General features: G+C 36.1%; 1 protein-coding gene and 1 long non-coding RNA gene across 2 annotated transcripts; both read right to left on the bottom strand.

Annotated features, from left to right (window-relative positions):
* Window positions 1–23,376: 23,376 nt before the first annotated feature.
* Window positions 23,377–32,626, bottom strand: LOC137669541 (uncharacterized). The gene is made up of 3 exons (XR_011049112.1): window positions 32,538–32,626; window positions 23,540–23,591; window positions 23,377–23,440 (listed from the first exon to the last, which is right to left on the bottom strand). It is a non-coding gene; the product is annotated as an uncharacterized lncRNA (long non-coding RNA).
* A 3,341-nt stretch (window positions 32,627–35,967) lies between these two features.
* Window positions 35,968–53,598, bottom strand: LOC137669512 (serine/threonine-protein kinase ULK4-like). Its single transcript, XM_068411620.1, has 6 exons — window positions 53,533–53,598; window positions 51,759–51,941; window positions 45,862–45,989; window positions 40,619–40,752; window positions 36,373–36,494; window positions 35,968–36,042 (listed from the first exon to the last, which is right to left on the bottom strand). The coding sequence occupies exons 1-6, from the start codon at window positions 53,596–53,598 to the stop codon at window positions 35,968–35,970; spliced, it is 708 nt and encodes a 235-aa protein (XP_068267721.1).
* Window positions 53,599–55,761: the final 2,163 nt, after the last annotated feature.

The raw sequence follows: 55,761 nt of genomic DNA, 5'->3' as shown, positions 1-55,761 counted from the left end.
ACACTTACCTGATACAACTTCATGATCAAAATTATTGAAAAAATAAACGAGATTGTGGAATTTAGCCATGAGAAGGCTAGTGGATAGCACAGTACCCAGCTTCCAAACTGGCCTACAGATTTTTCTTCTTCATTAACGTATTTGTTTTGCAACACTCCAGAGACACAAAACCATCACCATTTTTTCATGGTCTTCATAAGTGGTAGATCTTACATAGGGATGGAAATTCAGCATGTGACTATCCAAAATCATATCCTTGATACTTTATATTGAAAGAAATTCTAGAAGCAAAGAGTGGGAATTGGCATTATCATAGTCAAACTCAGGTTTGATGCATATTTGGGTTAAAATGCAAGTTCCTCAGCATTTGTTGCTTGTGTTGGGCAAATATATAGGTCTAATTAAGGATCAAGCACATTAATTCTATTTTTCAGATTTTTGTTTGGTTCAAAAGAGAAAGAAGTATTTCTTTTATAAAAGAAAGGTTTTATACAGTAGATAGTTGGTGAGAACTGCAGACACATCTGCTTACACTGGATTCTTTTGTAGTGAAACACTGTTCAATTCAATTTTATCAACATCATATTATTTTATCAACATGCCTCATTAAACTTACTTACTAGTTTGACATGATTTACCAGATAAGATACCTATTATTTTTATATATATATATAAAATATTCTTACCAAGATGACTTGGAAAAGAACTGGAAAAAGATGGATTTCTTCCACAAGGCTGTAAAAACATATTTTAAGATTTATTTAAAAAGAGAGGAAGTGAATTCTTGTTTAACACACTAAACTCACAAAAGAAGCAGAGCAGTAGAATAGTTGTTGCCAAAATCCGTGACCCAGAACCTCAGCCTTTGCCTCGCTCTCAACAAAAATGAGCTCCACTGCAGCTATTAAATAGAAACAGCAATGTCATACTGCTTTGGAAAAGACTTCTAGATTTGCTTCACTGATGCGATTGAAGTGACTGGAACAGTAATTAAATTAATACTTTTAAATGGCAGAAGTTAATCAAAATTCAGAAATATACTACTACACATACTATGAAACAGTCATCATGCACCATTAAATAATTTGAATTAATAGACTTAACACACATCATGAAATTACAAATATGCTGTGTTTTTTAAAGCATCCTACATTAACTAACTTCTTGGCTTTACCATATTAATAGGATACATTTGTCAGCCACTTCTCTTGACAATACTAAGTAGTGGTTACCCAAAATAACTTAGATGTATTCTCCTGAATTTCAAAATCAGATATGAACCAGCATATATATATATTTTAAGAAGAATATTCTCAAAAACCAGTAATACATTAATGCAGCCTTTTCTATTCTTAGAACTCAAACCAGTTTTATTTATTAGTAAAGCCCGTGTTTCACTAACACTACGATGATATACAAATTACATTATTACATACTCTTTCCTGTATTATACTGTCTAAGTTGAAGAATGATTTTCCCTTTTCCTTACACACTGTACTAGATGCCTATTCACCAAACACCACCGAGAACATCAAATTGTGTCTTTCAAAGATTTTTCTCTTGTCTCTTTATAACATTACTGAAGTGCTTCACAAACATTGGGTAGGTTTTAGCCTTGTGATACAGCTATAAGACAAGATTGTATTATGAAGTCCACGTAACAAATGCGGAACTGGAGCACAGAGAGCACGTCTGAAAGTGTTGAGGATGTCCACTATGACTGTATGCTCAACATGAGGCAGATGCTTTTGCACACTTATTCAGGGAACTCAGCATAAAACATACTACAATATTGTCTTGGAAGTAGTATGTCTGTTAAAAACACAAAGTTATATTATATAGTTGTCTATGAATAAACAGGAATTATATTTGACTAAAATAAGCATCCAGTTTCACGTTTGAAGCTTTACTGTGTTGTCTTTGTTTAGCCCACACCCAGGGCTAAACAATAACCAGTTGTTCTATCACCCAAGACCCCTCCCCAGCTGAGAAAGGGAATGGAGAAAAGGAGGGAGACTCATGGGTTGAAATTTAAGCAGACTTAATAAAATAAGAAAACCAATATCAATGCTAATACAAAAGAGACAAAGTTATACTCAGCCCACAGAGTGGTGGTAAGTTCCTCCAGGGATCACAACCGTTGAGAGGAGAAGGAGAAACAGAAAGAAGAGGAGCAGAGCAAAGAGGGCCCCCCATCCCCATCCAGCTTTCCCATTTATAGTGACCCTGAGTTAATGTCACAGCACACACCTGTGGGCCAGCCTGGGGCAGCTGCCCTGGCTCTCACTGCTGATGGCCTTGATCACCACACCACAGCTGGCCACAGACTGAAACAAAATGGAACAGAAAAGTGATTCTATAAACTTTATCCCTGCAAAACCAGGACATGTGTAGTACCCTACACTGGCTCCTTGTACAACAATAATCAGATTAATTGTTTGGTAAGCTATTAGTTAAAAAGAACCCATATGTTCCTAAAATTACATGTTTCCATTTAAGAGGTTTTATTCATGTCCAGTAAGAAAGAGGAGAAGGTATTATTTTTATGGATTGTGTAAGCTAAAGCACTGACTGTGCACTGAAGCAACTAAAAGGAATTGCACATTCTCTTCTTTGAACTTAATGAGAAAATTGAAAGGGGGCTAGAACAAACATCCAAGGGTCATAAAATCATAAACCACTTCATTTAGATTAATGTCACCTATCAGAGCCCCGGTCCTCCATATTTGCTGAAATCATGTTATGCAAAGGAAAAATCGTATGGTGATGAGGAACGGAAGGCATGCTAATAGAACAACCATATTTATGAAGAACTAAGAATTACTTAGAAGTCATATATATGCATTAAGTATAAATGATGGTTTCCTATTTCACATTGTTTTCCTATTTCTCTGATCCTTCCATTTACCTGAATGTAGTAATGATGATCACATAGAATCTATATGAAGTCAGGGTGGGAGTGGGGGCTTAGCGTAAGAAGATTTATTACATTGTACAGCACTAGCATGCGGACCTAGAGACAAGTAAAATACATCCACTGAACTGGTCAAAGTGTAACAAAACAATATAATTGTATGGACCTATATGAACATGTTTAATGTAGCTAAGTAACAGCCTTGTTCAACCAAACACGTTCAATTTTTCCTGCGTACAGAAATGTGTGAAAGCACAAGTTACACCAACAGAAAGCGTAATACATTCTGAGGGAGAAAGAAGAGTTCATTTAAGGAAAGAAATTCATCATTTCTAAGTTCAGAAGCCTGAATTTAAGGACAATTTCTGTTCTTATTAAGTTGATGGAAAAAATATCCATATGCAAGGGAAATCTCAACAAGTTCCCTACATAGCTCAGAAGAACCTGAAGGCTATTCTCCCCTGTGCCATCTAACAACCCTTAAATAGACAGTTATGGCACCTCAGACACAGCCAGGTCGTAAGAGTCCCAGGACTGCAGATAGGAAGAGTTATTATATTTAAGGCTCATTTTTCAGGGCCAAATCTACTAGTTAAATTAAAAGCTTAGACCATGCCTGTAAAACAGAATTTTGCTGGTGTGGGTATAACAATCCTGGACACAAAAAAGGTCATTTAAACACCACAGACTCCCAAAAAGAGCAACTAATGCAATAGCAATCATATTGGCAAAACTAAGTTTTGCCAGCACAAACCTTCTTACTCTTAGGGCATATTGGAGTTACTTACCCTGGCAAAAGCTGCTTACTTTGCTACATAAGCAGCATTTAAACTGAGAGCACATTGGCAGTAAAATACAATCAAATACCAAGAACAGCTAAGCACTCCTAGTTTAGGCAAAACCTAGAGAAACTCTTTTGTGGTAAAGAGTAAATTATGAAACAACTGTTCTCAAAAGCCATAAGCAGTCCCAATTGTTACAGAGTTACAAAGTCAGCCATACTTTCTGCTGAGATAAGCTAAGACAACACTAAAGCCAATATGGCTGTTCTTAAAGGTCACCTGCAAACCGCTAGGATTCAAACAAGAAATAGCTGCAGCCTTTAAAGAAAATTGCACACATAACTTAGCTTAAGCATAAAGTCACATCAAGCAATGTATTAAGACAAAGCTGAAATCTGATATATCCCAACTTTGTGTATATGGGTGCAAGAGAGGGAGCAACATTATCACATTCCTCACTGCTATCTTGCAAAGTTTTACAAAGGAAAAGTCTTAAAGCAGGTGAAAGAGGAGTTTAGCTATGGAATTTGTTTCATAGAATGGCCATATTCTAAATCAAATGTAGTTTGGTTCTTTGTAGAATTAAAATTTATATTAAATCAGGTCCTATCCTATTTGGAAAACATACATAATCATACATATTAGCAAATTATAATTCTAAATATCAAGTACTCACATTTTCTTCTTGTGTAAATCTACACCCACATAAACAACACTGTCTCAAAGTAACTGGTCATCTGATTTTACAAGACTTGCCATCAGCGTACCCTGAATTTTTAATACTCTAATAATTTTCAGAGTAAGATTATGCCTCTGATTTTGCTTTCAAAAAATATGCAAGATCTGTTTTCTAGGACATCCTAAATTGCCTTCTTGCAAACTACAAACCTACTGCAAGACACCGAACACAGAACAAAGGGTTTTTCTTACAGGTATGATCCCTTAACAATCCCAGGCACCTACTTGTGAAGCAAGAGCCTTACAACAGGACTTCTGGTTTAGAGTTTAAGCTTTCTTGGTTTAGAGTTTAAGCTTTCTGTCCCAGCACTTGCATGCAAAAGGAAGTACCGCATGCCAGGATGTGAATTTATACTGCCTTGCATTCACTTCTCATGGGAATAATTGTGGTACACACTAATGAAGGCAGTCTTGAGGAGAGAGAATAAGACTAACTCCTTTCTTCTTGGGCATCAAGAATGTCTCTACTGGTTGCCTATACAGAATTCTTTGTCTGATGAAAGTGTGATGAGATATTTCAGTTGCATGTGTCCAAGCTGGGTATTATCCCAAGTCAGGGAAAAAAAAAAAATTAGAGTGAAATCAGTAAAACTTCTGATCTTGTGTCACTTGCAAAGCAATTTAATAATGTCACTATTTTATTCCTCTAATTAAAAGCCGAACAATTAAATATTCTTATTTAGCTTTTTTAACTAAGCTTTTTTAGTAAATTCTCTGCTGAAATACAAACCCGTAAATTCTATATGTTCAGATTGCTGTTTTCCTCCTTTATAGGCAGGATTTGCCTGTAGGTAGGCTGTATCTACAGTGGCAGCTGGTCCCTAAATAAAGGAAACAGGGCAAAATTCTTTTGGAAAATTCACTGCTCCGTATTTTTACGGAACACCAAGATGTGTGCTCTTCAGTCACTTCATTTTCAAAAATCAGTGTATTATAGTATTGTCATAAGTTTCTACAAAAAAAAAGTCACAGATTGCTCCACTTGGAGTGAACGCTATTAATTAGTCTTTCACTCATTATACAGAATAAATACCTTTTCTAGAAGGACAGCAATGCAACAAGTAACACACACCTCACAATAAAAACCAGGAGTTAATATACAAACAGAATTTGGCTTTGACCCCTGATAAACGACTTAAGAATCCATGCTCTTGACACCATGATGCATTGCAGTCTGCTGTTGTTCATGTTTGTATTTTTGGTTTGGATAGTTCACAAAAAAACCCAAACCCAAAAGTGTGCAAATGTTTGTATTATCAAACTGAAAAGCTGCAATAAAGGCTAGAGTATAAACACAAAATGTCCAACACACCCATGACCTCATGCCACTTTAGCAGCATAGAAAGATAGAATGTTGGTGGAGATGGTCAACTGGAAACTCCTCGATCTCACTCTCAAACAGCAAGTAAACTCAGGGATACGAGTTTCTAAGTTGGAATAGCCTCTCAGGGCCATTGGTACCTTGAATAAATTAGAGAAGAGTTCATATAAATCCCAAATAATAAAGACCACCACTGAACTGGAAAGTTTCAAAGTCATCTTTACTGCCACACTTTCATATCATGCCCTTCAGTAGCTGTTCAAAGGCAAAGACAATGATCTTACCATTGATTTTAAGAAATATACCAAGGCACAATTTACAATGGTATCTGCCATAAAATACACCAGTGAGATCTATCAACCTTATCTTTAGGGGTCCAATTATTTCAAAGTCAATTTTCTTGAGAAGAGTTGTTCTTCAGTTCCAGTTCCCAAGCCTTCTTAGCTACTGTAGTTTACATTTCAAATGACCCAGGGGGCAAGGAGGAAGAGAGGACTTTTGGCCTTTCTGCAGGCAGAAAATTATGTTGGATATAGAATAATTAGATTTTTTATTTAATGCTTTACTTTTTCTAGTAGACAGAAAAGGAAGATAAACACAACAATGAAGATCTGTATGTAAAAGAGATCTGAATCAGCATTATTTGATGATTATATTTTCAAGATCTTTCACAAGTGCGTAATTAATATTGAACATGGGGAACATAACAAGGAAAGGCTGACTGCTATTCATAAACACAAAGGAACAAGATTTGAGAATTAAAAGAAACATACAACTCCACTGTAAGAAAAATATCTGAAGTAGGATATTTCTTCTTCCAAATATCTTGAGTATTTTCTACAACTGTCAAAGTACGTAAAATTCAAGGAAAATATTTTTCAGTAAGTATAATATGAAGACTTGTATCAGATGTACTGATCCATAGCAGTTTTGTTTTTATCATGTATCAGCAGATGAATTGTTAATAACTTCCAGTAATTATGTGGTGAAATGAAAGGGGCTTACTTTCAGTCCCAGCATAAGCTCCAAAACTGCCTGTTGCACACAGTTGTTGGAAGAGTGTCAATGCAATCCCAGTCCTTTTGCCAGCAGTCTCAGCAAGCTTACTGAAGGAGAAGTTTGTATTTTCAACTCCTGTCCAGTTTCCAGCTTCAAAATTAATATTTTTATGGGAATATTTGTCTTTTGATGTCTAAACCACAACATATCACGTTTCACCAATTTCCCATTATTTCATACAATTTTACCCCTGCGTATTCACAAGTAGTATAGAACGCCTAACCAACAATCCTAAAATAAAATGTCCCCCTTTTTTAATATAAAATCATAATACAAAATGATTCCCAGTCAGTGAAGCAGAAACTGCAAGAGGACATGAAAATTACATTAAATTAAAAAAAAAAAATTTAGAAGCTAAATGTATGTGTTATCAGCCCCAAATATTACAGGCCTACAAGATGGTATAAAACAAGAAAACACGGTGACCAAAAGCTTGAGGGGCACTAAGGGTTATAGTCATAAATAAAAATGTTTGAAGCTTTCTGACAAAGTTTCAGCCTCTGCAACTGTGCTCTGCACATTCTGCTTCTGCTTTACTGGAATTATATTGATTTCCTGCTTTTTAGGGTGCATAATCTTTGTTTCACTTTTAAGAATAAATTACATGAAGTTTGGCTCCTTAAAAATATCTAATTTAAAAAATTGTATCTCTCTCCCTTGAGTACTGAGTCCCAAGGGATATTTTGCTTGAAAAAATTATATTAATATTTCCATTATGTATTATCTTCATGGTCTCTTGACATCTACGAGTTGATGCTTCCTCCTAGCTTTGAAAAAGAATTTATTTAGCCTAAAACATTAAAAAATACATATTCAAGCCCTTTTCAATAGTCTCCTATTTTCTTCCTTGCTGAGATTATAAGATATCTTCATTCACTCTGATATCAAGGATTTGAGATTCAAGCCTACACTGTTCCGATTCACATTGTTGATGACACTCCAGAAAGGACAAATCACTTCTCTGACTGGACTATCTGCAAAGTGCTAGGATCTCTAATGTAAAGTAACATGGCAGGCTATTCCTAGTTGACCAGTACCATCAGAATAAAAAAAAGCAACGGTCCTCCTGAGATTAGTTATTTACTTTTTCTTTTTTTATACAGAGTCTAGCTTCCATCTTTATTTTAGACAAAATAACATACCTCAATGAAATTTGGTTGAGAGTTCATGTTATCAGAAAGGATAGCAATGAGGACTTAACAGTGATATAATAATCAATAAGAGTTCTGTGGAGAAGAAATGCAAACCTTACTTTAAAAACCACATCTCACAATCAGGCTCTTGGGATGTCACCAAAAATAACCACATTTCTTCATAAATTTTCAATACCAGATGAATTAAAACACAATGAATTTCAAGTATGGTCAAGTGATCGTGATGATTTCTGGTAAACCTACTCATCTCCTGAAGTACCACAAACTATACAAATGAAAACCTTTTAATTACCATCACTATATCTTACTCTGAAAACTGATTTTAAGAGGTATTATGACTCAAGAAATTTTTCAGCTTAAGGATGAACTTCACTAATTGTCACAAATGGAACTGATGGAAGTCTGGTAAATCTTACTTCCTTTAAGGATCCTAAACCATTTTTTTTAGCAGAGCCTTTTTGATGTTGTTGCTGTTAAAGCTTGAAGACTAATATTTTCTGAAGTTTTTGCCAGGTTGTGATTGCATATTTTAGACTGTTATTGTACCCAACTGGAAAATAAGAAAAACAATTCCATTCTTCCTCGAGTTTTAGAGACTTGTTTGAAGGCAAGCCCTCTCTCCCATTCTGTTACTTTTAAACATTACGTTAAATAAAAGTCGCATTAAAGTTTATATAAGTTAATTTTCAGATTTTTATCTAACATAAAATACATCTTGACATTTCACGAAATTATAATATGGTCTAGAATAAATCAATAGCTGGGTAGAAAAGTTATTTCCATCATACCTCAGATACTTTTCCAAAGCCTTTTAAAAATTTTTTTAAGCATTTATGTATTTACAACTTTAAAGTCAAGCCTGACTGAGATTTCAGCCCGAAGTAGATACAATTCCTTAAATGCAAAATCATCGTTTGCTAAATAATTTTAACTGAATTGATATATGAAAAAGCTTCAGACGATTCTGAAAAAACATTTAGTCATATGCTCTCAGTCATATGATTGTTTCAGGTAGGCCTGCGAGGAGCAGGGAGTTGGACTTGATGATCCTTATGGGTCCCTTCCAATCTGAGATACTCTACGAGTGTATGATATGTAAAACGCAATAGTATGTCAAGCAATTTTTTCTTCCTTCTGGCCTTCTATAGCTAAGCTGTCTCATGCCTGAGAGCGTTCATGCAGAACTATTTGCACAAATAAGGACTGCAATTAGTCTTTTGCATTAACCAAGATCTTTGGTTATTATTCTTATCCCTAAAAAATTATAAACACAATCTGTTAAAAAAAAAAAAAGAATGAGGATGAGAAAGTACTTCATTCACAAACAAAATCAACACTCTACCAGTAATCTTGGAACATTTCCAAGACAGCGAAGGATTCACTTTACACCTCAGACTTCCAACACTTCCTTAGTCAGATAACGTTAATGAAAGCTTCTGAACCCATACAGTTTTTTGAAAGGTGATCTCTAAGGTGTAAACATAAACACACTCATCTGCTAAATTACTGACCTATGCTTTCCCTAAATAAGTAGGCCTTACACCTTCAAACTAACTCATTTGAGACTCCTCTCTTTTTACATTTCCAGCAGATCATGACACAGAAATAAGCAAGGAGACAGCATAAAGGACATTATGTGGGTTTGGGGCCTGTTCTAAAATACAGTCTACAGTGTTGTAAATCCTTCTACATATCCCCCCCCTCAAAAAAAAAAAAAATCTTACTGAATTTAAAATTAAAAAAAAACCCTTTGGATTAATAGAGAGATGGCTAACCAGGGACAAATGGAAGGGAGTGGGTGAGATAAAAGCAAAAGTCCCAGTTCACACACCAGAGATCGTTTCTTCAGGCAGTCAAATAACACTGATTTGAAGTGTTCTCAATTCCTATGAAACTTCATCCTACTACATGACAAAAGGGCTGTCACAATCTCTGCAGAATGACAGAAGTTTGAAAGAGAGATGCAACAGAAGACTGGCAAGCCTTCTGCAAAGCAAGACCATTTCTTCAGAAGCACTTGTAATCAAGCATCTCTTAGATATTTTAAAAATAATTAAGGAATATCTAAAGGAGAAAAGAGCCATTAAAGTGAATTTAAGCCATCCATTCGACAATGGAATTAAAATCTGAATTAAGATCAACTTTTCAGATTTCAATTTGTGTAGAGACTGCAGTTCTGGCATATGTGATTACCTCTAACTGTTCTTTCTAGGCACAGTCCCTAGGGACGAGAATGGGAAACATTTTGGAACTTGCTAAAAATCCAAACCTGTTTTCTGTTACTGAAAGAAAGAAGACACAACGGCAAATCCATCCTGAGCTGAAAAAAAAAATCTAGGTAAAAATGAAGCTTTTAAAAAATTATTTTTAATAAATATTAACTACACCGCTACAAAACAACCTTATCTATACTAATTTAATAAAATTGTAAGCATGTAGAACACTACTACTCAGTGTTACAATAACAAGGATACCTTTTAGTCCTCTGAATATTTCCTCCATTTAAAAAAAAACACAAAAAACTATCTAAACTAGACGATTTCTCTATTAAAAAAAGCATGAGCAAAAAACCGTTGAGAAAACATTTGGGAATAGTAGCATTTCTGAGTTGGATCTGCATGAGGATTTAGGTGTCCTCATGGTCCTAGAATTTCCAGTCATAAAAAGTAAAAGCATCTATCTTTATATATGTGGAGAATATGGGCCTAAAATCAAATTTGCAATATTCAGAACACTGAGCAGGGATTTGGCTGATCTAGCCAATATGAAGGCTGAAAATGCTCCTATCTTCCAGGTTCAGTAATCAATACCCATTTAGGATTCACAGTCTCTCATATTACTCACTTGTGTTCTTTTCTTTTTAAAAAGGGTAGTTTTGGGGTTTTGTTGTGTTTTGTTTTAATGGTTACTAAATGTCTTCCTCAGAAGTGTAAGAGAGACCCAGGTTCCAAATCTCTTCCTCAAACCCAGCCTTCTCTCTTCAGGGAAATCCAGCTAGTCGGTAGGCTATGTTCACTCTACAGAGGGTTACGCTCCAGCCTCTCTTTGTGAAGCTCTCCCACTGAAGAGAAAAAGAATTAGAGGTTTATTAGATCACAGAAGGAGAGAATGACTTTGCCACCTTTTTTTTAGTTCATCACCTGGCAAAGCGAGATCAAAGTGCGTACCTTGGTTAAGGTTTCATCTCTGCTTTCATAAGAGAGATTTAAAAGACAGAAAACGTGATGTTATCGGATACGAACTTTTGAGAAAAGTCAGAGGGGGGTGAAAATCTGGGTATTACAGACATTCTAAGCTGAACAAATTAGTAGGAGCTATTCTGAAGAACAGAACTGGTAGGCACGCACAGAGCAAGAACCAAGACGTTCATTTTAAAGCGATGAAATGTCAAATCCATGACAGATCTTTGTAGAAGTCAGTCAGCATATGGACAAAGGAAAGCTGGTCGACACAGTATTCGTGAGCTTTCAAAATGTATTTTATAAGGACGCTTACTAAAGGCTCTTAAAAAATAGGCAGGACTGTTCAGATTGCAAAAGGTACAGCTAAAGGAGACAAAATGCCAGAAATTTATGAAGTAGCATGTGCTGCTTTTTCACTGTAAGAACTTGATGGCATCACATTAAGTGGCAAGTGACACAGTAAACAAAGAAATCCAAAGAAAACCCCTAAAGATAATCAATCTTCATATGCAGGTGATGATGCTATGGAATAACTATAAATGTTGAAAGTTATTTGTCAAGTATCTTTTTGAACTCACGTAAATGAAGTGAAAATTACTCATCAATAGCTACTATCTACAGAACACCATGTCTTCTTATATGGCTTCTGAAAGAAAACTCACAGGGGGCTGAGAAAGCCTGCAGAAATTATTGCCACTCACTTGCCTTCTTCCTATAGTCTTCTCTGGGCACCTACAGTTGAACACAAGACAATGGATTGGGTCGTGGTTTAGATTTGCTTCATGCTGAACAGAGGATTTGTGGCAGAACTGAATTCCCTCGTCTGCAGCTCCAGCTGTAGCACCCTAACCAGCTGACCCTTTCTCATTACCTGCTTACTTTTTATTTGCTATTTATATTCACAATGGCAAAAACTCACTATTGAAAGTAAAAATAACCAAGAATGAATGGTATTTCCTCCTTCTGTTTAATGCTTTACATTAAAGGAGTAAATACGTGAACCTTACAAAATGACTTTTTTCAAGAATTGATTAACAGTAACATCAAATAGCCTCGCATTTTTAAAACCTACACCTTCAGCAATTGATCAGCAACACGAAAGAGGAAACAAAATTACAGGCATAAGGTTAATAGCTAATTTCTTTACTAAAGGGGAACTTTTATAAAATGGAACACTAAGGAGTTGTGTTTTACATTAAAAGTGGTGATTAGTATTACAGTCAGTACACAACTAGGCTGTGAGGACTCATTTGCAATAACGAACTCTGACTACTGCCTTTGATATGAATTACAATGTTGTGTAACTTGACAACAGTGCTATTAGCTGACACACAACATTTCAAGAGCCTGTTTCTGGGTAAGTTTTTCTGCCTGGTGTTATTCAGTAAAGCCGGATATATGCAACTATTATACCAAATAACAGGAATAACAAAGATCATATGAATTCTTTGCTGGTTTATATTAGCATTATTTCTCTAACAACAAAATGAGGGGTTTTACAACTCCATTTTCATAGACGTGAGGCTAGTGTAATCAGAATCAGGTTTAAAATCTACATAAATATTCCCCAAAGTTCTAATAAAACTGCATCATCCTCTGACAATCTCTCTCAATCCATCTGCATTGTGATTTTCTCCGTAATGTGCTACACCTCTAACATGCAGTTCTACTGTTCAGTTCAGCTGGACTAGGCCCTACAGGCTTACCTGTTACCAGAACTACTCCATATTATCTTATTTGTATTCATTACAGAGAACAAGAAAACACGTAAGAACGGGGAAGTAATTTAGAAGCAAATAGATCTACTTTTTAAAGGGAGCACTTCAACCTTAAACTAGAAAACTAAAACGACTAATGAGAAGAACAAAGTTTTTAAAGCCATTAATGTAAGCCCACATTAATCAATTCACCAGGAACTGGTGCTAGCCCTCTAGTATAATGGCAAAGAAACTACAGCAGGTTCGAAGATAATCTATGCACAATGCTAACAAGCGCTTGTGAACTGAATCACAGTTCTAGCAACACAAACCAATTAAAAGCACCACACTGAACTCCAGAGAGTTTGGGGGTATTTTTACTGTTTGTTTTTTTGAAATCAAGGGCAAGGATATTAGACCATTTCAGAATATACTGAAATGTAAACAAACGCTAATGTAGAACATCACGATGTATGATAAGAGGATCAATCCATTACTAACACGACTCTAAAATGCACCTTAATGGTCTTTAATAGATGATGTACCACTACGAACAGTAGCTCAAATGAAGTTTGAAAACTGGACCATTCTTGGATGATTCCAAAGACATTGTGATGAAGAGTTACTTCAATTAGTCAAGACAACCTGTTGCGGTGTACAAGGTCAATCCATCTATCTTCTTCACAGGTACTAGATCTGTGGCATTTAGAAGCAGATTTTCTGTTGCTCTTCTCTGCCACCTTTTCTCCTTTCCTACAGCAGTGCCTAATGTCTGTCTGGGAAATTTACAGTGAGGACAGGAGGTGGGGAAGATTCCTTAAGTTAGTCTCCTGTCCTTCAATCCACCATAAATTTAAGAAGGGTCACACCACTGGTTTTTAGATTATTTTTTCTCCCTCAGGAAATGACCTTAATAACAGAATACTGGAATGTGTCCCACTCTCATGATTATTATCTGATGCAATATCTGACACTCCCCTCACCTCCACTCTATCTCCTTTACTGTCTCACTTCCTTACAACCAAAGATGTCTATTTTAGCGACCCAGAAAAATCAGACTCCATAGTTTCGAGTGTTTAGCTTTCGGTTACATTGTCATCAAATGCTATAAGTTTCTGACTAAAAGTAAGTCAAGCAGCTGCATAAAAGAGCACATAGCAAAATATATAGCTACATTTCATAACCTTCTCTATAAGGCCAAGACCCAAGTTAAGAATCGTGATCCAGTATAAGTTCCCTGTAGCAGGCACAGTATAAAATACCTTACAATAGTCAAAACATTTAAGAAGGGCTAATCGACGTACCGTACTAACGAAACTAAGAAACTCACATCAACTCCTCATTGCTAGAAAAATCTAGCAATCTCATCATTACAGACCACAGCAAAACAGTGTACAAGACTGAAAGCAGGAACCAAAAAAACCCCAACCCTTAACAAATAGATTATGTCTGACTTTCTATCCGTCCATCTAACCTACGCATTAAGTTGATAAACACACAAATGACAAGGCATCTTATGGTACTGCTCTTGCTGACTTTGCACAGTTACATCAGAGCTCACCCTGCTGCAGACAGTTGCCCCCACTGTGAGAAGTTCAGTTCCTCCAACAACTCCTTACACAAGTACAATCCACCAAGAGTCATTAACAAAGGGAAAAAACCTCCTAATGCAAATTTCCAGTAGTCCAGAGATTAATCATGAACTGAAGCTACATGTTTCCTCAGGATCAGTGATTTCTTTTAAAAATCATCAGTCTCAAAATAGCTAAAGATGAACTCTGCTATTAATTCTCACACTGGTTTTAATGTCCACATAACGTCCACATAAAACATTAATAATTCTTGAAGAAAACAAGCCAATAGATATTTAGGAGAGCCACAACAGGATTCTATTAACACTCCTAAAGTCAGACTATTAGCTTTAAGCCAAGAATAAAATAGGCAACTGAGGGATAAATTCTGTTCAAAGCTCGTCCTTCCAATATCTGCTGTTTTCTTAGTAAACAAACTCTAAGTGAGGTTGTATCAGACAGCAATTGTTGCTTGATGTAAAAACAAGTATATAAGCGAAACACCTGACTCATTTATACTCTGACCTATTAAGGTAAAAACAAACAAGAAAACACTCATCCTTCTCTGAAACTGGATTTTCTTCCAGTGGATGCTCATATGATCAGACGTCCAAATACTTAATGTGCTCACAGAAACACATTGAAGTTTTTTTTACAGCCACCATCTTACACATGCTGGAATTCATGTTTGTGAGACATGTAATTCTGCAGCACATTAATGGGATATCATTAGAATTCTCCACTGCTAAACTGAAAAGCAATAGCGTGAAAGAGCTCCCATAATATAGAATGTTAAAAACAACCCCAACAGTGGAGCAATGCCAAAGATTACAAGGTATTTATTTTGTATTCTTACAAAATATCAGTTATTAAAGGCATTCAAAATATGTATCGTACATTAGCGGTATTTTATCGTAAGCTTATAAGACATTAAAAATATAATAATATTTGAATATCCGTGCCTCTGCCATATAGAACAAACTACCTGCAATAGAAAATAAGTGTAGAAAAAATGGTAAGAGGAAGATGGAATGTTTTTCCTCTGATATCACAATACATTAGCTGACTTACAGTATCAGCTATGAAAAAAACGAAACAAGAGACTGGAACGCATCTGTCTCCTTTCAAGCGCTAAAATAAGAACTGCTCAAATGCGGATGCCTCTGTCGGGAAGCACGCAGGAAAAGACTGAAGGGATGGAAAGAAGAGGAAAGATAAGTGTGAGAGACAAGAAAAATGGCAGGATTAAAGAAAAGGGAGCAAGAAAGAGAGAATGCATTAGGTGAACACGTCTGAGAACAAGCTCTCGTACGGAACAAACTAAAGAAAACACAGCAGCCGTCATCCTCCTCCCAGTTCACTCAGGTTAATAATAATAGTTATTATTTTTGAAAGATGTGGAAACAATAAGGTAAATACTAATTTAACATTTTGTCTTTCTACAATCTTTCTGCTACCACCACTTTTATTCATTTAAAGAAAGTCACAGCAGAAAGCATCCATCCTTGAAAGCCAGGCATTGGGGACGAAATGTAAGCTTGGAGAAGGCACAGAAACTCAATGAAAAGTGACTCGCATCACTGTCATCAGTACTAAAATACAGTAGAGTTTCTCCACAAAGAACAAATTTGATCCCAAAGGATTTGTGTCCAATGTTACTTATTTACTTCCCATCACAATAATCGCAGATACTTTCCAAGTGCCTAATGAAAGGGGCAAAAGAGAGTGTACGCCTTGAGTAATTCTGAGCTCTACGCATACTGATTAATTAGCCATTAAATCAAAACAGAATCAATTGTGATCTACTGTTCACTCTAGTACATACTTGGATCCCATTTTGTTCACTAGCAGTTTGTGCAAATATGAATACATTATTCACCTCTGTCACACTTTTGATGCATCGGCTACTTCCAGCTAAAGTTATTGGCAAGTCAAAGACTCAGGAAGAAGGCAGACCAAGAGAACTGCATAGACCCCACTCCTTCAGAAATCTAGCCAAAGAGATTATTTAGTGAAAGTAAAAGAGAGCCAGTAAGATATGTGAGAAACAGAACAATTACAGATGTGTTAGTATGTGGAATCTAGTAGTCCATCCTTAATTAACAGTACCAAATACACTGGTATTTAACATCGTTAATAATTCATTGGGTATCCACAGCTGCTCTTTCATAATATTAAGAAAAGGACTGTCTGCAGTAAGAAAACCATGAGAATGAGTGTGCATCCACAATCTACCTACATAGAGCATAAGGGCACATATACAGATTAGGCAGAGGAACAGATCTGCTGTAATCTCTAGTGTTCTAGTTACAGAAATATTTTGTATAACTCTTAAAGTATTAGAGTATCTGTAGTTAATTATAAAAACAGCAAGCTGTACTATTTGCTTGTATAATACATAAAATCCTGCAGTAGCATTGTCCTGGTTTCGTGGGGATAAAACTATAGAATCACTTTTCTGTTCCATTTTGTGGCCAGCTGTGGTGTGGTGATCAAGGCCATCAGCAGTGAGAGCCAGGGCAGCTGCCCCAGGCTGGCCCACAGGTGTGTGCTGTGACATTAACTCAGGGTCACTATAAATGGGAAAGCTGGATGGGGATGGGGGGGCTATTTGTGCTCTGCTCCCTTCTTCCCTTCCTCTTTCTCCTTCTCCTCTCTTCTCAACGGTTGTGATCCCTGGAGGGACTTGCCACCACTCTATGGGCTGAGTATAAATTTGTCTCTTTTGTATTAGCATCGATATAGGTTTTTATTTTATTAACTCTGTTTAAATTTCAACCCACGAGTCTCCCTCCTTTTCTCCATTCCCTTTCTCAGCTGGGGAGGGGTCTTGGGTGATAGAACAACTGGTTATTGTTTAGCCCTGGGTGCGGGCTAAATGGAGACAAGCATAAACTGCTTCTATACAATAAAAATACAATTAAGTACATTTAGTGTATTCAAACCATTTAAAAATCTCAAGCCACTCGATTTCCTAGTCCATTTTTATCTACTTAGTGTACTAAAGCACTGTTCACAGTAGCATCATAGAAGACTAAAAGAGGATGTTTTCATCTGTTGTAATAAAAACACTGGGAAAACAAATTCAATTTCCTTACTTATGGTTTGTTTTTTTTTTAATCTTGTGCTCATTTCAATCAGTCAAAGCAAGACAGTACGGTACACAGTGACTTCTTAGCCATAACACTGTCATACACCACGAACAGACAGTGGTGAGTGTAAGAGCAACTTGATTTTCTGGGCATATCTGGGAAGAGGAATAGCTGCCTGTGTGCACACATACGTGAGAGAGATGCTTCCTTGCCACTATCAACAAACGCAGTTTAAGTTCTATGCCACTTTTTTTTTTTGTCCATCACAAATTGGAGTTGCCTTCCAATTAACATCTTACCCTCATTACTACTTTCCTGTATAGATAATATCAGTTTGGGGAAGCAAAATAATCTCAGAATCAGAGGCAAACAGATTGCTGCCTTAATGAGAGCCTGTCTGCACATACAATTGGGAAGGAGAGAAATTCAGCTGTAACACAACAATTCATTAGCCCAGAGAAATTTACACTTCAAGCCAGATGTCCTCATTCATGCATTTACTGATATTTCACTAGAACAATTTCCTATCAGAAAATAGTAACTCTGGAAAAAATAAAACATTTCTGCATTTTATGTAAATTTTTGAAAGAAAGATCTCTAAAGTTTGATCTCAGTTTTTAGCCTTTCAGCTGTTTTGTTAACTTTAACTTCTATGTTAAAAATCAAAACTAAATGGAGTATTTAGCTTTGTGAAAGATTACATTTTCCACTTTGGCCCAGAATTTCCCACAAAGTGGCAGCTGCTGCTTTCAATGAGCTTTGCCCTTTGGAAGCTTCCATTTATTCCTAAACTTTGGAATAAGAAGAGACAGACATTAAGATACTTTTAAACATACTGAGTGTACCTGTACCAAACATGAAACTTTCTATTTAGGAACTTAAAGGGGTAGCTATATTTGCAGAAAAACTGAACAGTTTTAAAGTGAATTGACTGGTCTAAACCTTTTACAAACACATCACCTTTGTCCCAGTATAAATATGCTGAGCTGGGCAACAGTTTTGATAATGTTTTGGTATTATTGTTGTATGGTATTATTATTAATATAATTAATAATCAATACAAATAATAATTGCTTGGTATTATTAGTAACGTTTTTGGTATCAAAAGAAGCGTGACCAGCAGTTCGAGAAAGGTGATTCTCCCCCTCTACTCTGCTCTCATGAGACCCCACCTGGAGTACTGCGTCCAGCTCTGGGGCCCCCAACATCAGAAGGACACGGAGCTGTTGGAGCGAGTCCAGAGGAGGCCACGGAGATGATCAGAGGGCTGGAGCCCCTCTGCTCTGGAGACAGGCTGAGAGAGTTGGGGCTGTTCAGCCTGGAGAAGAGAAGGCTCCAGGGAGACCTTCTAGCACCTTCCAGTACCTGAAGGGGGCCTACAGGAAAGCTGGAGAGGGGCTTTTTACAAAGGTATGTAGTGATAGGACGAGGGGGAACGGTTTTAAACTGAAAGAGGGTGGAATTAGATATTAGGAAGGAATTATTTCCTGTGAGGGTGGTGAGACACTGGGACAGGCTGCCCAGAGAAGCTGTGGCTGCCCCCTCCCTGGCAGTGTTCAAGGCCAGGTTGGATGGGGCTTTGAGCAACCTGGTCTGGTGGAAGGTGTCCCTGCCTGTGGCAGGGGGGTTGGAACTAGAGGATCTTTAAGGTCCCTTCCAACCCAAACCGTTCTATGATTAATTTTTTTTAAGATTTTAATGACAATTTGAATGGTGAAATTCTTACAATTTTGTCCCTAGTGTTTCATTAGCTAAATCCGTATTAAAATAACCAGGATCATATAAAATTGGCACAAAGGACATAAGATTGTGTTCTATAACAAATACTCTCCAAAGATTGTTTTAAATCTCCTAAGCGCTAGTCAAAGCAGTGTGATAGTGAAACCTAAATTATTTTTAATTCCTAATGGAAAAAAAATTAATTTAAACAGAAATAACCCAGAACAACAGAGAATGTGTAGTTTTTTAGAAATACAGAATTATAAAATATGCAATAATATATATAAAACATATGCATTTTATAAATATAAATTATATTAAATATGTATTTAAAAATGCATTTTGTCTATATGCATATGACTTATTGATCTACATTACACATTTTCATATATTAAAAAAATCTAATCTTCAAGAGGCAAGTAGAAACCACGCCTCAAAATATTAGGCAGAAGATTTACTGGGTGCTCAGGAAGACCATCACACAACTTATATTTGATTATGCTCTATATTTTGTTTACATGGTGATTTTCTCAAAATATTTTACTTAGTTTTATTTCAAATTTCAAAAACCAGTGCTTTAACTACAGCATACTTCCATTCTACAAGCAATATGGAAGCAAACAACACAAAAATAGTTCAAAGCAATGTTTACTGAGAGCTACGGCAGCAAAGATAAAACTGTAAGAAAAACTTCTACGAAGCATTTCCAAATATCACCTAATGGAAAACTTGGTAAGGGAAAAAAGGTTGCTGAAAACCAAAACAGACCTTGCTGTTGCTGCTAACATTCCAGTAAAGTCCACCCAACAAACAGGGCTATTTTTATTTTCTTTAAATCAAATGTATCTGGAGGGCAATAGGATACAAGAGATGTAGGCGTAAAAAACCCCACAGACTCAGCCGTGTAAAACAGTGTCTTTGATTACAAATAGTGCTACTCTAAACACGTGGAAGTAATAGAATTGGAATCATAGATCTGTTCATTTGCAAAAGAAAAACCATGAAGAATTAATCAAGTACAAATGAAAGGATGATTTGTAGGAAAATGTGGTAGGTTATCACGTTTTGTGCAACAAAACACTTCCACTACATTTTTTTCTTTTTGGGTTCTGATGGCGGAAGGGGTGGAATCAAGCAAATTACAAAGAATTTTACTTCACATCTTGAGATCCTTAGTGCTGCCTAAACTGAGGCATCTGGATCACTTCCCACTACCTGGGTGTTGGCATTGTATTCGTTTTCTATAGCTGAAAGTTTCATTTTGCTTATGAAACGCTCAGGAAAATAACCTTTCATTGAACCGAAATTAAATGACACAATTGCATTCAATTCCATCACAATCCTGTGAGGAAGTTAACCTTCTGATCTACAGATGCGCAAATATTTAATGGAATTACTGTTTTATTGATGATGCAGAAGATGAGAACAAAGTGGCAACCACTGCATTCCTCCATTTATCTCAAAATGAAGACCATTTATCCTTCATGCATAGCAACCAAAATTCTATTTCCTGGGTCAGTTCTACATTTAAACAAATTAACTTGTAGAAGATATTTATAGGAATGAAATATGTACACAAATGAGTACCATTATAGCCTTCCTTAAAAAGAACATCCCATGTTAAACCCACATGTCCCTCTCTTCCATACTCACCAGCTTCTTCAAAAGCAGAATTAAAAGGGGTGGAAATACCTACTTCCCCAAACAGACTGCCCATGAACAAACAGCCATTGCATCCCTCCCCTCCTCTTTTGACTGTCTTCCAGCTAAGTCACACTCTGCCCTATCCTTTGTCCAGCAACAGAAAGACTGAACATCAGCAAACATCTCTTCAGCCTCTAAATACAGGCAAGTTGTCTTTTCGCTTTCTCTCGCAGAGTTTTCAAGTAACTCTTACTTCTTGGGATAGGGCTTTATGTTATCCTCACGAGTAGGTTACATCGAATCTTAGACCTCCCTTCTCTCTAGATTTAGGCCAGACCCCTTTGCATTCAGATAAAGCTTCTTTGGGGAACTGTACAGAGTGTATGAGGATTCATTCCGACCTCCCATCAATATTTTCCTATCCATACATAGAACACTGTTGAAAAAACCCCTTACCTTTCGTGTCTTTTCTAACATCCAAAGCAGACGCTTTAGTCTTTTCTTAGTTTCTTTTTGAATCTTCTCCAAACTGAGTTTTGAGGCTTTCAAGTCAAAATTGACTTTGAGTTTTCTTTCCTGCAGAAATTCCTCAAGCCCTCCTCTGCTTTTTGTTTCCCCCGTGCAGCCTTGCCTTGATTACCTGCTCCCCACAGGTGAACACATTTACTGGAGATTGGCTCAAATCACAGGTTCAAGCAATGCATTAAATATGCAGGCACCAGTTAACTCTTTCTGAATCACTGGAAGATTTACATACTGCTCTACTATGCTCCTAAGCTAGGATAAAATTTCTTTATACCAAGTCCCAATATATTCCAAATATCATAAACTTCAATAATTATTGTTTTCTTGAGATAATCTCAAAGTGCTTTTCAAATACAAGTATCATCATCTCTACGGGTGAGATAAAGGAATTGATTCAGGAAATACTTAAAGCCTGAACCAAGATTATGAGCCACTGCAAGACCCTTTTTTCATACATCTACAATGCAATGCACGCAAAGCTAGCACAACAGAAATCCTCAAAGTAAGATCATATTTGGTCTCAGACCAAAAAGCCCTGCCACTCAATTGAGCTAATTAGCTTAGAGACAGCAGTATACTGGCTGTTTTCCCTCTAGTTTGGAATTAGCATGACACTCCCCACCCCCTGCCCAGTTCAATGAAAAACATTTTGTAAGATGGGCATGTCTGCAAAGGGTAAGATTCAGAGCAAGGAGAGAACTTGGTCTCGCTTGACTCCAGGTGTCTTCCCTATCTGAAGAAAAGTATCTGACAGCTCTTAATAATGCCTGTACTCTATTTTTAGAATAACATTTTCAGTTTCCATTTTAATACATAATAAATTCTATATTTCCCAGTGAAAAAAAAACAGTGTGAAGAAAGGTGTGAAAATAAGCTTCTCTATAGAGCTCTAAGATTTCCTTTCCCATTCTCTCTCACAGAGAAAAGATTACATATCTTGCATGGACAGAAATTTAGTCCTCAAATTGTAAGAACATTGGTCAATTAGCAAGAGACAGTCTCATTTTTGGGGAAGGCACTGTGTTTCTGATCATAATCCAGCATCCATTCCTCCACCCTTCTGCCACTTAAGGTAGGGGTGGGGAACAATTTCCTCACTTAGGGCAGCCAAGTATTTACAATTATTAACTTTTGAGGACCACACATTAAAATACACTGTAACATTATTAGAATGATGTGAAAGATAAATGATGAGCCGTCTTTACTGTACTCATCCTGCGTTCATGCTTTCCTTCCCCTACTCACAGATGTTGTCAGCTCACAGTATGCATGTGCATAACACAGAGAGCTGTCTTTATGCTCACCTGCACGACAGGCCTCATTTGACCATAAACCAGATAAATGAAGTTCCAGGCCACATCTGGCCCACAGGCTGTAGTTTCATCTACTCTGCTGTAGGGTTTTTCTGCTGCTTGGGGCAGCAGGAAAGGACAGTAATTTAGAGGCAATAACCCCTGAGTGGATCATGGAGGACTAATCCATCCTGTACCATTCCTTTTTTAAAAGTTATATGCCATTCCATAGGATTTCAGAACATCTTACATGAGGGCACAATATCCAAAATAGACAAAAAGATGTTGCTGTTAGAATGTTCTGACTTTATTAGGGGAACAAAGAGGAGTATTTGAATCACAGCCCAAAAGCTAGGGGAAATTTGTTTCCCTCCAAGAGCAGCCAGAGGCACAGTATCACAAATGAGTGTCACACAGAAGTTGTGTTTGTGTTGTATATGACAAAGTACTAAATAAACCTACGAGAGAGGCGTTGGGCAGAGGTAATAGCTATTCCTCTTTTCGTTTTGCCACTTAAACATAAAAGGGGTAGTTAAAACAAATACGCTGTTGAAACGGATTGAGTATCAAATTATTCCCCACTACAGGAGCAATATTATACTTACTGAGGCAGCAGCGACTCTCTAACGAGAGACAGAAGCTTGCTGTTTGAGTCGAGGCTCTCCCCTTTCTCCTCAGCCATGACCTCGTGGCTTAAAAGCAGTGATGTGGTTTGTGAGAGCAACCGCAAGCTGAAGAGCCTCCATTCCACTTGAAAATAAAGGTGCCAAGAATGTGACCACACTGAAGTCTAATTAAAACAAAATGTGGAATTTGTGGAAACTGTAGTTGATGTGGCCATATACTTACCATTCTGACTGCGGACCAAAGAAACTAGTGGTGCGAGGATACAGTCTTCAGCCTAAAACAGAATTAGAAAGATCTGGCTTAGATTATTCACAGGGGAAAAAATAGAACAGAGATACACTATCATCTATGTTTATTCCACTGCTAGAGCCCTTAATCAAAGAGAAGAACAGTCATGGAAATTCATCCATAATCACACTTATAAAGCCATCAAGTTCACCTCTCTTTGGTAAACTGTCAGAGGTACGGACAGTTATGTACTTTTATATAGAAAACAAGAGTAACTTTGGTATCATTCATTGATAGTGAATTTTAATTTAAAATGCAGAATTCAGTGCAGATGTAAGAAACCAAGAAAAGAGAGTATTAGAATATCTATTAATCCTGATGCTTTAATCCATAAAGTAATCATCGAATAGAGTGCAGAAGAAACGTCCTTCTAAAACAAACCTGCACAGAACTAAAACACATCAGGACAGATGTACTACCTCTAATGAAATATCCTTAAGCTTAGTATAGAGTTTTGATAAAATTTTAACTCCTTCCATTCTGGTAACACAGAGTCTTCCATTAAAATTTAAATTTACAGACTTAAGATTTGAAATACGAAAGAAAATAATCCAGTCAACTCTTTATTGTCCATGAGTGTATTGTTACAGATTAATCATCTGTCACAGGACTAGTCAGCTTAGTTCCATCTGAAATCAACTCATGGCAAACTAGGCTATATCTCAGTTTTATATATCTAATAGTACAAAAACAGTGTATTATTAGTATTCTCTATAAGAGAATGAATCGCTAAGTCTTAAGTCATAATTTATTTAGACAGGACATGCTTTGCTTTTGGGGAGAGGATGGATGGACAGCCCTGCAATTTTTAAGTATGCATCATGGATACACAGCTTGTCCTTGGATTTATTTATACAAATAAAATTACTGTGTAGGTTCTTACTACACCATGGACAGGATTTGGTGTAACAAGACTGTGTTATAATCCCCCACGTGTTTTCTTTAATTGATTAATACCAGAAGATAGAATTTCTCTAGATTTATGCAGCTACTATTAAGAAACATCTATAGAAGCTGGAAGTATATATGAAAAGGGGTCACTAAATTAAGTTAGCTTCTAGTCAGCAATAACTACAATTAGCAACTATTTCACTGTTAGTTGGTGGTCTCTGTTAAATTAGTCTCTGACATTAAAAGATTCATTTAGTCTAGCTTCTTTTCACTTCTGAAAAAAATTCCAAAAGATGCCTTTGTTAGATACTTTCAATAAAAGAGGACTCTGCTTGAGGTATGGAAGTCAAACTACTCCTGCAAGGACAAACAGCCTTTACGGCTATATAGATAATGCTATATATCATAGATGTTGTGACTTTTGTAATATTTCATAATTTTGAAATATTTCGTGGTCTTTCCAGTTAATATGCAATAAGATAAATAATAAAACTACATTACACTCCAGCAACTCCATTAGTGCAGGTTTCTAAACTGTTCCACAAATGGTAATTTATCAGTTATAACATACCTGTGAAGTAGGATTAAAAAAATGTATGTACTTAAGGTCTTCCAGCCCAAAAAACCTGTTCAACCTACTGCAATGCTTTTCAAATGAAGAGGAAGTGGTAAATTTCAGGGGTGAGACAGAAAAGAGGAAAAATCAGCTCTCAGTTATCTGAAGCAATGTAGGGATTTAGAATATTATGAATCACTCAGCAGCAGCGGCATTGATTCAGACAGATACCAATTAAGATGGCAGTATACAACAGTGTGATGCACCTTCAATTTCTAAAACTTCAAATCTGTCATCTAGTATTAACAGTAGCCTTTCCACGTTAGTGAATGTCGTTAAGCCAGTCATAAGTCTTTTTCTAAGATAAACTCATTTTAAACTGTCATTGTAAAGAAGATTCTTTAGGTCTTAAATAATTGTAGTAACTTTTTCTGACCTTTTTCTAAGACGCACCTCAGTTTTGGCAAAGAAACTGTTTAGAATGAAATTCTCCATAGCAGGTGTTTGTCTTATGTCAGTTCGGTGTGGTGGGGAGATCAACTAAACGAAGCACCAATCCTATGGAAAATTATTTTGTGATGCAAGAGCGTATCAGAATGCACATGCTGAAGGGAGAAGCAAGTATTAAATTGTACATGGACCTTAATTCAGATGCTTCCTAACTCTGCAACCCTCATCTTCTCTCCATGCCATCTGGGTCACTGGTTTTTTACTAATGCGTACACAATTTTGTAAACAAGATATGAGCTAAACAAGTAATTATTGAGGTGAAATAAACTGAAGTGTAATAGTACATAAAATATTTTAATAAATTCACCAGTGAATTGGACAAGTTTCTGTAAGTTATGTATACAGAAGCACGGTATTAGTATTTTGGCATTTTCTAGAGGGATTGAAACAAATAGAAGAATACTCAAAAAAGGATTCACTTTTTTTTCTTTTAAATGACTGCTGACATCTACAGGGAATCAAATCTCCACAGATGCATGAAGGTAGTCAGATATTTTTCTTGTTTCAGTCTTTATCACCAAGATTCCTTACAAAAAATAAAGTGGGAAATACACTTCTTCAAGCCTAAACAGACGAGATAGTTCAAATCTGATCACAGCTATATCTGGGTTTCTACCATCTTCTAAATAGCCTGATATCCAGTTCATGATAAATCCCTAAAGCCACCATTGTATAATTCCGTAATGATGGCATTCAAAGGCTGTGCTGCACAACTGTGCTGGTATCAGTACCCAAAATAGCAATGAAATCTAGAAACTTCCATACACGCTACATGCACATCTCCCAGCTATAATACATATCTACAGGACCAAAAAAAAAAAGTAGCTCAAACCTGGTAATCCTGTTTCTGACAACTGGAAAGAAGTAGAAAAAAGAGTAGGAGAAACAGTCCAAGCATAAAGCACAACTCTAGTTTCTAGCAAAGTAACTCTTGAGTTAAGAAACTTCGTGAGCTGATGCTGTACCTGTATTTTTGTTTAATAATGCTTACTAGCTTTTTCTCCCAGATATTTGTCCAATCCTATCTTAAATGTATTTATACTTTTAGCATGTGCAATACCTACGGCACTGAATTCCACACTTTAATTATGCCTTATGAAAAGGCACTTCCTTGATTATTTTAAAGCAGCTAACTTGATATCCACTTATTTTATGAAAACCATGAATAATTATTTCCAATTCATCTTTCCCATGTCATTCATAATTTTACACTCTCAAGTATTTTGTTTCCAAGCTGAAGTTCTTATCTACTCAGCCCCTCCTCGCATCATCGAGCTGTACTTTTTCTTGTTAAGCTTCATTCCCTTTGAGAGTGAATGACCACAACTGCATCCAGTATTCAAGGCTTGAGGGCACCGCAGACTTACCACAGCATAGTGATGTTTTCTGCTTTTTTTTCCTGATCTTTTACCAGTCATTTCTAATAATCTAGTTGTCTTTCTGATTACTGTTGAGCATAAAGCTTTTTCATAGAAAAATGATGCTAAAAGATCTCCAGAACAGTTACAAGTAGTTTAGAGCCTGGCACTGCATGTGCATAGTTGGAGTGATTTTCCCCACGTGTGTCGCTTGACATTTATCAGTATTGAATTGCATGTCATTTTATTGTCCTTTCACTCAATATCTTGAAACCTTCTGCAACTCTTCTGTCAGTTTTAATTTTCACTACTGTGAATAATTTAGAGTCATCAGCCAGTTCTGTCACCTCCCTATTCATTCCCTTTTCTGGGTTAGTTATAAATAGCACACGTTGCCACACAGATCTTTGTCAGGCACCATTCTTAACACACCTAAATTTTTAAAAACTGATCTCTATTCTCTACTTAGTAAATTTTAACTAGTTAGAAGCTGATCTGTCAGAAGGTAACAGAGAACGGCCACTGATGGATTTGAAGAGTCTGAGCATGCTCCTCAGTGTTTTACTACGGCCAGTAATCTCTCAGAATGTAACAGAAAAAATAACCTAATGCATTGTCAAAAACATTTTGGAAATCCAAGTATACTATCCAAACCCAGAACATCTGTCTCCATAGCGTTCACCGATTTCTACCAGTGAGGTATGAGCACCTAGCAAAAGCTGCACTCACTTTCCTACAGTATTTTATTACTTACAAAAATCAGATCTTTTGAAAACAAGGCACAGTTTTAATAGAAATTTTTCTGTGAAGTCTGTATGTTACTTTAACCCTCAAAAAAGAAAGAGAGACAAGCCACAGTTTCGGAGTAGTTAAGTATTCACCCCCTTCACAAGGAGGGGCTTGAAAGAGAAGACTGTAATTTCAGTCCTCCTCTGCTTGTCTCCACTGTTCAGGAGATGTCAGACCCAAGGCCTGCACCCTAAATATATGTGCCTGCTTTGTCAGAAACAAGCACACTCTGCCTCAGCTTTACTTAACCTCACCAGCAAAGTCCAGGCTCCACAAGTACCCACTAAGAAGCACTTACAACCCTGTAAGGGCTCACAGTGGAAGGATCCAATACACTAAACCCCTGTTTAGCGGAAGATACCCCTAAGAATGATGACAGAGAACTAAACTTCCATTCACTTGTGCTAGTCAGCAAAGACGAATTCAACATATACATGCAACCATCTTATATTAATGAACTAGCATACAACCAAACTTACCAGTTATCCCCTACAGCTTAGGCTGTGTTTATATGGCTTAACCCTCTTCTCAAGGCCACAGAACTTACCTTAATATGGTTAACATTGCCGACCTAAAAAATCTCTCCCTTGATTAAAAATGAGCTTCAGAGCTCTTCAAATCAGCGCTTAAGGCCAAAGTCTTGACATTTGGTGTCACACAGGGTGGACAGAAAAAGTAAGCAAGGCTTAAAGCCCGGTCCAGTAGCATTCGTGAACCATCTAATAATCTAATGCATGTTAGAATGAATTGGGGAGAAGAATGACATTTCTGTAATTTTTTTGGAAAAGTCTTCAGAACTTCAGAATCTTCATTGAGGGTTTTTTCCTTACTTCTCGGAAGAGACAGCACTGACTGACCGACTCAATATGGCAATTAGTACAGAACTGGTTTCACAAAAAGTCTCATGTCATGTGGATTAGCTTAACGGACAGAAAGCCACATGGGGTGTAGAATTTTAATCTACTTGAAAAGGGGAAGTGATTGAAGAAATGCTGTATAATATGTTAATATAGTCATATTCTACACTGACAAAATTAAGGTGTCAGTGGTTAGATCAGAACAGGCTGTGGATGAAGAACACCACTGATGCTGAATCAAGGAAAGACTAAGACGAGCAGAAAAAAGCACTTGCAGAAGTTGCTAACCCTTGTGTTGTCATCTTTGGTGAAAATAACAACTCATATATTGTCAACCAGTAGATTTCCATGTCATACTGCTTCTCCCTTGACTTCCCATCAAGCAACTCATCATGTTCAGGGTGCTTTTATTTTAGCCTGATTTTTAAAAATAAGTTTTAAAACCTTGAGGAGGAGAAACAGTGCTGACAACTTTTGCCTCAAACAGAGAACTTCCGTGTTTTGGGTAAAAGATCATCTGTGCAGAATACAGATCTTTTTTGTGAGCTAGTTAGAATACAGAAAGGAACAGGAACTGCCTGCCATTATGAACCTCATCACTGCTCTCAATTAGCATATGTCCTTTTTTCAGGCAAATAAATATACTTAACAGAGAAAAGAAAAATGCAAATGATACAGTCAGAACAGAATTTTTCCAGTTAATTATATCTAAACCTGAACCAAAATTCGAAAATAAATATTGTTGTAACACTTATTATCTGAATTTAATAAATATTTTTCCATTTTAGGTACGTGGAGGAAACAGGCAGTTGGACTTCTGTCAGTTTAAGAAACCAGGGTTTATATTCCACTCCAGTCTATAGAGACTTTTCTCGACGGCCTTCATCATCACATTTGCATACCTGGAAATCCACAGTTTTGTCAAAACTTGCTGAGTCACACTTACTGTTAGTCTTTATATCTTGTAAAGATGCACACAACTGCATGCAAAATGAAATTACTGCTCACTACTGGCTTTCATTTCAGCACTTTCAATTAACTGCCCTTGACTTTATCACACTGAGCAATATATAATATAGTCAGTCCCCACAGAAATGAGTCTTCTCAACAACTGACTTCAGGTTGATGGTAATCAGAAATTTGATCACAAAAAATCAATTTATTCAATTTTCTTTGTTCAAGGTACAAATGCAAAGGCAAATCAAACATGAACTACAACCCAGAACAAGCAGTTCTTTTCTTCTCAGATTGGAAAAGAACCTGAAATGTTGCTCTAAAATTCCTATTAACTTACACAATTTCCATTGTAGCTAAACTAAAACCAGACCTGAACTGAAAAACTTACTGGTTCTGCTTGCTTAATATAACCTCACTTTCTATTAAATTCATTAAACTTGATTAGAAATGCATTTAGCTTCTGATTAGAAACTTTAAAGCAACATCACAGTTGTAGTGGAAAAAATGCAACCCCTCAAGAAGGTTTTGGGCTCCCCCCCACCCCCTCCATAAAGTGCTGCTTGTAACAGATTTTGTCTCAATGAGCCACCCAGGCTTCAGAGATCAGCCTAGGGTACACAGTGCTCTCCAGTAAGAGAGTTCCCTATTAACCACTGTTACACTTAAATATTGATCTGGAAGCTCAAACATGTCTTGCTTCAACTTCTTAAAAAAGCACCAAGTTCCGCTGGGTGCTGGCGTTTATATTCATAGATTCTAGTCATGCTCAGCGAGCAGCAATTAGAAGATACCCCTTGAGTAACAGCAATTCTAAAAATATTCTGTATGCACCATAGGAGATGAAGTACCACTCTCCGCCAAAGCAATGTATGCTGTATATGCAAGTATAATTAGCACACTACACTTTGTAAATAGTATTAAACTAATTAGTTTGCACCACTAGTAGCAGATGTGGTTAGAGATTATTCATTGCAGTGGACAATTTCTTGAATTTAACATACCAAATACAAGGCAATTTCTCCACTTTATTTCATGTCTGAATGGCTATTTGCTGAGTGTCAGGAGGGCTCTTTTAAATTAGGAAGGACCGTTACTTATGAAAATGAGCAAGTGAACTAATAGATTTTATTTTCTAAAAAAAACCAAACCCTGTTAATATAATGTGAATGTTGGATATAATGCATGTAATTATTTTTAGTTCATAAATTTCAATATACACCTATTCTAAATCAGGGAAACTATTCTACAGAAGTGCTATGTGTCGTAAATTTACAAGCACTGGACAGGCAGGAAGTTTTTTCTCTAGCTACAGAAGGTTAACCAATGTGTTCAGACAGATTCTGAATAAACACCTAAAACTTTCAATGTACATGATGAAGTAAACTGTTCCTCAGAAATTTAGATACTTAAATAGAACTCACCTACCGGTAGCCAGGGCTTAGTTTAAAGAGAGTGGGATAGTCATTCCCTGGCTTCAATATACTGTTCTGCTGAACGTAGGGACGGGAGCAGGGGAAGAAGGGTTGTAAAGGGGAGTTGTCTCCTTGGTGCTATTTTTTCAGCCAGGGGAATTTTATTTAATGTGCTGACACGAGGTATTGCAATTTCAGTAAATGTTGATGGACCTCCATAAAAAATAGTACATATTTCTGCCAATATAAGACACACCAATAACCCACAGAAGTAAAACGATTATTTTTAAAAACTGAGGTGATTCTAGAATGATAGTCATAATACAGTGACTTGCAGGCTGACAGGCATGTAAGGAGATACTAATAGGTATTCATACCTCACCTACATTTACATTTCTTTTCTAGAACATCCTTTGCCACACTGAAGTAAATTGAACTGTTTAGTTCTGTACTATTGCCCCTCTGACTATTAATTGGTTAGATTTTTGTGCATAAGGACCATTTAATTGAATACCGCTCTTTTGTGAGCATTAATGAAAACAAACATTAAACTTATTTAATGCCTATTCATATTTTTTATTAATTTTAATATTGTCACTTATTAAGGCTTTATAATCTAAATACTCAACAAACACACACACCAAATAGGATTCAGCTTCTAATTTCCTAATTCTAATTTTCTAATTCAGCAACTAATTTCTAAGATCACCCATTCTTATCTAGCATAGTCCCTAAGATCACTCCTGCTAATGCCTCTCTCAAATCAAGTGCTATATTGAGTGTGCCCTTAACCAAATTCCAACACAAACATAAATTTCAGTTTGAATTAAATGGCCACCCCAGTAAGTACGGTGGGTTATACTTTGGTAGGAATTCAGGCACAAAAATGCACTGGTACAGGTTACAATGATTTGTCAATCACTGATTCAAGCATTCCAACCTACTGATTTGCTGACAACTATATCACAACGTTAACTGTTACGGCTTCAGCTAGTTTAGCTCAAAGTAAATCATTTAATGAAAAACTTCAAAGAAAACAAATCTTTAGCGACGTAAGAAGCTTACGGTATGTGGGTTTGGTAATTGTAATGCAATTTTTCGTAAGCAATCTGTTATACTGAAACAAAAAACCCCACCATCACTTCTATAAACTGTTACTCTTGATGATGATCTCATCAGGAAGAGTATTGATGGAATGGGATCTTCAGCTGTCGGAGGTGGTCTTTCCAAGCTATGTTAAAAGCATAATGACAAATGAAGTGGTGAAATTTTCACTAATATATAGCAACATACTTGCTTTGAGGCTGAAGAAAGGCTTATAGAATCAAGTGTTATATTTACAAGAAAATCATTTTAAGAACTGCTATTTCTAAACTTGAAGCCCTTCTCATTCTCCCTCTAACTTCTCAACTAAATATAGTAAACTGAGTCTGAATGTCTTGCTGCTGCTTTGAAAATTAAATCTCTCTATAAACATAAGGATTCTCCCTGTCAAACAGAACCACAATACATTTTAAGCCATAATTTAAACAGTTTCTCAATCTTCAAAACATTCTATTAGGACAATTAGCCCACAACTATTTAATTTGTTGTCAGACTTACGGTCAAGCGATGGATTGTCAACAAGACAGGATGCTGCGTTACTGCTTCGAGAGTTGATAAAGTTGTCTTAATCAACTCTTCTGATGCAGCTTGCCCTATTAGTAAAAATAATTGTATTTCTTTATAAAATGCAAGAGTTATAATACCTGCTTATACAGTACAGCAATATCATAGGCTGCTTTACCTATTGCTCCATCCAAGTTTGTTTCTCCTGAGTCTATCGATCTGATAAAATTCTACAGCAGAAGAGGCATTTACGTTAAAACACTTTAGAAACAAAAACTAAGAAGTAGAATCACTGAATAATTACAACACGAAATTCTTTAAGGGACTGTGTAAATACAAAATGTTAATGCGCCTACATTAGGAAACACCGTCATAATAACTAAGACATGAAAGACTGAAAGTATTCATGATCCAGCTGTTCCAGTTCTGCAAGTCTGTAATGCTGCTGGACACTTAAACATGGAGTACAGTAAGGACTATTAGTCTGACTAATGTCAGGAATTATAACATTTCCAGCTAAAGAGACAGTCATTAAATGTCTTTATTGTTAACAGAAAACTGTAATTTCTGAGAAGACTTTGAACTACCTTGGACATGGCTGTGTTAAAATAACTCACTAAAAAGACCAAAGACCCTCCAGAAAATGCAATTTTCTGTCATTTGCACCATCTTTTTGATCTCCATGCATACTACACGCACTATAGATACAGTTACACACAGGAGAACATACAAAAATGCATAACCTTCTATCAAAAATCACCTAAATTAGTCAACATTTTGAGGAACAGGGACAATGAAATATTCATAATCTGGGTTAAGTAAATATTTTACAATTAGATTCATTATTTTATTGCTTTTAAATCTCGATTTCACTCTTTACTTTCACTTCTATGCATAGCTGTTTATTTCACACGGGCTGCAAAAGACCTTATTAACATTTGCTAAAGAAGGAAAAATTCTTAGCAGAATTTACAGTATGCTCTTTTTTACTAATGCAGTATTTAATACACAGAGAAATTACCATGGATAAACATCTTTCTGCTTTTCAATTTGCACAGATATATATTTATTTATATGATGCTGATCATTAAGAAAATTATGCTTGTTTTATATTTCACTATCAACTAAAATTTTGTTATTATATATTAAATTGGCAGAAGTGTCTACGTGGGTTATCTTTTTTCTCAGTATGTAAGAAACATCTGAAGGAGTCTTCTCTAATTAAAAATATAGTTAGAAACTAATTATATATTTCATAATTTAAACACATCTCAGAGGCAGCCATAAAAAACAACTGCTTCTATAAAAAAAACAGGTTTTTTTCTCTTCCTGATAATTTGAAGAAAATTACTAGTTATTATCTAATTAACCTGTTTTGGAAGAGAGTATTATTTTGTTTGCTCATTTAAGACAGTTCCATACCTAACCATAGTCTCAAGACCAATCTGGAAAAATCAACAGAGTTGGTGCAAAAATTGTTCTGGCTACTAATGCTTATTTCCTCAATTTTATATTAGAAACACAAGAAGAAGATGTATTTATACCAAAAAAAAAAAGAACCCAAACCCTATCTGGGGTTATTTAAGCAACACAGAGGAATAGTGTGTGTATTCTGCTACGGGTGAGTCTGTGCCCTGTGCACTCTGCCAGGAGCCTACTATTAGCTGTGCCTTTGGGGCAGAGCGTGTTCTCCGTATATTTCCATTCACAGCTGAAAACATGAAAGGACTGTCCCAACTCCCTCTCAATTTCTTTGCATTACAGTGACGATGGAAATAACTTCAAAGCAGCAAGAAAAAAAATTCTCAATGAACAACAGGTACAGGAAAATAACTACTCTTTTCCTACCAAGCACACATCTCTCCACTCCTAATCATTTCTTATTGTTAAGAGTAAGATTTCTGAATAAATCAGAAAAAAAAAAGAAAAAAAACCCAAAAACGGAAGGAGTGACTTGCTAAAGTCTTAGAGGCCTCAATTATAGCACAGTACTTTGAAAAAGTACAAGCTGATGATCAAATGTCCCCATCTGTATGTCAGGGGGAATGTTGCTAAACACAAAATTCCAGAGTAGACTGTTGCCTGGTAGAATGGACATTTACTCTTCCAGAAGTAATTACATTGGTCATATCATGACACAGTTTTATAAAATGGATTCAAATTTGATATTCACCTTTCAGATATACTACTTCCCCTCCCTTTTTTATGCGGCAATTGAAACAGTACATGTAAGCTCCTGAATTGCCTTGTTCGATGGAGACAGAAGGACAAGATGCAGGAAATACTCAGTAAAGTAATCTTCTCCTCCTTGACCTGAGAGGAAAGCTGTGCTAGTACAACTAGCCTGACTTCCTCAGTCAGGAGTTCAAGCACGCTGGAGTAACACCAAAAGAAAACTTACACTGTTCCTGGTCTGCTGTACCTATATTGTTGACAGAAGAATTTCACCTTCTAGAAGGTTGATCCAAAACCATTAATAAATCTACTGCCTAGTTACAAATGCTTCAAAGAGATAAAAGGCTTTGTAAACATCTACAGTTTTAAATTTTTTTCTTCATTCTAATGCCGATTTTTATACAAATATTTTAGTAGAGCTAAATTAAACCCACATTTTCCTGTAATCAAGAGTCAAAGGAGAAAGAGAAGGGAATCTGAACAGTAAACTTTAACCTAGCTGTTTGTGGTGAAGCATTTCTTCATGCTATCGTGGAAGTCAATACCTAGTTGTCATTTATGAACCCATATACTTAAAAGTATTTGCTTAACTCTGATACGGAACTTTAGAACATGCTTTTTTCTCATTTAGCAGAAACAACTGTTTTCATATGAGGAAATTACATTACAACAGTACTACTTCATTTTTTGCTATACTATCCTATGGCACAGTCAAACAGTTCATTTTCTATTGCTAATGTCATAAATCGGTTGTCGATGTTAACATGAGACAAATCTCTTAGCTCTGTAGCTTACAATACGCAGCTTTTCATCAACTAAATACGGTGTGAAAGTACAGGCAAGAAGAAAAAGGTGTCAAAAGGAAAGAGTACCTTAAATATAGAGTAGGTTATAATTTATCTTTCTTTTCTACTCACAAAATACTAGCATAAAATTCTAGAAAGAATATTCTGTGTAACTTAGAGCTAAATTTTTCTACTCTAAAATAAAGCATGTAGGAAATTCTGTTTATCAGACATTTGCAGAGTTTCTCTATACTTGAACACAGGATAGCATATTTTCCCTTTGACCCAATAGATTACTACAGAAAATATTTTCTGATAATATATACAGTTTTGAATATAATCAAAGCTTAAATTTTATATTCAGAATAAAGTTCTCTCCAATTTATAAATTTAATGTAATTTTATTACATTAAAATAATTCCCAAAATTTTGTGCATAGGTATATTTTGTAAACAAGATTTCACTTAGATGGTTATACTCACAAGTAAGGTCCCATAGTTGAAAAGAAACTCCTCTGTGACTATCTGGGGACGAAACACCTATTTGAATTTAGCAAAAGTTGAAAAAATTACATTAAATGCATATCTTCTGACCAGAAAAAGTAAAACATGTATTTCACAGCCATGTTAAAAAAAAGAGGACAAAATATGTATCCGCTTCTATCATTATAGTTGTCTTATAACGTGCAAAAATAAGGCTTACATCTTTAATGCTGTTACATTGCTGCAATACTCATCAACATATCTACACATTAATAAAAGTTCTATTTTATCCATTCTGATCATGATCAGCAGAAATTAGATTTTGGGAAACTGCAAGAGTTTGTCCTTTGTTTAACAAATTTTTTTGGAAAAACAAAGAAAATCTACCTGGGATGTCACCAGATGAAGCACTAGAGGCATCACAGGAAGGCACATCTTCAGCTGCTTGGCCTGAACCCTTGATGGGTGTTTACGTCCAGAGACATTAGTTAAGGCAGCGAGAATGTCACCTACAGAAAACAACATTTCAGACTGATCTAACATAATTGCTTTACTAAACAGCAGCAAATGACATATATGAAAAATCTCTGTTCCAGTATCCTCTGTTCAATCCTGTCGTCTCCCTCCTGCTGAAAGTAGTGCTCATGTGACTGCAGGACACATCAGGCTGATCCAGCACTTCTCTTTCCTAGCTCAGTGTTCAGCCAGGCCAATTTCCTGCTCTGGCTACAGGGACAGGCGTGCAAATGTGACCTCTGGCAAAACGGTGAGGATAAAAATACAAGGCAGGTGTAGAAGCAAAGATGAAATTACGCTTCTTGGCAGGGTGGACTTATGCTGGCTTTAGGTGGCTACATATGCATGGAGTTATACTCCTGACATTCTGTGGATGCAATTCTATTTCCAGTGAAATAAAAATCAAAATTCTCATGACTTCAGCTTACCAAGAGATGAATTCACCATGATTAGTATAGGATGTGACATAATGCTCAAGCAATATGTTTTTCCTGCAGCATAATACCACTGGAAGAAAGAAACAAACATCCTCCCTTCCAGAAGATCCCTCCACCAGCCATGCACACACACATTCTCGTACACAAGTTTAACAATGACACAAGTGACTTAAAGCAACAGGAATTCTCATGTTCTTATAAAAGAGGTAGCAGCAGGTCAATGACAGAACTTAGTTGCCTCCATAACGTCAGACACAATAATGAGGGAACAATATTTTAATTGCAATAGTGAAAATGACACTCCAAACTTCAGAAGAGACATACAAAAACCAAGGAACGTTATGCTAAATTTGTGTTACTTGAACTATTGTCTCAGAAAAGCAAGACTCCTTCTACATGGGATAAAGAACAGAAGTAGCAGGAGAAAAGTCATAGCTCACATGCAAAGAAGGAAAATTCTGTCCCTATAGCCTGAAAATATTAAAAGCCAAATCCTGTCTTGAAAGAACACTTACTATATTTTCCCCTAAAGAGAGAGCTGCACAGAACTGTAAAAGGGAAATCACACAGACATTAAACACATAAAGGATGGGATTCGGTATTTTGTGCAATTTTCATGCCAGAAAAGGCCCTTCCTTTCAGAGTAAGTCACCGAGTTTATTCATGTTGAATAATACCGATGCTTTTCTTCTGCTCCCATGGAGTTCAGTTTTCAACATAAGCAGAAATGACAGAGCCTGGCACTAAAGTAGGCTGTAAAAATACATAGCCTTAAAGATTTCACTCGTTCTATAGTATACTGCTTAATGAAAAGAAGGTGTTGCCTAAAACTCTCCAAATACATAAACCAAAGTATTGTTTTTTCATCAACACATTTTTGGTTTGAATTACTCAGGATACTGTAATTCACCAAGACCTCTCTGTGGTTAGCAACAAATAATTTACTGAACCATCTATTCTCTTCCTATGTTTTAGGCCTGTATGATCATCACATTTGCCAATTTTGCAGTTGATAAATAGATAGATAAGGTTACTTTATTTTTAGCATGATCTAAGCAATCTATACATACTCGCTTAGAAATAGGTTAAATATTGTAAATGAAGAAATAAAATTAGTTTCTTACCTACAACCACTGAAAACTTTTAAAATTATCCACAAGATTAACAATTTATTTCTTTTGTTTAAATGTATCTTTAAGGCAAATTTCTACAACTTGTTAATCTGTTTGGTTTATAGCTACATCTGGTGGAAGAAGACGGGATAGGTAAGGAGCTTACATAAACACCCATTAAAAAAGCCAGCTACAACTAACTCTAAACCAACAGTTAAACTGCTTTTAACTGTTCCACTTTGCAAATCTGGTTACTTTTCTTAGGAGCCCACAGCTTTTATCTCCTCAAGCAGAACACGTTCCTTTGTCATACTCATAGCAATAAAAAGAAAAAGCCTTCTGCAAACGTGGGCAAAAATGGACGGATAGCTTTAACTTAATAAAAACAATCAACACACAAATCTAGCTTGGAAAGAAAAACAAAGTGTAAAAATTATGCTTCATATATCAGTTGTCAACAATGCATTGAAATCGTACATCAGTAGTAAAAAACCCAGCAGAATACATGTCAAAGCAATTGATGTACGATGTATTATAATGATAGTAACTACATATTTGATGTATAGTACTTTCAGGTTCTGAGGAAATATCAGGGTCTACTATATTAGTTGAATATAGTACACACAGACATTAGGAGCTGAATTTCTGCCTCAAACTTTTATAGTCTGAGACTTCCAAATCCTGACATACAGCCAATAGGCAAACCTGATATTTATTTAGAAGAAAGGGATTAGGTATTTGCAGCATGGCAAAAAATTGCACTGTCATAGGAAGTGAAGTTTCTTTATAATAGCAGCATGACATTTAGGTCTACTGACCTTTGCAGTGCTACCATTTCATTTTCAATATTCTAGCGATAATGTAGAGAAGATGAAAAATAAATCGGGTATCATCTCATCAGAAAACAATTTTATGAAAAAAGAGTTTTATCATTTAATGACAAAGCATACGCAATCAGGGTTGGTTTTGCTCCCTTTCTTCTCTTGAATACTCACAGCATTTCCTTCCTTGTCTTCCTATTTAGCTTTCTTACTCTGTTCTGTGGGAGATCTCACCCACTGGAAGTTTTAAGAAGAATTCTAACGATGATTCAGACTGGCCACACCAATCTCTCATTTTCTCCTTCCTTACTTCTCGTTTCCTTCTTCTTGCTTTCTCCCTCTTTCCTTCCCTCCATCCTTCCCTCCCCCTCTCTTCCTCCATCCCTTCTCCTCCTCTGCCCTTTCCTCCACTCAGTACCTTCCCTTCTCCTCCCCCTCCCTCCTCTTTCCTTCCTTTTCTTCCTACTCTCCTCTCTTCCCTTCCTCTCTCCTCCCTTCTCCCACTTCCCTTCCTCCTTCTTCCCTTTCCTCTCTAACTCCCTTCCTTCCCTTCTTTCCTTTCTTCCTTCACTCGCTCCTCATTAACTTTTTTAAATAAAAACCTCATCTTTCCTCATATAACATATAGCACAGCTTTTTCCAGGAGAGCCAGTCCCACCATTCTTACTCATCGAGGGTAATTTCTGCGACATTTCTTTTATTGAATATCAAACCCTATGTTCAAATCTTACCAACAGATCCCTCTTAATTTTTCAAGATTTTATATCTATTACTTTTGTACAAAAGGCCAAAATTCTCATCTTGTTTCATCACCTTCTCTTGACTGACTCCCCAAACTCTCAAACTAATTTCTTTCTACTCCAGTTTCTTCTCTGGTTGCCCAATGAGTCCAAATTATGCCCTGCAATTTGCAGGTTTTGTCCTATTTGCACGCCTGCCTTTCACTGTTCCTTCTGCAAGTCCCCTCTTCCCCAGTACCTCATCCCTCTGTGACAAGTTTGAGCAATTCAGCGATGACAGGACTTCAGCTGCTACACCCAAGCAAATTTCTGTTTGAACATATACGAACAGCGCAGAGTTCAAAGTAGCTTTTATCATTCCAAAGGCTAAAATACTAGTGAAATTTGAGCAGATAGTCACAAAATTGTCCCAATGCATATCCTTGGCACAAAAGCTACTTTGCTGAAACTTATTCCTAGGAATAAGGGATGGGCTGAGGTAGCACTGGTGTTCTCTCCGATAAAATCTTTCCATCTTTTCTTACACCTGAGCAAATCAGTTTCAGACATCTAGAACAACTGAAGTATCGAGGCCGAAATTTTCCAGAAAAATTGCCTGAAGCAAATGCTCCACATGTAAGTTTCAGTGTAAGCGTTTAACATGTACTCACGGATATGTCCTGTTGTATCTCTCCTAGCTCTGTGCTTTATGAGGCAAATTTGCTTTTAGGTTTTTCAATGTTCAGAATATCTTTAGAACATTGATAAAACTTCTTGTACATTTGGGCCTCATTCCTGACTGAGTTGATGGGGCTTACCATTCAACAAACACAAAACACCAACACAGGAAATCGTGTATTCCAATACAAAACATCTGATCAGGACAGAACTAAAACACTTCATGAAGCTGACAGGCAAACTTTACGTAATCAGACAATACAGCCTTTCCACTTGCATATGTAAGGAGATACTTGTTTCTCGAGGGAGTAAGTAAAGGCAAGATTTGTTCAGTCACCAACTGAATTTACCTAGAATTCCTGGCAGCTCCCGCACGATGTAATAGATGAGAAGATCCAGGCATTTTGACAGGTATTCACTGCCACCTTGCTGCTCTTTTCCTGGCGTGGTCTTTCTGCTGTCTCTTCCAATATACATCACGAGTCTACATTTAAGCAAGTGCAAAACATTACCTCTTGTAACAAAAAAATGACACTATATCTCAAAAATACTACTGAACCAGACAATTCTAGTGTCTGTGGTTACAATCCAGATGACACATCAGTTTGGGCTCTGGAATTTTGTTGATATTTTAGACTTTCCCTTTCAAATAAAGCAATTTTAAAAATAACACAAATGACTGTGTCAAGGAACAAGAGGAAAGAAACCCTTAAGCTACGGTAAGTGCGTGCAACTGTACTAGTTTAAATGAATATATGATGCTAACATAAGGAGTGAATCCCTCTGCAGACTTAGACAGACTAATTTTAAAATCCACTTTATTTTGAAATATATGACCGATAACGCGCAATATGAGCAAAAGACTAAAGACATTCATTTTCAGCATGTAAGAATTCTTAAAGCAAGAATAATTTAAGACAAGGTAACAAGAGATCAATCTTTCAGTCAAGAAAAATCGTACTACATAAATCATACCACAGCCTATCAAAATCTTAGCACTAGTTAGAATGGCCATATTGAAAGAGATAAAAGTCCAAACCAGCCGTACATCCTTTCTCTAGAAATGTGGTGTTCAGGATTTCTGAAGACAAACTCAGTGCTTCCATTCTAACTGGTAAGTGCTGTGTAGCTATGCTGTTCTGCAAAATGACACTTCTCATAGTAAACTATGGTAACTGACTTACTAGCCATTGGCTAACTTACAAGAGATTGCTTTAAGAACACACCTGTAACAGAATGCTTCAGGCAATATTTTAAAATGCTCATTTGAATAGGCAGAAGGACCAGACTGCCCTTGAGGGGTATAATATTGATATCTTTGTTTCACATTCGAACTCCCTGGGAGTCCTGTGCAAAAAACTATCAGTCACTGGTGAGTGAAATCCATGCTCTGGATTTTAAGAATGTACTTCAGTATTTTTTTTTTAATACTCTTCTTATAATCAATGCTCTTTTATAAAAGTGTGAAAATAACTTACGTAAACTGCCTCAAGAGTACACAACAAAAATGCAGGACTCACAAACACAAAATTTTATCCCAGGACGTGTGTATTTCCATCAAAAAGCCAATTTACTCGATGAAATAAAAACTACTTAAGAATGCATTTTGGAGGATTAGGCCTCTAAACAATGCGTGATTGTTACAGAATGCTACAACTCACCTTATCCTTCCTGAACTGTGCTATAGAGACAAGGACACAGCTAAATCAAGACACCTGCTCAGTAACGAGCTTCCACCTCTGCAACAGCCCAGCTGCAACACACTCAGCTGCACTTCCCAGAGACTATGGGGACATCTTTTATTTTTCTAGCAATCTCTGGAAATTGTATTAAATTACAAGGAATTTTGATTTGTCTGGTAGAAGAGAACTACTTAAAAATCTAACATTACACTTCAAATAGTATTTCCCTTAAAAAAGTTTTAAGTTTTTTTAATATAAAAAATTGAATGTTTTAAATTAAAAGACTATGAAGCCCTCTAGCCTTTCCAGACAACCAAATAATTTTTACTCAAAACCTGTTTAACTTTGAACAAAAGCATGCCAAAATATAAGAGCTCGTATGGATTTTTTTCTTTAAGAAAACACTTCCATGATTTAACATTCATCTGATTCTATATGGAAATATGTTTAGATCTGTTTAAGTTTTACTTAAAATAGGCGAATAGACTTCAACAGGAGTGGTTTTATTGCTGGAGGGAGGAAGGGGGTTCATTTTTTAAAAGCATATTCTCTTAGTTCATCACATTTGAGAAGCATTCAAAGTATGTTCATTTATTCTGAGAGGAAAGACACAAAGTTTATGCAAACTCATCAGTTCTGTCTTTTTGTGTTGTCCTTCCCATCACAAAATTGTCTTTCAAATAAAGACTTTCTAAAAATATGCACAACTTCTTTTTCCTTGATAGTACTGTTCAACTAAACATTGTCTCGAGAAAATTGTACAGATCTATATAAAGGCAGGGAAGCGTTAGTATCTCTATTTTCCTTCAACAAATTCCTCAGTCATATATAGAACAATTCATCAGTTACTTTTATTCCCTAACAGAGAAATGTTTTGCTCAAAAATTATGCTTTTTTGCATCGTTAGGCTTCTGCAGACCGAAGTCTGTCAGGAATACTGCTCTCTCTTTCCACAAGTGTCCATCTCTGCAGACAGTAGAAAAAGAGGTTTAAATAAATTCTTAGGGAGGACGTCCAACCTCTAGGGCAGTTTCTATTCACCTAGGAAATTCTCTGAAACCAGTTAGATCCAGAAAGAACAATTCAGTAAGACTAATTGGAAATTACTCCTAGGTCAGAAAAAGGTAAAATTATAAGTCTCAACAAAACTCCAGGTTGTATCCCTCCCCTCATGAACAGGTAGCCTGCCTTGGCAAATCATGGAGGAAACAAGGACACTAGAAAACTCAGGGTGATTAGCAAAAGACAGGAATTTGCATATTGTAAGCAAACAAGCGTTGTTTCAGCCTAAAAGGTCTCACATCTTCTCTAGCTGTATCAGGTGGAAGAACAAAAGGTATGTAATGGACTACCATGAGGTAGGTAGAAAAAAGAACAACAAGTGAATTATTATCAATGTTGTGTGAGAAAAAATTCACTTAAAAATTACATTTGATATCACATATAAATGATTTTCATTCACAGATCTCAAAATCTCGAAGTACTTTGGAAAGTCCTAGCGGAATTTCCTCGGTGACATCCATTGTCAAGCTCTTGAATTACACACTCCCACCGCAACTAATTTCATAATTTAAAAATACACTATGACAGATTCAGAGAGTTTAAAAAAAAATCACAAAAGATCTCTGCAAAGGTATGTATAATTTTGATTATGAAACTAAAGCCTTTTCCAAGGCCAAACTGAACAAAATTTAACTTGAAGCTGTAGAGATATACGCAGTGTTGCCATGAAAGTTATTACTGACTGTTTTATCATCTGCATCATATCCTTTAACTGACGCACACTGAAAAATTGCCTTATATTGATTATCTTTATCGTAAAGAGATTTTATACTCTAAAGCAATATAAATCCTGTTACAGGCATTAGCTGCAACTGCTAAAGAGAAACCAGTAAGTAGAAATTATGCACATTTTACTACATACTCTATATTTCTCAAATCAAACACCTTCATAAAGAGAATTTGAGTGTATCAAACATTTTCAGTAGTTATCCAATTGATTACTGCTTACTGTACTAGCAATTTTGAAGTAACTAACTTCTCTGTCACAGAACTGGAGACATTTAACTACAATACACCAAGAGGAATTCAACAATATAAGTCAAAGAATATCCATTATCTCTACTGGTCTTAATAAAATTCTTCCAGAGTTCAAGATATCATGAAAATAGCTGTCTCCACATATAATGGGTAATTTCTCCTCTCTCATCCTACCGTAGCCATCTTACTTTCTGGATGTAAGAGAGAGGTTTTAATCTAGATGATATATCCTGTCAAGAGATATACTGTTCACTGAAGAACAATTATGAAGAAAACATAACAAATGAAGAAAAACAGTTTATCAATTCAATAAAGCTGCTATAAGGCTTGCCTATTGTTTTACCTAATGTGTTATATTATATATTGGTCCCTCATCAGCCCTGTCTGCAGCATCACAATACAACAGCAGGATGAAGCCAAAATTCACAGTACAAAATAACATCCCAAATTCACAATACATCCTCTTCAGAAAGGCTGCTCATTAGAAAGCATTATAAATAAAGAGATCAAATTGTCAATAAAAATTACTAAAGTTCTTCTCCATTACGTAATACCCCAGGTATAAAGAAACAAATAGTAACTGTCAGTACAGAACTTCTGTCAGACATTTCTCCAAACATACAGCTCAATCCTATGTGTTACAACAATCATACGAATAGCAGCAGTCATTAAAATGTAACCACTGAAAAAGTCACTTACAAATCATTAGAGACATTTTTCACTAACCAGAACACACCACCTGATAAAACGTTTCTCGAAGTATAAAAAGACACACGTGAAAAAGAAACTTGGATTCAGTACTTATTCTCTATGATTTACAAAAACTGGGATATCTACAGATTTGTATGGAAGTGGAGGGGTGTATAATGACAGCACCCCACAAGATGTCCTCTCACAAGGGCTCTATGGTATAACTCACTGTTCCTTTCAATCTAGCCTTTTCGCTCCAATGCATATGTCTTAATTCCTCTCAAACATCAATATAAGACACAAAGCTATATTTGCTGTAAATGTAGTTAGATTCAGAGCTACCCACAAGCCTCATTCTTTTTTACTTTTAGTTCCAAACCTCCTCTATTCAAATACCATAAAAACTGGGTTTACACTACATTTTGCTGTTCTTCATAATGAACAGTAGAAGATATAAATCCCAAATAAAATTTCTTCCATCTTAGTTCTCCAATCACCCCTGAAACATGGTGACAATTTACATTCTAACAGAGCTAATTTCCTCTTGTCTGATATGGGAATGTTTTTGTGCCATCAGAAGACACAAAAATTCAAATAACTATTCCACCGTGAGTCAAATATAATTTTAGAGAAGTCACTTCTTCCAAAGTATTTTAAAACATAGAAACAAATAAAATATTTAATGTAAAAGTCACAGGAATTCAGTGGTCATTATATAAATCACTCCAACAACACATAGAGCCAAGAAATATTATTTTACCTTGAATGTGCCTATATTGAAAAGACTATGGATTATACCACACCCCAAGATGAGGAAGGTACGTGACGGACCTTTTTATTTTGCTCTCCCACCATAGCTACAACTCACTGTTGCAGTATTTGTTTTGCCCTACCCAAAGCAAAATCTGCTCCTCGCTAACAGTCACTGGGACCACAAGTTACTTTAAAAGATAGACTCTCCCCGTAAGACAGTGGTTTCCCCTTGTGAGTTATCACCTGACAACCCCAGACAAAAGAGAACACTCTTTTCTTGACATTCTCATGAATAAAAGGATTCATATTACACAGAAAATAGGTCACTCCGAAAACACTGGCTCAAAAATATCACACATTTTAAAGTACTTCAGGTACGACTTTGAAAATAACATTACATCTCTAATTATCTTCCATTATCACCTTACCTTGCTTGACAACTGAGCAGCAACATCTCCCTGTTATTAATTAAAACTTGTAGCAGGACCAGAAAGGCTTTTGCTCGAATAAAAGTTGAAGGACTTTCAAGTAAACGAGTAATTGTAGTCACAAAATCCTTGATGGAAATAAACACAAATACATTTATATTATTTTATGGAAAAAAGTTACTTGCATTGTATTTTAACACTGTATACATTTAAGATTTGCTCATTTTCATGTGCATTCTGTATTAGTAAGGTACTTTTCATGTCACTCATAGCAAGAAAAAAAAAATCCATAAAACATTACTAAATAAATTCTGTCCAAGACAGACTGGGCCAGTGCAAATCTGCTTTGTACATCTTCTCAAGAGCAGCAACAAGTAAAAACTATCTAATGTACTATGTCCAAAATGGTACAAAATGAACTACTAAATATGACAGAACTTAAAGTTTAAAATGTCTTACCTTAAAGATAAACATAGGATATTTTAATATATTTATTTTAAAAGAAGACGGAAGGATTTTCAGAATACATAAATATTGCAGCACAAATATGATTAAAGGTTTACCTATTAATTTCCATACATTCAGGAAGATTAAAAACAACACCCTTGTTGGATACAATCATGTCTACATCAGACCCTAAATTATACAACAGATGCTCCAAATAGATGGCAAAACTGTTTCTTCCTTCTCTGGTTGTACTTATTCAAACTCATTTTATTTTGTGAAGAACACCTTTTCAAGCAACAACCCAAATTAGGACTTGGAAAGAGAGAAAAAGGATAAACCACAAGCGTTAAGGAGCTGTGACTTTCCTAATCCACTGACCATTCTCCATTCCTATGATGAAGTCAATTTACAAGATGCTAAGATCCTTGCGAACTCCTTCCTTCCTGTAATAATTTTAAAAGTTTAACAAGGATAGTGAGAAGTAGATAATAACCACAAAATATTTCTCTTCAGAAGTTCAACAATGGTTAGCTGACTAGATTCTGAAATCACAGCTTGCTGCTTTTTCTCTCTCTCTCTATTTTGCCCTGTATATCTCTTCTCTATGTGGCTTGACGTGTGGAAAGACGCGAGATTCACATGTACTGCCTCAGCTTCCAAGGGAATAAAGCTGAGAATCAGTGGAAGGAAAAAATTCTCATATTATGAAAAACAAAATCAGGTATTATGAGTTGTAAATAGCGTAAGATGAGGATCATTTATGCTCTGTCTGATATGTTGTAACTCTTGAAGAATCAAAGGAGAAAAAAGAAAAAAAAAAGGCAAAAAACCATATGGAGTATCCTCTACCTCTGAAGAATAAAAATATCTGCTACTCATCTGTACTCTTCTACAAAGGCCAATTGGGCTATTTGGTTAAAAAAAAAATCATCCATCTTCAAAGATGACCTCGCTGGCAGCAGCAATGGTATTTTTGGATCAGCTCTTGATCAGAATGCCTTGTTCGGATAACACAAACCCTGCTTAAATCTCCCTCAAAAGAAAAAAAAAAAAAAGAGAATTAAAAACTGAGCCAGAATTTACAAACTGAGTCAATTGGCTCTACCCAAGAATTAGACTGAGCACAAATGGCCTCATTAACAGAAACTACCTTCCAACATTTGAGCTGGATTCTCAAGGGAGCGACACTGCAAAATAAAGAGGTGCCTAGTGTGCGCCTGCATGTTGTGCACAAAGTTGAAAATCCTGCTGTGTGATTACATTTAAAATACCAAGTATTATTGAAATTCCCTCTTTCACTGACAGAATAACTGAAAGGCAACTTCATTGTCATAAAACTGAAAATAAACACTCAATGTAATTTATCAGAGACAGTCTTTGCAACAATTGACTATACCTCTTTGCAGAGACTGGAAAAATAACAGGAGTGTAAGAGTTGGCCAACAAATCGGATTTTACTCTGATACCATTTTAACATTGTCTTCAAAAGCAGTCAGCACAGACAGTAACTACAGAAACCCCAGAAAAACAAACTGTTATTAATTATTCTAGAATTGTTTTGTTGTATTTCTGTAACTTACTTCATAAAGAGAAGAGTTCCTCAATCTTGTGGTTAATAAGCATAAGCTGTGTAAATTTTACTCCTTTAAACACTTCAACAGCTCATGCAGCACGACTTGTAGCTCCTCCAGTATGAACCTGCAGCTGTAAAGTACTTAAATTACCATCTACTAAAAGCAAAGATTGAAATTTTAATCAAGTGGGGTTTTTTTTAATGAAATTACTCAAAACAACCAAAAAAAGTTTTTGCGTTAAGAAACCCCATAAAGCCTCAGACTTAGTGAAAGAGTCTATCTACCGCAACACTGCCTGCTAACGTAAACGGACTTGATAGACCGAGCACAGGGACACCATGACAAAGACAAATGCAACTGCAAGCCAAAGCACATCTGACTATTTTTAGTCCTCATGCTCTGGAAAGCAAGAATACTTCAATGTTACGTGTGGGGGTTCCCATGGGTTCAGACAACATTGTCAATTAAAATCAGTTACATCAGACTTATCTGGGAATGTTCTAATAATCTGACTTAAGAAATAAATGTGACATTTTGGAATTTGCTTTTCTGGCTGGTCTGAGGACTGCAAACCAGCAACAGTTTATCCAGAGAAAATCTGAAGCACATCTTTGCTGACCTGCAGAACTCAATATATCAGAAAAGCCAAAAATTGCTGAAATACCATCTAATACATGAATTATTAATCGTTTCACTGTTATATCGTTCTTCCCTGCCCTGCAACTGTCTGATGTATCCATGAAGACTCTGCAGGGTAAGGACACTCTTTTCATGGCAAGCGAACGTACTGTTGACTGCAACGAGATCATGATTTTATATTGGATGCTCTTAGTAACACTGCGAAGTAAGTTTAAAACAAATCACAAAAAACAACGATGTTTTCAAATTGGCTACACAAAGGGAAAACAGTTACATCACGATTTCACTGTACAGTAACTGAGGCTGTGATAGCAATCATTTGTTGTATTGTTGTGTATTTTCAAATTCCCTTTCTCTGCATTGCAAATGCCTCCGTAGTATTTTAAGTTAAGAGTTACAAAGATTCTGTTAAAGACATCTCTATCTCTTTATTGCCTCACACTGATATTGACAAAACCATCAACATCAGAGGTAGCTACTTGTCCACATTCAGGTAAAAGACAAAGAATTGAAAAAAGTAACTGAAATATGAAGGCAACGTTTATCATGCTTTTTTCCAGTGCCATAATTGGATATGGCAGAGATAAAAAGAGACTATGGCCAGTGGTGCAGGGAAGCAAAGAAACAATGCAGTTGTGACAACATATTGCTGTAACTATCTGAATAATTTCATGTATTAGTACTTGAGAAAAAATAAACAAATAAAAAAAACCCACCCCATTTTCTGACCTCTGGAAGAACCTAACTCCATTCAAAAAGTTATATGACTGGTTTTCACTAATTCAAAGGTGAATCTTGACAGCCAGATGAAATTAATTAGCAATGATTTTTTTAATCTACTGCTATAGTGTGTCAAACATTTTTGATTTTAAGTTCTTTTTCCACACTTTATTTTAAAAACTTCATTTCAGCTTTTTTTTTTGTTTCCAGGACAAGAAACTAAAATAGAAAGGCTCTGTATCAGAGAGAGACAAAAAATACTCCCTTTTAGCTATTGTAGTTCTCTGAAGATTTATACTAGCCTAGATGACCACAGAACTGCATTTCTCCTTTGTCTTCTGGCTTTTATTTTGGAACTGGTTTTATCACTGTTCTTGAAGGGAGTAGAAAACAAAGGCAGCCTTAAGTCTTGTAAGATAAGGGAGTTTCCAGTTAACATATACCAAGCTAAATGATCTCTATCTTGAATTTATATCTTTAAGCATCTTTTAATATGTTGGTTTACAGCTGTATTAAACAGATAGTCACAACCTTGTCACTACCTTCTGTGTAACACCGAGGTCCGTCTGCCTCTCAAGCTGTAGTACACAAGAATTCTACAGAAGGCAAAATACTTTGTAGGCCAACATTACCCACTTGTTTTTTCTCTTCCCTTCTCTCATTGAGGTGGACTTGTGTGTCATGCTCACGGAACACTGAAAAGTGCATGGATTATTAAATGCAGTTTTCAGCAATAAACTATTATTCCTCCATGTAATGTGATAGTACCTGGAAGTTCAATTCAGGAGCAATTCTATATTTTTAGATCCTATTCAAGAAAAAGAGTAATCTAGTTTCTGCTCCCAAAATCCTACAATCTAATTTGAACAAAATAGACATTCTGTGAGGTATAGATTTATCTGAGCTGTAAGGCAGATACAGTTACCACATACGGGCACATGCAGTACAACTAGACCATCTTTACCAGTTTTAAAGCACAATGTTTTTTCAGTTACATCTTTGGGTACTATTCCCAGTTCTACCATTAGTTTGATATATGCTGTTAAAAGAATGTCTATATTTATCTATATTTCTATTTCAATTTGCTAATCTGCAAAATTGTAACACTTGCTCAGAAAACACCTATGACCATTAATTAAGCAGCAATTTTAAACCCACAAAGTTTCAGCCATTACTGTACTGCATGCCAACAAAATACTTTCTATTTTCCTATAACTAGTTGGAGAACTTCAGAGCTGATTATTTTTATAATGTCAAAAATGTAATTACAATAGTTCATAAGAACCGCAGTATCAGAAAGGGAGTCCTTTTAGCGATGTAAGTCCTATATAAACAAGAAAATCTTCACAGAAAACATCATGCTGTAGCCAAACGCTTGATACCCAGCTTGATATTCTTTCGCTGAATGTTCAAGTGCATATTTTTTGAACACACTTCTCTGACTACACCACCAACTCACAGCAATGTGCACTGTCAGCCACTGTGACATTACAGGACAATTTGCCACCTGTTAGTGCTGTTGTAGTGGAATCTGTGGAAAGCTTAAGGCCAGCTGACAGGTGTTTACAAAAACACACTGGCAATTCTGACAAGGCACAGAAATTACTTTTAGGTAGAGAATGAGTGATTTCAGGCTACTTGAAGAGATGGGTGGAAAACAGTAGATTATTTTTTAATTGAAACGTTGTTAAAACAATGTGTAGAGAAACCAAATTAATGGCTCTCAACTAAAGCCTAATAGATTGTTATAGTCAAGATGACTGTCAGGTTACAGCAGACATTACACGATCTGATGAAAACACGAGCTAGAGTTCCTGTTTTCTTTGTGATTTTCATCCTTTCCAAGCAGAGGGGGATTACTTTTGTTTACGAATAGTGCAGACTTACTGCCAAAAAACCCCCACTATTTCTCTAAACACAGAATAATTTGGTGATCAAAATAGAAAGCTTTTAATCATCTCTTCCAAAAATTATATTAAGACATAAATCAGAACTAGTAGTTTTATTCAGTGACGCTAAAAAGAAAAACTTAAGTTATTAAAATGCTAATTTCTGTGAGACATTTCACTTACAAATTGGCCTAAGGTCCTTTAAGAAGAGCATAAAGCACAGCTTTAGATTCAGTCAGGACACTCATTATTTTCTCTTTCAAATGTCTAAGAGAGCTATGTCAAACAGTTGTCCTCATGTATTCCTTACTGGTTTTCCTTAGGGCCAGTATCAGTTATGGTCAGGCTAGAGTTTTGTGAATTGATTGAATTCTAGCTGCAGTAGCAATTTACATACCCATTAGTACCAGCTCTTGAATATCTGTGAGAGAGAAAGAAAAGCTATACACCTCGTATTTAGATTTTAAGGAAGTAAAAATATAAAATAAACACATGCCTCATTTCCTGCTATTCAGATATGTGTCACTGAGCTAAGCATTTTTAAAAGACAAAAACACTACCAGAGCCAACTTTAACTTTCCATTAGAAAAATTCCATGCCAGTGAATAATATTAAACTGAAATCATACCTTTTCTTGAATCAGCCTCTGTAGATGAATCCCACATGACAACATTGCTGAAAACATGGTGAGCACGTACTGCTGAATTTTGCATATTCCATTTGCCAAGGAATTTAGTACAGCTGCTAATCCCACTTTTTCAATGACACTCTGGAAAGCACTGGGTGAGTAACGAGTAATTCTGCATAAAGCCTACAAAAGTGAAAAAACCCATTGTTATTTAATGGGTTTATTATCTCAAGAAAAATAATGGAGAATAAAAACAGGTGGTGACTTTTCCAATAGTTTAGGAATACAGAGAATTCAAACAGTTTTGTTCATAAGACAAATATTAGGGGAAAACGCTACTTATTTTTAGAGACCTGCAATTCTTCTAAATGTATTGCTATACAGTCCATGCAGCTGAAACCGAATTATTTGGTACATCATCATAAACCTCAAACAGAGTCACATTACTCTCTCCCTCTAGGGAAAAATAATGATGGAGCAGCACAGTCCATGCTGGAGTTTTTTATCAGCACAGAATGCAAGTAGCATCAGATAAAACTGTACTAGAAAGGGGCGCAGGCAGCAGAAAATACAAAGATGGCACACACAGCAGAAATTCTGGTCACCCATAAAGGTGGGCATCTTTCTTCTCTCTCTCTGGACCGTAATTTCATATGTAGTAGTTTACTATCTAAAGTCTATCATTAGATCTAGATACTACTTTAGATATAGATAACTGTTAAGGAATAGTGCTAACAGAAAATTTCTAACAGAAAATTCAGATACTGACTGTACTCTAGTGAAGTGAGCACAAATCTGCTCAGTGTACACTAACTTAGCTATTTCATAACAACCATTACCACCTGACCTCCAGGGTGGATTCATCTCCAAGTCAACACAGCTTTTCCTTTTGATACCTCTGGAAACACAACCTTCAAGATACTGTAACTGCTTTTGTTCTCTCCAGACAAAGAAAATAAGACTCTTTTGGCATTTTAGATTTCATTTTGTTTGGCTTGAATGCAGTGTTAGGATAGGAAAACAGATTATGTGAATTATTTGACTCACATGAAAATCTGAATTGGTTTTAGGGAAAAACTTTGAAGGTGACTTTCTTCTGTGAAAAGCAGGCAATATTACCACTTTGTTCTCTTCAGACCAGCTATATTTAGAAATTGCTGCTTACCTGAAGTGCATTCAATAGTGAGTGCTCATTTAAGAGAAACTATAGTCAATTATACCCACAGAATACTATCACCAGAGAAAAGCTTTCCATGTAGGAACCTCAGAAACTGACCAGTTCACCAGTGCCCTTAGAAACATTACTCAAAACACATTAAAAAAAAAACCAAACAAACAAGGAAGGCATAGAAGACAATAAATCAAGAACTTATTATTTTTAAACAGACATTTTATTGACGCTGTTCATCTATTCTGCTCCTGTTCTTCCTTGTCCTTTCTGGTCCAAAACATTTCCGTTTCAATTCAGAATGCTTTTCAAAATAAACCCCAAAACATTTCTATATCACAAAAGGAAATTCCTTACCGGAACAGCAGTTATCTTCAAAGAATCTACTGTAGAATGTGTGAAAAGGTACCACAAGGCAGGTCCAATTTCTCCTGTAATAAATCCTTGTGCATGGCAAGAGAGAGTTTTTCTCCTGTTAGTAGTCTACGATTTGATTAATTTACAAGTGCAAGACCTTTTGTCAATCTAATAAATGAAACATACTATTTGCGAACTATTCATTTTGACATTTACCTTAGTTTCCATTTTCTATCCTACAAAATTTACCTGCAGTATGTCAGCGAAAGTAACAACAAAAATTGATGCTACAAGCAAAGACCAAAGTCTGTCCATGATGCCAAAAAAATACTAGTGAAAGAACACGTCTAATATAAATAGTAACATAAAAGTGACAGAAAGGCTGTGGTACAAAGTAATTTCTTTTTAAACAGAGAATACATACATGAAAACATTTGGAACACACTACACATAGAAAAAGCTCAGAGATTACCCTATTAAGTAACAGCACACACCCTCCTAAACCAAGGATTTTCTGTTTAAACTTTGTGATCGCTAACAAAGGAAGAGGTGAATGTGCTAAACAGTAGCCTTTATGCAATTGAGTTTAAAAGTCAGCCAGCTACAAGTCAATGCATGAGAAAGCAGGCTCCATTACCTGACAGACCTGCTTGTTAGCTGTAAAAGTAAGGACTGGTCAAGTATCCCTGCTGCATTTTCTACATACGGATTTAGCTGCCTAATTTTAACTAGAGACAGGGAACTGCAGGCAGTAAGTGCTCTTGGGGCTTTAAAATATTTGGAATTTTTTTCTTCCCCATGAAACAGTTCTCAGTGCTCTCAAGAGTACAGGCTTTACCAAGAAAGCTAAGGGTATATTCCCAAAGGTAACTGGGGAAGTGGCTGACAGTTTATTTGTTAACATCACATTCATTTAGTGCTGCTGACAGGCTGAATCTTTCCATTTTTAATACTGCAGGATAACTGCCCTTATGTTTTTGTGAAAATAATAGCAAGGTACCTTAAATTTCCCATACAGGATTTGATTTTTTTGCCTTTAATTTAAGAAAAAATTTAAATGCATATTCAATTCATCTTGCTCTGCGTGTGTACGAATAAAGCCAAGAAACTAAGAAATCACTGAACATTTTCAGTTTAGATTCCCAAATACAACCGATAAAGGCAAAATTATTCCATGTATACACAGAACAGGACACAAGTATATTCTAAAGCCTCAGGAAAGTGATGCTGGCAGAGGGACAAACTGAAATCAGTTCAGCAAAAGCCCACATAGTACAACAGTCAGAAAGACCAAGCTTCCCACTGCACGGTACATATCAAGACAAAAAGGTAAATCCTATTCAAGAATCCTCCACCTGCCTTCCAAACCAAAGCAGCTTCCAGGTTTTATTCTTGGCAGCCCGAGGAAAGGATGGTTTGCGCAAACTAATCCGCAAAGTCTTACTTTCTTCTCTTACACTCCTGCTTAAGAACAGCCTCTGCTCTCAGGCCAACATGACATTGGTGGACTTAGGGATAGAAAAGTTAAAACGTGTGTAATTATTTATGTAAGTTTTCTATGCAGCTGAATTGAAGGAAAAACATAACTCAATGCTCACACTATAAGCATTACTTATTCACCTAATATTTATGCTTATCTTACTGTTTTTAACAATAAGAACTATTGGGTCAAGCTCTTAGTAGGTTTTGCACAGTAGAAATTTCTTTGCATATTTCCGGTTCTGAAACGGAAAATAAGACATTACGTATCTCAGGCTTTGTGAGCAAATTTAGTCCTCACGAGACATAATTCCCATTAACAGTCAAAGAAATTATTGATTCTACAGCTGTCGGGCATTTAAAACTCCCTTCGATGGCAGTCACTCATCCGTAAAAGCTACCTGGGAATAATCGAAGACAGAGGAATAGCCAGGTTAAAACATAGCAATTTATTTGACTACCATAGAATTTAAGTTTAAAAAGTACAATAAGTAGTAATTTAGAAAGCGATTATTTTATAGTGAAAAAAAGTATTACTTTTAAATACAAATGTAAAATATTTTAACTAAGTAGGACTTAAAACTGTATTCCTCACTGTACATTCACATTATAATGGATAGAATGGAAGGAAAGAATGGAATTCTAGAAGGTCATACAACAGAGTTTGAACAGCTGCATTTTAAACGGTGTATGATGATTGGTTTATGTTAACAGGTAAAATACTGAGATTTTAAGTTTCAAATACTAGTTGTAGTGTTAAAGTCATTATTTAGCAGCATTTTTGTGAGAATTGTGTTTCTTTAGCTGTGATAATATGCAAATAGCTAACTGTATGACAGCAAATGACTACGCAATGCTAAAAAAAACTGAAAAGCTTAAAGCAGAGCAATTGAAACAAGAAACATTTCCCACTTTAAAAAGAAATACAGTGGGAAGGGCCACGGGTCCAGAAAACAGAGTCACACTATGCTTTAAACAGAAACCTCACAGCTTGTGTTG

The sequence above is a fragment of the Nyctibius grandis genome, chromosome 12, assembly GCF_013368605.1.
Source record: "Nyctibius grandis isolate bNycGra1 chromosome 12, bNycGra1.pri, whole genome shotgun sequence".
Taxonomy (NCBI): domain Eukaryota; kingdom Metazoa; phylum Chordata; class Aves; order Nyctibiiformes; family Nyctibiidae; genus Nyctibius; species Nyctibius grandis.
This window is presented reverse-complemented; position numbering and strand designations above follow the sequence as displayed.

Coding starts and splice junctions, on each gene's coding strand:
- LOC137669512 (XM_068411620.1), bottom strand. CDS start 53,598: ATGGACAGACTTTGGTCTTTGCTTGTAGCATCAATTTTTGTTGTTACT. Junction 51,942..53,532: donor CTTTCGCTGACATACTGCAG/GTAAATTTTGTA, acceptor TCACTTTTGTAG/GCTTTATGCAGAATTACTCG. Junction 36,043..36,372: donor TTCATCTGGTGACATCCCAG/GTAGATTTTCTT, acceptor AAATTCAAATAG/GTGTTTCGTCCCCAGATAGT.